The following is a 72,089-nucleotide window of genomic DNA, read 5'->3' as shown; positions in this document are numbered from 1 at the left end:
TTATGGCGAACGTCCACCGGGATAGAGAATCCAAAATTTGGGGTACAAAAAAAAATAGAATAACACATTTGTTTTGGGGGTATTTTTACAAGGCCTTTTCGGCGAATGAACATACCATTACACGCATAGTTAAGCACCCACACGTTCCAGTGCAGGGCGATTTCGGTACAAACAGGTGATTCAGGAATTGATGATAGAAAAAACAACAACACAGTGAACAGTTGCAATCGATTACAGATTTTTTAATGTTATTATTACTTTCTTTATCCGGGTATAACCACAGGTGCCCTCAATCTCGTCGAAACGGTTTCTCCAGTAATTGTGTATTTAAGACGGTTCCTCAATCGCGTTGTATTGATTTGTGTTTGGGCAGTATCTCAAGGATCTATTTTTAAAAACGGCGTCTGTTCTCTTATTGTAATATTTACGCATAATTATGAATCTGCATATTTTTTACACGATTTAAATTGTAGTTATTTATTAAGGATCGTTCTTCAATCCTCTTTCATTTAATTACCTTTCTTGTAAATGTTCTTTGAATAGTAGCGCTAACTACTGAAACGAATTACTAAAATTGCGAATTTATGACGCCTTAGTAATGCCCTTTGTTTTTTTAATTGGGAAATGTATGCATATCTAATTTACGGTTGCGACCTAATTGTGGCCTGTACAAAATCAGTACCACTTCAATGGTGAAAAAATCTGTCAGTCAATTCGTTCTTGCTTTCACATTCAGGCATTTAGAGAGTGGAAGTAATTCATCAACCGGTTATTTGCAGATGCTGATAAACAAAAGCGAACCGATAAACACAAGGACTAAACAATCCCAACAACTACAAGCACACGCGGTTCTCCCCTTTGGATGTAATGCCTCGTTGGATCTAGTGACGCTTTGGATCTAGGGACTCGGATGGATCTCTTGACTCGTTGGATTTTCTGACTCGGGCATCACGTGACCTAGTGGATCTCCTGACTAGTTGGATCTAATGACCCGTCGGATCGGAATGACCCGTGACGCATCGGAAGCCTATCTGCGCTACGGCACCACCCCCTTCAAATCTGAACGAACCACGCTACCTGTTCCTCGGGTTTACCCCGACAACTGGAGCGGCATCGGCATCAGATGGCTATACAGTGCATCCCTCGGAGCACGGGCATTCGGCACGGTGACACCGCAACGAAGATGTCATTGAGAAACCACTTCATTTTTTTTTCAGGTGAGAAAACCATTCGGTAAATGTTACAAAAGGAACGACGTGTTTCTGTTGGCGTTGCCGTGCCCACGGCCAGTGTGCGTGCTTGTTGGTGATTGCATTGTTTCAATGACATGGTTATTGTTGTTAGCTGGAGATATTGAAAGCAATCCCGGCCCGACTCTGGAGCAGCTTGCCACATAAATTCAAAAAATAGCCGCGGACGTAACTTGTATTAAAGAAAACAAGAAAACAACGCATGATTCTCTCGCCGCCATTTGCAAGAAGCTGGATGTGCTGACACCTTGAAAGTAGAACCGAAGTTTAAGATAGAGTGGCTGGAATCGAAGCTACTCTGTCCATGTTAGGGCAGAAGATAGATTACATGAAAAATAGCAGTTGGTGCTCCAATCTGATCATCTACTGCATTCCAGAAACAGAAAGTGAAACAACTGAAGGCCTTGAGACAGAGGTGATAAATAAATTTATCCAGGACAAAGTTAATGTAACAGTCTCTGGAATCGAAAGAATACACCGCCTAGGAGCGAAAAGGAAAGACAAGACGAGGCCTGTAATCTATCAGCTACTAGACTTCAGGGACAAAACAAAAATACTTCAGAACTGCCCCAAACTCAAGGGGACCATGATATCTGTCAGCGAAGATTTTTATATCAGAGTACGTAACATGAGAAAGCAGCTTTGGAACAGTAGTGCGTTAACCGGGAAAACTGGGAAAAAGTCTTAGTGGTATATTGAATTGCTGGTAAATTGAATAATACTCTACATGTGGGAAAAGAAGAAAGGGGCGTCAAAGTACGAGTACCAAATTCAACGTGAAGTACCAAACTACATCTCTGCGATTAATGTAAACGCGACAAGTGTGGTGAATAAGACAGTTGAACTGGAAGCGTATTTAGTAGAACATTCGCCCGACATTGTTACCGTTAGTGAAGAATGGCTTTCTTGTGATGTCTGCAGTATTCACACCTTTCCGCCGGGCTATGTCATTCTCAGAAAGGACCGGTGCACCCGTGGGCGTGGCGTTGAAATCTTAGTTAGGGATGATATTCCCGTTACTCCAATGACTGACATTGACGGCATAGAAGCCCTGTCGTGTAAAGTAACGATAGATAAGTTTGCGATTTACGTGGAACAATGTATCGTCCACCAGGAGCAGGCTCTCATGCGATACATGTCCTGAATGAATATATGCAACGGCACCTTCACGACTTCAAAAAAATTATTCTAACCGGTGACTATATGCTTCCTGGTCTTGCGTGGAAATACCTTCAAAGTGGAACCGCCGAAAAAGCTAGCGCAGAAGCACTGCTTGATTTAGCCTATAACTTCGTACTAAAACAGATTATTATGCAACACGCACGTGGCACTGCTTCTTCGCAGAATATTCTGGATCTAACATTTGTGAGTGATACCCTTCGAACTGATGGCCTTCCTTGGGAAGTTACTGAGGGCATATATGATCACAAGGCAAAAAAATGCTGGTTATCGTTTTCGAGAATGCGTAACGGGAGAATGAGAAAACGCATATACGAGTGGGACAAAGCTTATGACGTCAGTGTGCTTGACTACATGAAAATTTCGTACCCTTCTTTTGAACATCTTTCAAACGACCGAATAATATCAGTTGAGAGCTTGTGGATGCGTTTTAAGACAAATGTGAAACACCGTTTATCTAAATATATTCCAACTAAAATAAAAACAGTAAAAACACTAACCCTTGGATAACGGAAGAGATCATACAGCTCAAGCGCAAGCGAGCAATACTTCGAAAGCTCAAAAACAAATATTGCTCAAAAAGGTATAAAAACTACATTTGCGAATACTCTCGAAGTCTTAAACCTTTAGTTCGAAATGCTGAAGATATGTACAGCCGTGAGCCGAAGTAAACGGACCACGGGAGCGGTGGCCAAAACTAATCGCTGCGCCGTCTGGTTGCGCGGCGCCTGTTGTCGAGACCGCGCAGATCCCAGGCGCGGCCAGTACAGCAGTAGCCAGTACTGAAGTAGCCAGTACAGCACACGTGCCGCTATCTCTCGCTTCTTCGCGATTGTCTCACGCTCCGAACAATTGACGCCAGGGGAACCGCGCAGCCCTTTTGCTGTCTGCTTGTCAACACACCTGTGGAAATGGCGCGCTGGCGCAATCGGCTGCAACGCGGCTCCGCTGGCAGAGTTGGCATGCTTGAAGCTTGTTTTTAGTTGCAAAATATATCTTAGTAAACCCTCCGTAGTCCGGGTTCCGGCGTCCGCAGCTCTCCTCCACTCCACACCACCTGTGCGCTAGCGCGCGCTGCTCCTCTACTCCCCACCACCTGTGCGCTACGCGCGCTGCTCCACCTCTCCCCTCTCTCCACCAGCTGTCCAATCACGCCATGCGCGCTGCTCCTCCTCTCCACTCCCTCTGCTCTGCAAATAAACCTGGTCCGCGCTCCGCTCAGTTGCTTCTTCGGTACTGCGGCGGCCGATGACTGCAAATGGACGCCAACGATTCCGTCAGCGAACTGGCTGTCACACCTTCAACTAGCGCCAGCCAGCACACTGTCAGAACCGCTTGCACCTCCGAAGACAAGGCTGCACAGAGGAGAGCTCGCGACGCCGAACGTAAACGGCAGCGTCGAGCAGCGGATTCCTCGCTTCGAGAACGAGAAGCCGCTTTGAAACGCCAGCGGCGAGTAGCTTATCCAGATTGCACGGCTTTGCATCCCCTCGGGGTTCCCACGTGGGAAGATGGTGTAATTTTTGCACCCCCCTCCCACTTCCGCGTCATATATTGAAGGAGAAAATTAAGTCGAAAAAAATCACTGCGCAGTCGAAGAAAATAAGACAAAACACCATTTTTTTTCGGTTTTCAGGATAGATGCGAAATTATATCCTCCCCAGAATATCAGCGAAATCGAAGAATTATTGATGCTAATCTTACATGCCAAGGTTTTGACAAACACTGCGGTCTTTAGGTATGTACTGCATTGCTTTGTGAAACTTCGTTTGCCGTATGCGGCATATGTGGCATTTCGCAATTGCTAGGGAAAATCCAGCTTCGCCATTTTTCAAGTTCGCGGCACCTACAAATACATTTAATGTTCAAAAACTATATTGCGATATGGGTGGCATTGAACCACTCCTTGAATACCCAGCGACTATTGAAATGCATGCAAACTACATTTTTCGATTAGATTTTTTTGCACTTGAAAACATTATTGACAGTTCTTGCGCACTTCTGTGACATGAGTTGAAATTGAAGGATTTGATCTAAAGCGCGTCGTTCAGTCGATGATTGAAGATAAAAAGATTACTAGCTTATGGTCGACGGCATGCGGCAAACAAACGACGGTATAATTCAAAACAGCAAAGTTCATTTACACGTAATATTTTACAAAGACATGCACAGGGCCGTCGTTCTCAGATGGGGGTCCACAGACAAAAAGAGGAACGTGAAGACACTTCGGACTCCTTGGGTTCCTCCGCGATAATCCCAAATTCCATATTTTTTTCAAACCCTGCCGCGAAATAAAAAAAGTGTATTTGCCATATAGCATGTTAGAATAACGCCTCCGAAGAGCACAAATTTTAAAGCTGGCTTTTTGCACAGCGTTTAACTTATGCAGAAAAGTCACACTCAAAGTGCGGACATAGAGATATGTATATGAGCGACTTTAGCTGCAAGGGTTAATTGTGTGACAATGGGACACGTATCACCATATTTCATCGTGGGGTCTCCCACCACTTTTTAAAGCCCAGAAGGAGTCTTCGGCACGCTACCGGCCGAGTACCACTGGCATAAAAAATCAGAGGTCGTGCAAACCCCAAGTCCTGCGGGCAGCCCTATTTCCTTCACAACGCCATAGGTACCGCCTCTTAAAGAGACGTCACAACAGAGAGTGAGGAGGACCTATCCAGTAGCCAATACTAGGCCTCTGAGCGGCCACAAAGACAGTCAATTGTTGTTGTGTACACACATAGCCATGGGACCCAACTCTGTCACTCTCATGCGGAAACTCGAATCTCGAAAAACACGTTATTGAACAAGCAACAACACAAGAGATATAAACTGAGAAACTTCATCACCTAACCAAAAAACCTCCCGCTTTCCCGCTGCGACCTTGTGACACCGAAGAATAAAAAAAGGCTAGGAGCCCAACGCAGCCACAGCAAGCTATGTGTGGCAGCGTAGCACCATTGCCACATATCAGGTTAGTCGCACTGTTTTCGATGATAAGGCGGTGCCCGGCGGTGCTCCTCCAACTGCGTGGCGTGATTCCGCTGGCGCTTATTGATCGAAGCAAGAGGCAGTCGCGAATAAGCGAGCGATAGCGGCATATGTGCGGTACTGGTATCCTGCGCTGTGCGCGGTCTCTACAGCAGCAGCCGTGCAACCAGACGGCGCAGCGATTAGCTTTGGCCAACGCTTCCGTGGTTCGTTTACTTCAGCTCATGGCTGTACTTTTCACGGCTGTCCTTCTTTCTATTATTTTCTTATTCAATAATGTTGATTTTATAGTTGGTGTGTCCTGTCTCATGTCGTACCTCAATATCTGGCAGTCTGATTATTATCTTTTTTTATTTCATTTCATTTCATTTTATTACCTTAAAGACCCCATTGAAGGGGTATTACATAAGGGGTGGGTACATACATGAAAACGTGAAAGCCATATTTTATTACAATGCAAGGTAATTTGTTACGGTGTTCAAAAAGGTTGAAGGACAGGTTGTGGCGGTGATTTCATTAGAAAGGCCGTTCCAGTCCGTTGCTGCACGAAAAAAGAATGAGGACGAAAATGCGACGGTGCGCGTATGCGGACGCGCAACTTGTTGCGGGTGACCGGTGCGATGGGAGATGCGTGCCGGTGGGAGAATGTATGGTGGCCTGCCGAGTGAGCTGTAAAAAAACTTGTGAAAAAGGCAAAGACTAGAAATGCGGCGACGAGATGCAAGCAATGATAGGCCAGATTCTGTTTTCAGTGCCGATATGCTGACGTCGTAAGAGTACTTGGAGTGAATAAATCGTGTGGCTCGATTTTGAAGCGACTCGAGTTGATTGATGAGATATGCCTGATGTGGGTTCCAAATGGCGGATGCGTATTCTAATTTCGTCCTTACCAGAGATTGATAAGCTAGTAATTTGACATTGTTAGGGGCATGACGCAAATGGCGTTTTAAGAACCCGAGTGTTTTGTTAGCAGATGCAAGGATGTGCGTAATGTGCGTTGACCAAGTCAAATCGCTACAAAGGGTTACTTCAAGATATTTATAGGAAGGAACTTGTTCGAGGTTTGTGTCAGCAATTTGGTACTGGAATACAATAGGATTTCGACGGCGGTGGAAGGACACAGTTTTACATTTGTTAGGGTTTAGTTTCATTAGCCAAAGGTTACACCATTCTTGCAAGCTTCGCAAGTCAGTTTGAAGAGACGTGTTATCGGAAACGGTGTTTATTTTGCGATAAATAACGCAGTCGTCTGCAAACATGCGTATGTTAGAGGATACATGAATTGGTAGGTCATTAATGTAGATCAAGAACAGAAGTGGGCCTAGGACGGACCCTTGAGGGACACCTGAGTTTACCGGGGTAGAGTTAGAGATTTCATTGTTGACGGAAACTGATTGCGAACGGCTAGTTAAGAATTCTTTAATCCATGCCAATATGGCGGCATTTAAATGTAACGCGGCAAGTTTTAGTAGTAGACGCTCATGAGGAACTTTGTCAAATGCTTTTGCGAAATCGATGAAGATGGCGTCAGTCTGGAGGTTAGAGTCGAGGTTAACATGCAGGTCGTTAAGAAACATAGCTAGTTGCATTTCACACGAAAACCCTTTCCTGAAGCCATGCTGCGCTGGATGAAAAAAATGGTTCGAATCAAGGAAGTTCATGATGTGTGTGTAGATGATATGCTCGAGGATTTTGCAGGGTACGCTGGTTAATGAAATGGGACGATAGTTTAATGGGGAGTGTTTGTTACCTGATTTGTGGACTGGAACGACCTTTCCGTGCTTCCAATCTGGAGGCAGCATTCCTGTTGAAACTGATTGTGAAAATAGTAGACACAGATATGCTGCACAGATATGTTTAGTATTTTTCAGAAGTTTGGATGTAATATTGTCTACACCAGCCGAAGAAGAAAGTTTGATTTTGTCAATCAGTGATGAAATACCGCTGGGAAAAATTTCAATTGGTGGCATGGTACAGGGGGGAATAAAAGAAATACGAACAACGGAGCACACAGCCTCCGAAGCATGCCGCACCGTCTGGCTGCACTGTCAGTAAACTGCGCGCATGCGTGGTTCTTTCGCAGCGTTTGAGACTGTGGCCTACTGTTTGGGGAAACGCTTGATCAAGAGGGGACGCGGGTCGTTTATTTTGAGGCATCTTTTTATAATCTGTCGCCACTGGGCATACTGTTATCTACTACATTCGCTAGCCAAGCCCGCAGCAAGCTGATTGCAGATAGCAGATGCCATTCAACGATCACCCTGCTCAGTGGCGACACAGCGTGAAGAGGCCCTTAAAATAAATGACCGGCGTCGCTTCTTGATCAAGCATTCCCCATAAATGTAGGCCACACTCTCAAACGCTCCGCAACAACTACGCATGCGCGCAGTTTACTGACGGAGCAGCCAGACGGTGCGGCATGCGTCGGAGGCTGTGCGCTCCGTTGTTCGCATTTCTTTTAATCCCCCCTGTACATTCAAAGTTCGCATGAGGAATGGTCAATGACAACTCAGTTTCTTGTGTGAAAACTGATGCGAAGGCGGCATTAAACACGTGTGCACATTCCGCGTCACTGAGGGCATCACCTGACTCATTAGATAGGGTAATAATGCGCGTGTCATGTGGGTTTAAGACTTGCCAGAATTTCTGGGGGTTGTGCTTAAGCATGTTCGGTACATCAGAATGAAAGAATGAGTGTTTCGCGTGACGTATGGCTTGCAGATAAGCAGATTCGGCGGTTTTGTACTTGTTCCATGCATCAGGGGTGTTACGCGACTTAGCTGCGCGGAAGGAGCGTTTTTTCTTGTTTTCTAATCGTTTCAGAGCTTTATTGAACCAGGGTTGAGCGGAATTAGAATTAATGTTACTTTGGGGAATGTATTTATCAACCGTCTCGTTTAGTTTGTCTCTGAAAATTAACCAGTTTTCGGCTACATTATGACAAGAAAGGGCAGTTTCAAAAGTGGAGTAAAAATTCGTTAGTTCACAGTTAATTGCTTCGTAATTTCCTTTATCATACAAACGCATAGTTTTTTTTAAGGTCGGGACCAAAACGGGCTTAATTACGAAGTCAACATGAATGACTTTATGATCACTGATTTCTGGGAGGTACGCAATGGAGGACACGCACTCGGGATGGCTTGTTAATATAAGATCTAAAATGTTTTGGGAGTTACCGGTAACGCGGATTGGTTCTGTAAGAACTTGAGATAGATTAAAGTTAAGGCATACATGAAGGAAGTCGTTCGACTCCCTTGATGTAGCCGCTGGTGCAGGCTGGCTTGACCAATCGATATTAGGAAAATTAAAATCGCCAAATAGAATTACATGCATATTAGGGTGCTTGGTCGTTATTTCGCTTAGGATATTATTGATCTTAGAAGAGAAGTCTGGAGTACTGTGAGGGGGGCCTACAACAAACGCCTGGTAAAACTGAGTGCGGTGCGGCATGGCATTTAAGCCACAGGATTTCAAGGTCGGACACAATGTTTATAGACGAACAGGATATGTTGTGACTGACAGCGACAAGGACTCCTCCCCCCCTCGTGTCCCTGCGATCGTTTCGAAACGCTCGAAAATTTGGTAGGTCAGCAAGTACCTCGCCGTCGGTCACGTCACTAGTAAGCCATGTTTCTGTTAGTATCAGAAGGTTGCTGTCAGGTGACAACACCAGATTAGAAATAATGTCGCGTTTTGGAATAAAGCTGCGTATGTTAGTAAAGATAGCAGAGAGCAATAGGTTTGAACGAGGGGCGGATTGAGGGCGGTGAGGCGCATTTTGATGACGGGGCAATTGCTACAGTTCCTTAACAGAGCCTGTGGAGTGGTCATACACGTAGCGTTTGGTGCCAATGTGCAATGTTTGGAAGCGCAGGGAGTAGGACGTGGATTTTGATTTAGCGAAGGCGATAAGGTTTTTACGAGCAACTTTAACTGGCTGAGAGAAGTCTTCACCGACACTGAAATTGCTTCCCTTAAATTTGGGGCCATTAGAAAGTACAGATTCTTTAGTTTTAAATTGATTGAATTTTACAATGAGTGGCCGATAATGGCCTCCTGTATGGCGTCCTAGGCGATGCGCTCTTTCAATGTGGTTAGGGTCAACGGCGAACTCCAAGTGATCACTACAATGACGGATGACAACTTCCTCAGATTCTGCGAACGTTTCCTTAGGGTTGGGGTCGGGAATGTTATAAAGTATTAGGTTATTCCTACGTGACCTGTTTTCGGTATCATCCATCTGTGCAGCAAGACGGACGATCTGGTTAGCCATTTCAGTGGTATCTGTTTTTATAGTGTCCAGGTCGGTTTGGATGGTTGAAATGGCTTGATAATGTTCTTCTAAATCAGTCATGCGTCTATAAGATTCGACAGGGTTTTGTCTGTTGTCAGTAGCTGGTTTTTAATGTCTAGTATATCGGTAATCAGCTTCGACTGCCCAGCCGTTAGCTTTCCGAACTTGTTCATTACGTCCTGAATACTGGGAGGGCCTGGGTTAGATTCAATATCTCCCGCCAAAAGCAAAAGAGACTGCATGACATGAACACATTCGACAACAATTGCAGCGCAGCACCGTGGGCTCGGTAGCTGTATAAGGAAGTAATTGCTAGATTTTTTTCCAGAAGAATGATACATTCCACCAACCTGCATGGCGCGATGCAACGGATTAGTGGTCTGCGCTGAAGCACAGCCACCGAGCCCACAGGGCGCGCGGGACGACAGGGGCGGTTTTGTAGCTGACGTGACGGATAATGTTGCTGACGATGGCGCTTTCCAAGGTGATTCGGGAACCAAGGAGGGTAGTGGCGGCGCTGTTCAGCACCATGAATCGGTCGTGGACGGAGTCGGGCAGGGGACCGCGCCGGGCGCCCGCGCCGCGCTGGAACGGGTTTCTGCGATCGCGGCAGTTTGGGGGAAGGCCAGAATTGCGGGCAGAAGAAGTCCGGTGAAGAATCTGTGCACCTGCATGGCGAGATGCAACGGATTAGTGGTCTGCGCTGAAGCACAGCCACAGAGCCCACAGGGCGCGCGGGGCGACAGGGGCGGTTTTGTAGCTGACGTGACGGATAATGTTGCTGACGATGGCGCTTTCCAAGGTGGTTCGGGAACCAAGGAGGGTAGTGGCGGCGCTGTTGAGCACCATGAATCGGTCGTGGACGGAGTCGGGCAGGGGACCGCGCCGGGCGCCCACGCCGCGCTGGAATCGGTCGTGGACGGAGCAGGGCAGGGGACCGCGCCGGGCGCCCGCGCCGCGCTGGAACGGGTTTATGCGATCGCGGCAGCTTGGGGTAAGGCCAGAATTGCGGGCAGAAGAAGTCCGGTGAAGAATCTGTGCACCTGCATGGCGAGATGCAACGGATTAGTGGTCTGCGCTGAAGCACAGCCACCGAGCCCACCTTTATATATACCCTTTATATACACTTTATTTCCTAAACGAGTATTTCAAGTGCAGTCATTATATTTGTTTTAATCCCGAGCCCAGTTTTTTTCTCTCACTTAGCACCCATTTTCTGCCAATCCCCCTGAGTGGGTATGAGCCATCATTCTCTTGGCACCAACCAACCAACCATTTTTTGTGATGGTTGTGAAGGTTGCGTAGAGCTTCGCTATCTTCAAGTATTACCCGTTAGAGTGAGCCTAATTCATTTTTATACAGTTGGGTAAACAATGAACAAACATAAGAGAGACCATCCGGGTAACGATATGTATAGATCAATACGCAGGGGACTGACGCCGGAGAAAAGGGTAACGCAACTGGCTCGTATGTAGGGCTGCAGATACGTAATCGTGGGGTGCGGTGTCGCACATAAACATCGCCCCGTGGCGCGGTACTGCCAATCGGAGCTCGGTTTCCAAAAGGGAGAAAACTGGCTTGCATGAGAGTACGCAAGGACGCGCATGCGCGCCGCGTCGGTGTCGAGAGCAGGCACCGTGCCTCCAGAGTGCGGAGCGCCGCTTTTAGCCACCTCCGTCTGAACGCTGTTCACCTCTGCACTCGTTTGAATCAAGGAAAACTCTCTGCATTTCTGTAACCTGGTCTTATGACGAAGAGATAGTCGTGAAATTCTTAAAAAAACGTTAACTGCTCAAGGCTCGGACAGGTAAACATGACAGTAAGGCTGCCAGTTCACCTACAATTTCATTCAAGGCGCGACTCTTGCACAACCGCTAAGGGCCATATTCTTAAACGGCTCTCAAGAACATCGCGCATACGTTGCCGTTGGAACAAAATTCAAATGTAGTACCCAATTTCCTGCGACGCCTAATTCCAAGACGTCAACCAAACACCTTTTTTCAAGCAAAAAAAGAAAACGGCCACACAAAGCCAGCGAATTGTGTAGCGTAAAGCAGAGAACGTGACAGATACTTCCACACAAAACAAAGAAATTGCGCCTCACACCAGGACAGCGGTGAGTCATGCCACGATTATCATTGATAACGTGAATACCTCCATAAAGCCAGAAAGCGGGCGTATTAACAGTGATAAAAACGAGCGGTTGTATGTTACTTCGCTCCCATGCAACATATGCTGGCCAACGACTCTGCCCGCCTTTTTGCGTCCGAAACGACACTTAGATTTCTTTCCTGCAGGACGAAAACTCTGAATTATCGCCGAAAAATATGAGCCCGGCGAAGAACGCGTATAAAAATATGAAAGGTAAACGGGAACAATTTCAAGGATGGAGTATTTTTGCACGTGCTTCTTAAAAAGCGTGGTGCGGTGTGGCAGGCTGAACAACCGTTCATCTCAACAAGACACCACAGTACCATTCATAAAAATGCGAAAGCACTGTATACCTCTGCGCACCGAATCAAACGCGAAAAGGGAAGACACGACATGGGTTTTGTACAGTCATGGACAATTCAAATACGAACCACGGAGCCGACGGCCGAAGGTACCGGTGCCGTCACCTGGAAGCGGCCGTCGAAAACACACGGACATGCGCAGTTGAGATGGCGGGAGCTAGGCGGCGTGTCCCACTGCGATACGTTGCCCTCTGCTCGCTGGCATGCTTGTCTTGTCGCCATTGTCCTCCTGCGCTGCAGTTTTGGAGACATGCAGCGCCCGTAGTGGCCGATGCCTCTGGGTAGTACAAAAGCAGACGACCCTCACAACCCTCCATGTGTTTTCAATTACAAGGCATGGCGAAAGTTGGTTGCACTTAATTTAATCAGATTGTAGTGCGTTTAATTGACTGCATACCGAATAAAATGCCATTAAAGTAGTTGCAGAGGCTAAACAAAATAATATCCCCCACAACGAGCCGATTTATCGGTGTTTTTTTTTTTGAGCAAGTTGTCGAGAGTTTGAGTTTCGTGTCTTGAAGGTAATCTTTGATCTCCAGCGCCGTTTGCAGGGCTTCTTCCGTCTAAGCTTCCCAACCACCGATGCTGCATACCGTGATGTCGTCCGATGCGGAGCGTGACTGAGTCCAGGGATAGGTCCCAGTTGGAGGGACAGGTTCCACATAACGAGATTTAAGAGCAGCGCGGACAATACTGCTCCCTGCGGGGTGCCCCTCGGACCGAGTCGATACTTTTTCTACCGCACCTGGCTGAGTTTTTAGAAGGTCGTCCAGTCTCTGAGGAACTATCTTATGGGTGAGTGAAAGTTTCTTCCGTGGTTGGGTTTCCATATCATGTTCAGACGTACTGCGGATGAATCGTGTCGAACGAATTAGTGAGGTCGAGGACTAGGATGCCCTTGACGTCGCTAGAATATGCTTCTAGGACTTGTTGCTTGAGGAGCAACACGACACCTTGCGTGGACAGTCCGGGTCTAAAGCCGACCATGTTCTGCGGGAAGATCTCTTCCTGCTCTATGTGACGTGAGATCCTTGCGTTTACCACGTGTTCGACGACTTTGCCGATACAAGACGTCTGCGAGATCGGTCTCATGTACTCGGGCGCTAGGGGCCTCGCTTACCCGGTTTGGGATCCAGAATGACCGTTGCTTTTTTGCAGCTTTTGGAGACTTGGCCAGTTGTCCAGACCTTGTTCGCTCCTTCCGTGAGGGTCGTGACCGATTTGCCGTCCAGGTAACGGAGCTGCCGGTTCGTGACCCCTTCAGGCCCTAGGGCAGAACGGCTCTTCAGCTACTGCAGAGCCGCCCAGACTTCCTGCTCCGTGACTGGACTGTGAAGCAGCTCGTTCTCTTCCCCTTGCCATTCCGGGTATTCTTCGTCTGAGCTCTGACCCACCGAGATATAGATTACGGCTAATTTGTCGAAAATATCCTCGTCCATCATGCCCGACGTTCGGAGGTAGTGCACGAGTTTGTCGAGTGCGAGTTCTTGATTCCCTTTCACCTGTTTGTCGTCGATGAGCTTCTTGGTGAGATTCCGCTTACTACCCATGCGCATGCGATCATCTGTGAGGGCGCAGATCGCCCCATTTCTGAGTGTTGAGTGTGAGTGCGTATTCTATCTTGCGGTTGAGTTCCGCAGTCTTCTTACTCAGTCTCTATTGAGTCGTTGCTTGCGCCATCTTGCTTGAGTTGCATTTCTCGCCTCAGCCAGGCTCGTGAGATTGGCATCCATCTGCGTGATATTTTGTGGGCTTCAGCGGTTTTGGTGGCCGCCGAACCATCCGTGTTAAGCCAGTCGAGGAGATCCTGTAGAGTCCCGCATTCGGATTGGTCTTCCTTACGGATCTTGCGAAACGCGTCCCAGTCAACGATCTTATGTTGTCTGGCCTTCTGTGCTCCCATGTGAAGGGTAATGGCCAAGATGTAATGTTCACTCCCCAAGATTTCTGGAGTATTGCGCCAGGTGTTCTTTGAAAAGGTTAGGTCCGGTGTGGTATCTCTTGTCACGGAAGTCCCAATCCGCGTAGGGAATTGGGGGCCGTTAAACGAGCAGTCCGTCACCAGCTGTAGGATCTCAGCGCCCTTCTTTTGCACCGACATTTTCTGGTGACCCCAGGCATCGTGAGCCGCCTTGAAATCACTTCCCATGACAATGGGGACGTCCCTCGCTAGCGTTGAAGCCTGGGAAATTAACGTGTTGAAAGGTTGTTTATATTCGAACTGGTGGTATTTGTGATACCTTACATGATCTAAAATAGAAGGAAAATCGAGACGGGGCAATATTTTTTTCAGAACTCGCAGCCAGCATGGTCGCCGGTGTTATGCCGTGTTCGGGCTCAGGCGCACCATGTAAATCGTTGCCTAAAAAGTAAAAAAAAAAATTCCCTCACTTAATTTGGTTGGCTGAAATTAAAAAAAAAACGCGATTCTTTAAAACTGCTAAGACCATTGCGATAATACTTTGGACACGGCGTAAGGCTGGCAATCCGGAAAAAGAGAAGCAAAAATAGTTGTAGTAGTAACCAACGATGAGCCTTCGTGCCTCACAAACCCCAGTAGCGTGCGCCATTTCTATTTGTTGGGGCGGTCCGAAGTATGGCCCAGACGGGCGGAGGCATAAATGACAGACAAAAAACATTTTTGTCCCCCCCCCCCCCTCAAATCTAGTGAAATTCATTGTGTGTGGCAGCAGCTTGACGTGTTTTGCATATAAATAGCACAGAATTAATAGAAATGCATGCAAAATACCAAACTCCTCTTTAATTAGACCTCGTTATTGTGGTAATCCGGCAATAGTGGCGGGGGACAATCCCACGGGATGGACATGTGCCGGCTGAGGATGAGGAGGTGGAGCGGGAGGAGCGTGGATAGGGCATGGCGGACTCGGCTGGGCGACGTGTGTGCAGCCGGATCGGCTGAGCGGTGTACTTTAACGTAGCGGGAAGGTGTGATCGAGGGGGCTCAGTGTCCTTCTGGGGAACCGCGGCACCACTCCCGCGGAGCAAGGCCCGTGGACAGGACCTTGCCACGTTTGGACCTTCTGCAAGGACCCCCGGGTCTTAGGAGGCCACCTGTGGCACCGGTCTACTGCCATCCGGGCTGAGCCGTGGGAGTCCCTCGAGAGTGCCGACGCGACCCGCGGAGCAAGGCCCACGGACAGGACCTTGCCACGTTTGGACCTTCTGCAAGGACCCCCGGGTCTTAGGAGGCCACCTGTGGCACCGGTCTACTGCCATCCGGGCTGAGCCGTGGGAGTCCCTCGAGAGTGCCGACGACTGCAGCCGAGGGCAGCCAGCGTCGGCCTTTTCTTCGGATGGGGGGGAGAGTGTGGTAATCCGGCAATAGTAGCGGTGGACAATCCCGCGCGATGGACATGTGCCGGCTGAGGATGAAGAGGTGGCGCGGGACGAGCTAGGACGGAACATGGCGGACTCGGCTGGGCTACGTGTGTGCAGCCGGATCGGCTGAACAGTGGACCTTTGCGGAGCGGGACTCCCAGTAAAGGTGTGATCGAGGGGGCTCAGTGTCTTTCTGGGGAACCGCGGCTGGGTGCAAGAACCCCGGTACCACATTATGTAAGGTGCCATCAAAAGTAATTGGGACACGCTCTTGTAAATTTGCAGGAATTTCTTCTTCCCGAAACTGCCTGGCTGCATTGCTGTGCGTTTAAAGGAGTTCTGCCTAATAGGAAAAAAGCTTTCTCTAAACTCGTAATGGGTGTGATAAAGCCAGTAAGACAAATAAGTTGTGATATTCACAAATCATGACTAATGACGGAACCTGTACATGCCCCAGTGGGCACAGTAAAAAGCGGCGTTCTCCGACAGCGACGAAATTAAACCATGTTTTTTTTTTCGAAAAAAAAACGAGCTTTAACTCAAGTGCATATAAACCCTTTTGAGCAATCAGTGCTGTTTTTGCTTTCGCTAAAACCATGGATAAAGTCCTCCAAGAGGCCCCATATCAGCGCGGGGTTTTTACGCTGTGCTGTTATTGTGGCTGCGCCCTCTTGTGGCTGGGCTATTCAGACGAGTAGTTTCTTGTCACATGTTTTGTCGTTCGCTGTTTTTACGCCAATTTCTTTGTGGCTGTAACCAGCAATGAAGAAAATTATTTCCAGTTTGCGTAAATAGTTTTCGCTGTAATTCGACCATTTTTGTTAAGTGATTTTGTTAGGTGTAGTATTTAAGGTTATACGCCACATGCCCCATTAGCCCGCACAAGTATAGCGGGATGTTGCATTGAAGACGTAAAAATTAAAATATATTGTTTAATTACTGCGCATTGTATGTACAAACCAGTGAAGAAGAAAAAAACAGTCCTGGAAGCTCCTGTGTAGGTCCAAAAGCTTGCTTTCGTTAGGATTGGGGATATTTCTGTCGATGTGTGCACCTGCCTAGTGGGGTTTTGTAAAACGCATCTTCCTGCAACTTTTCCGCTTCATTTTCCGGCAAGTACTTTGACGTTTGTGGTCTAGGTTGTGGAGTCTTATCGAGAGTGCAAAAAAACTCTGAAAAAAAAAAGATTTTCAATAATTAATTTTGTAGAAATACAAAAAGGCACATTTCCACAATTCGTGAAACATACGATAAAAAAATATTGAGAATCGCGAAGCTCATAAAATGCCAGAGAAAATCATGACGCAGTGCACTCTATAGGCGTTCTGGTTATGTAGTTGGGGGTCACTTTCAATGCGCCATCTCGTCTTTGGCAAAAAAGCTATGAAACCGGCTTTCTACCACAGTGGCATATCTACTATTTTAAATGGGCCATAAAGACAAAATACAAGTTAGGTTCAATAGAAAGGCGCGTTTGTTCGACATCAATGATACCAATTTTATCGCTGACTCTGAAAAAATAATGGAGATATTTAACAATGAACAATGAACTTGTGATGCGGTAGCAAATTTCTATCCATTTTTCTGCAACTTTTCTATGACAGTCACAGAACCTCGTTCGTTCTATTGACTGCCGCCGAACTATCATAGCTAAGACAAATGATTTAACTACTGTAGTGGGGCCTCTAGTTATCGCATCACTTGAAAGCTAACGTGCAGCTAGCGCACTGAAAATGTTTTTTTAGTGCTGGCCCGTATGACGTCACTTTTGCCCATCGTCGCTGTATAGGGAAATTTGAAAGTTTCTTATTACTTCCTGCATTTCTTTCGGTTAAAGAAACGTACGTCTTTCATGGATGCAATTGAGCTGAGTGAGGTACTGAAGCCTAATTCTTTCAAATTGAACATGGTTGTACATTGCCTTAATGGCCCCTTTACGACATTGTCACTGATTTTAGTTATGCCTTTGTGTATTTTTTTATGAGGCCAAACCTAGAGAAAAACCCGGGGAAGTAACAGAATAAGCGTCGCATTAACTTGTTTTTGAACGCCGAAGACTTTATTGGTAAACGCAAATATTTTACTCCGTCTTTCACCTGAATTAGTTAACTTATGGTCGGGCCTGCTGGCTTCTGACTCCCTGACTCGTATCGTAGCAGTGATGACCATGCAATCAGTGACCAGACATTCAGAGTGACCGGAAAATAGCAGTAGGACTATGCGAGCTCACCAAACATGGGAATAAACTCTCTACTCGACTGTTTCTCTGGAGGTCCTCCTTTCAGGTACCACTCGTCGACAATGTAAAACATTATTGTATAGCAGTAGTGCAACCATGGCGAGACATCGAATTGCGTCTCATAGCTGAATACAAGCTCCTTTTGCCGCGGCACCAGCTTCTTGCGGCCGACCCAGCGTTATAAACGGTGCCCTCAAGCAACAGATAGTTCCGGCCAGTATACCGTTGGTTGGGGAGCCACACTGTACGGATGACTTAAACTAGCAACTGTCCACGCAGACGACCCTTTCCCTCCAGGATACCATATATAATAATAACTGCACAATGGTCCATCCCCTTCTAAGCATAGTACAAGGGGAAAAACCACAAAATGCCATTTATAAATAAAAAGCCCATTTTCAATTTTATTCAATTTTCAAACTTAATTGCGATTACGAATTATATTTCGAAAAGCGCGTCATGCATAGCCACTCCTCTAGAGCAAAGCTATTAATACTGCTTCCTGCTATGCTGGAATTTCACTACTGCAACTGACTTGTCGGCTATTGTGTAATGGTCTTACGTAATGGTCATGCACACACTGACATTCAAACTACGCTCTGCGGAGTAAACAACAAACAGCAATCAACCCAGGCAAAAGCTGTTTAAGACAAATATAAAGAAATGCTTTCTCTTAACCAGGCTATCAGAAATATTCAGTGACCTACCCCGATAACCCATCACACATTTTTGTACTGAAATTAGTTGTTTGCAAGGAAATTGTCTGAAAGAATTTGGCCTCTCAACAATATCAACAGCCTCCATCACAGAGTTTGTCTATTTTCATTTGTAATCAATATTGAAGTTCATGGCAATTGTTTGTGCGTACTGAGGGAAATGGCCAATGGCGTTTATTCGGCTGCGGGTATGTTTCAGAAAAAAATACAGTTGTGCCAGCGTAGAAAGAACATTTATAAACTGTTTAGATTTAGCAGCCATGCTGTTTAGCAAACCGTAATTTTTCGTGTCCGCAATTAAAAATACCAAGAAATTGCCGAGCTCGTGCACGTGAGCGCGGGCCCCGTGGCGACAGGCCGGCAGTTAAAAAAATCAGGAAAATTCCGAGTGCTCATGCCTGCGTGCCTCGCGGCGACCGCCCAGCGTCCACGGCGCACGTTCGTCAAGCCAAGAATACCCACTTAGGGAGATGGGCCAAGATTGAAAAAAAAAAACTCCAGCGTTCAGCGTAATCGTGGCAATACATGCTCGGAACGAGAAAGATAGTCATAGTGTACTCCCCTCAAAGGCTATGTCCGCTGATTATCCCTTCCAAAAAAAAAAAAGAAGCTCACACTTATAGCAGCAATGATGTAGTAAGGGGCATTTTGGTAGTGAAGAAGAATCAAATCGTCTGCAACCGCGGGGTTAAACCTTCGTGATGGTATGGTCGTGAAGTACACGTACAGCAAGTATTCCGCGTTAGTGTGAGCTTCCTTCATCTTTTTATTTTTGTAGTGCTAGTTCAGTGGATACCAACACCGGCTGATCGCACTTGCGAAAAGAGATTTAAACAAAATGAGTGTTGGACGCCCCTACAGTAAATAAAAATCAATGCGAAGCATGCATTCTGATGTGATTCTGTGGTGGTTTTTCACGCAAAGGTACAATAAATTAAGTATAATCGAGGCAGAGCCTGGCGGCTTTCGGAGAATGTTTTAGAGGCAGAAGGTGAGACCTAGACATCTGCACCTTTTTCGCCGCCACGTTGCATGCATCACACGCCCACTGTATTTTTTCTGATGAAGTAACTCCAAATGTTTTGAAAGATTTTATTATTTCTATTGTTTGTGTATAATAACGAAGTTTATATGTGCAATCTCTTATCCTCTTTGCTGCGAAATATCGGACTTAGACTTGGACATGTTAACCTCTACTAAATAAACGCCTCACAAAGATGTTAAGTTTGCATATATGCTCTTCGCACAGTAGAGGAAATCAGAACACTCGCTGGACAGAAAAGTACTTGCATCGACCGCATATATTATGAAAATAGCGTCGGATTAGAAAATGGTAATGTCATTCATGTAGAGGGAAAATAGTAATGGTACTAGAATACTTCCCTGAGGTACGCAACTACAGGTGCGTCTTTGAGTGTAAGTAAAGTTATTTTTTTTAAATGTACTACTCTCGTGATGATATGTAGGACGTAATAAAAGTAGCGTTTGACCTTACTTTACATGCTGCTTCAATTTATACAGCAAAGTTTCAGTGCTTGCACTATCAACAGATTTACTAAAATCCATACATATTCCTGTCTAAGCTTTCTCAATATTTGGGACCTGCTTTTTTTTAAGCGAGGGGGGTGGGGAGAAAACAGTATTTTGAGCCCCAAAGGGGGATCTCAAAGCTCACTCTTTGAAAACTAAGGTATGCATGTCTCCATATCACCTCTCATGAGTGATTTGTTTGATTCTGGAATGATATTTGAAACTACGGGGCAAAGTATCGAAGTTGAAAGATGGATTCACAATTGTACCGGTAGACCACGCATTTGTGCAATCTGGGAAACCATAGCACTCTTTGATTTCGTTCTTAGCCAGATGTTTTCTTGGCTCTGAGCATTTTCTAAAAAGGCACGTATGTTCAAGCAGCAACTTTCTACACAGCAAAGCTTTCACTAACTAGGTAAAGATACTTGATAAAGACGCTCAATAAAGACCAGTTTTTGAGGGAACTTGGGATACACGAATGCGCTTAGCAAAATCTTACCTTCCCGGCAAGGGCAGTATCTCAGATATGGTGGCGTATAAAGCGCGGAAAGGTCGTCTAATTTCCTGCAATAAGGAATAGGCGCTTCGGGAAGTTCGTTGATGGTTAGCATTGAGCAGGATTCATGCTCGTATCCAAGAGTGCTGCACACTGTTCCCTCGTAAAAGTCATAAAGCACGCAGCACATTCCGGCGGCGCACTCTTCATTATTATCGCATGGTTCTCCAAATCCCTTCTGCAAGCAAAATAGATAATTTGCAAATGCATCACTCTAAACTTTGGATTATAGAATTCTGGAAACTTCCTCATTGTCATACATGATTACTTTCGACACAACGGCAGGAACCGCAATTCTCTGAAATTACTTGTATTTCTGAGTACACGCGGTCGTCTCCAGTTGTGTGGCGTGGGGCGTGTACCTTTGGTCTCCAAAAGGCCTTCATTTTTTCTTGAAGCACTGTTTCAAAAGAAGACTTACATGATGTCCTAGCGCAAAGCTGCGACCCCTTCCTCCCCTCTACACCTTGCTGTGCAAAGAAGTGGCAGGTTTTCGAATAAATTAAACCCATGAGGAGCTTACGGAGCCCATCAATTTAGATGAAAACAGCCAGAATTCATACTATCCACCTGGCGGGTACTTCAATTTTGCCAGTGACGCCGTGATTTCTTTCGTAATCATCTATCTGGCGCCTTCTAAGCTGAAGTTTAAGTTGCAGTTTATTTCCAATCATGCAAAATGGCAAAGTATGGATGCACCTTGGAATGGCTGCACACTATCTTCGGCCGGTGGGGCCATTGTCTCCCGAAAAATCAGAGCGTGTAGCAGCATAACCTGAAAGACTGGTTTGTAGGCTGTAGCAATCCGTACAATAATATTGAAGAGGTTGATAATGGTATGCTGCCTTTACATACCTCCTGACTTCACACTCTCGAGCTCCACATTTCGGTGGCCTCGTAGATCAATTACCAGAACATTTCACTCTTACAGGCGACCTGAATACGCATAACTCTCTTTCGGGCTCTTCCCGCACAGATGCCTGAGGTCGCCTTATGTTTCAAACATGTTGGGGAGCATGTCTATTCAACGACAAACAGCCAGCATACCATATTCCACGGCACAACATTTACTCACACCTTGACTGGGCCATTCGATCTGCAGTTCTCTTTTCATCTTTTGAGTAGGACGTGGGCACGAAACTGTGTGGTGGTGACCACTTCTCTGCCTCACTGACATATATATGCCGAAGCAGTTCGCCTTCCGAAAAGAGGTTTATTGATGCAAGAGCACACTGGAATATAAAATACTTTTACAGTAACATCTAAACTTCATCAAACATCCATAAAACACTGCACGTGGAGGAAGCAGCCCAACTTATTCCGGCGCACATTCTCGACGCCTCCAAAAATGTCATTACACAAGCATCCGGTACCCCGCGCCACCAAACGAGGCTGTGATGGAACGAGGACTGTAGGCGCACGCGGGAGGCTCAGTATAAGGTCTGCGGTATCCTTCGTAGGTACCCCACGTCGGATAACCACATATCTTTGAAACGGACAAAAGCTCATGGAAAGCGTGTACGACGTGACAAAAAAACGTCGAACAGCTTGCACTAGTGGGGCAAGGCTCGAGAAACAGTAGAGGTGCGGTCGAATTAGTTTCTTCCGGTTTGGCTAGGCTTTGCTACGATTCATTAGGTGGGCAGGCGGGCTCGTTGGCAGACACGGCAACTGCAGCACCACCAGCAGCAGCGCCACCTACCGAGTGCCAGTCTACGCGAAGGAAGGCTACTTTCCGCCCTGATTCTCCCCTCGTGTACACAAGGCCTCTTTTTGAGCGCATGGCCGCCCGCCGGCTAAACCCGGCTACCAGGCTAGCTCACGATGCTGCTGGAAGCTGGGCCCGACTAGCGTTTAGCCCTGCTGGAAGGCTAGGCCGGGAACCTAGCAAGTGCTCTGGCAGGCGCGTAGCCAGGTTTTTGTTTCGGGGGGGAGGAGGGGGGGGGGCTTAAATTGTTTAAGTAAATTAAGTAAAGTAAGTTAAGTTGACGAAAAGCAGAGAGGGGAATATTGCCTAGGACAGTTACCACCTGTAACAGGAAAAAGAAAGTATTACGGGCCTAATAAACTGTAGTGCCTGCCCTAAGCAGCGCTAGTATTAAACCAAGAGTGTAAAACATGATTATATTAGTCCTTTTTGATAAGATGACATGTCATCACCCCGCTTCAAAGGGGAGACCAATAGCAATCATCATCATCATCATCATCTTTCAACCCCCCCCCCGGCCGGCAGAGAAAAAAAAAGTGAGGTAGTTTGAAGGCGCCCTTAAATGCTATGAAGACAAAATACATGTTTGGTGCGTTGAACGGACTGCATTTTCCCGATAACAATGATACTAATCTTATCGAAAACTTCAAAGGAATAATCGAGATATGAAATAAAACAAGTGAAGCAGTGGTCACTCTCCACCAACTTTCCGGCGATTTCTCTATGACATCACAGGATCTTTTTACGATTGGCGTCAAACGACCTAAAACACCGCCAAGGAGCATGGCTGCGGGATTGTAGAGAGCATCTAGTTCCATTGACGCTATCATTTCAATTGTTACGTGCAGTTAACACACTCATAACTACGTTTTAGTGCTGGCCTATACTAAATCACTCCAACCTATATTACGTCACTGCAGTCCAAAATAAGAATTTTTTTTATATTTGTTGCACTGCTCCGGTTGAAAACGTCGTCTTGGGTTGGTATGTAGCTGATCGAGTTACCAAAGAGTAGTTCTTTCAAATTCAACAAGGTTGTATTTTGTCTTCAAATGGGGTTAAGGTCTCTATTGGTGTTGAATATGATAGTATTTAGGGCCAGATGATGTTGGAAACTTGGAAAAAAATCCGCAGATCGCGTGGTGGAAATCTGCGCCCGTGATACGGTACGTAAACTGCACGCACGGGCACCTTGTGCAGGCATTGCATTAAATGAGCATAGTTTCATGTGATTACTTGCCTTATTTCAACGTGTGTGGTAAGATAAGTGTGACATCCACAATAAATGGTGTAGGCCGTAAGAATGAGGTTTCTTTTTTATTTAGTTGTTGTTGTCCAAAACGCAGAAGAAACTTTTTTTTTGCTAGGATTCTACGTCCGATCGCGTGGTGTGAAATGGGGTAACACAGGTTACGATAACGGACACACCATGCGACAGCCGCTACCTCGCTTGGAGTTGCGTGCCTGTAGATGAAGCAAACTACTAAAACTGCAGCAAGAACAAATATATTTTTTAACTCTTCATGTACTGTAACTGGTCACGTAATACACGGACAGCGGTAACTCCTCATGTATTTAACGCTGTTCCGATGCGCTTTGAGTAAACGTCGTCAACTTTGTGCATCATAGGATATTTAGGCGTTTATAGGAGTAGAATTTACGTTTTCCCTCTTCATAGCCGGCGCTCCTTTCAACAACCAATTCAAACGCAAATGTTGCATTAGAAATAACAAATTACACCATCTTCCCATGGGGAACCCTGATTAGGATGCGAAGCATCATGGGGGTTCCGTGTGGTTCCACTGTGTTGCCGTTATGTTGAGTGATCTGGTGTTTAGTAGCGCCAGAGGGAATTCCGCGTCCGGGTTCACACCGGTGGCAAAGGCACGCAAGTACTGTTGTGTTACGGTGAGTAGTCGGTGGTTCTCGAGGCGCCGAAACTCGCACATCATGTTCTTGTAGATGTTGTCGTCTCTGGTAGAATCGGTACTCTCCGTCAGCGTTGGTGAGATAAAGGCGGTTGACGTTGCTGCATCGCCTGAGAGCAACGTACACGCCCTCCTATTCGCAGCTTTGTCTTCTTCTTCTCCTTCTTCTTCTTCTTCTTCAGCGGTTCCCCTACGGGAACATGACGACGGTGGTTGAACGCGAAGCTATCTCGTGATGGATTCTTTGGCTGGGCAATCCCTAGGGGCATCCTGCTGCAATCATCATCAGAGGCGCTGTGGACGGGGCGAGAGCAACGTACACGCCCTCCTCTTCGCAGCTTTGTCTTCTTCTCCTTCTTGTTCTTCAGCGGTTCCCCTACGGGAAGATGACGACGGTGGTTGAACGCGAAGCTATCTCAGGATGGATTCTTTGTTTGGCCAATCCCTAGGGGCATCCTGCCACAATCATCATCAGAGGCGCTGCGGACGGGGAACGGACGCGGGACATCCCCCCAAGCCAGAGATGCTCCGCATCTAAAAGAGATATAATTTTTTGGCTCGCAGACATAAAGAGACTGTGACATCGTGTAAATATTAGGAAGCAATTATTTGAATCTTAAAAGACACAGTGATCACGTAAGGATAAATCAGGGGTCAGGGGAAAAAATGACTTAGAATTGCGGCCCAGGCAAACAGCGGCCGTGAACGCAATGGAGGGGCTTTAGTTGTGACCGAGGTCGAAGATGGCCATCGGGTATTTGTTACTTTCGTGAGCGCCGTCAAGCCTTCACGTGTAGGATAAAGTCTGGAACTCGCTCGGCAAGCCGCAGCGTGCCATTTTCGTCAACTCGCTGTTCCCCAGTTTCGTAGGTTAGCGCAAAATTCCCCCGAACGAATCTGCTTAATCGCGGAGGAGAAACTGACTGTCTGCAACACCGCTTTCTGAAGGGGACACGCAGTGCACGCAAGCTAAGCCCATTCAATTACCCCACGCCAACACCCTCCCGGGCTCCACAGAAACGTGAAAAAGAATGAAGGGGTGACGCGCAGAAGAGGGGCATACTTTGCTATGCGCCTCATCCACAAAGGCCCTCTGCCCAACCATGACATTCATCCAGCTAAAGCACACGTTTCACCCAATACGCAGACGCATCGCTTTCTTCAGTTAACTTGCAGGAGGATTGACTGTCTGCCACCGCCGCTTGCACGTGATTCTGCTTACACATACAAAGATCGCCTTTTTCCTTTCGGCCCTTCATTGTACCAGTCTTAACCCATTAATGGCGGGCGGTCTCTCCTTTTTTCCGCCGCGAGTCAGTGCGGACCACTCCTTTCTTCCTCAGTCATACCATGACGAGTCAATCTCCTCTGCTGAGAGCGACTCAGCCGGTCAATTATTCTCTGTGTGGCGACATTCCACACACGAAGGGGCACAACGTGGGATGAGCTTACCCAAGGGCGCCATCACTTTTGGAGCTGCACCCCTCCGACGCAATTATCCTGACCCGGCGCCTTGTTTTGTGTAAGCACCAGTGCGTTAGGACAGGCATTGGGTCGTGAATGTTTTTAATAGTGGCACATCCGAAGGATATGCGCCTCTGTTCACAGGCGACGTACCAGGCATAACAGGCAGCACGGCGCCGGCCAGAAATATTTCAGGGGGGGGGGAAGGGGGCAAGGGTGAAGCATGGTCAGCACCCCTCTCCCCCCGCTACGTCACTGGAATTTGCGACGGACGGATAGAGCAACCCACGTGAGGGAGGCAAACTAGACAAACCGGGATATCGCAACAGCGACCAGATTCCGAACCTTGATCGAGATCTTACTGAAAGTCGCAAGAAAATCGCCGTCATTCATAATTTTCTCTTGCTACGAGCCTGGGAAGTTCGCCAATTTGGTGAAAGGGAGGCACTATGTGCGGCGCTGTGGGCAGAATATGGTTCCGTAAAAACTACGGAGTGAACAGGGGGGAAGGGGAGGGTGCAGTGAAAATTTCGGGGGCGGGTTTAAACTTCCTAAACCCCGCCTCTGGCTACGCCACTGTGCCCTGCCCTCTTTGCTGAAGCAGGCTGCATTCGCGCTCCCCCTCCTTGGCAGGAGGCGCCACATGAATCTTTTTTTGCTGACGCCACCGCACCAAGCTCAAGCTTAAACATACACGCTGTTAAATGAGCGAGTTGGCGCAATTTCGTGTCATTAATAAATTCATGCACAGACACACGCAGAGTATGGCCGAAAATATAAAGCGCAAACAACGACACACGGCCTGCCATTGGTTAGCACAACAGGGGACACACTTAAAGACCTGAACAGCACACTTGAACAACAGTGTACATCAGATAGAGGCGAAAAACGACCACGACGTGTGTTTGAGATTTCGGCGCACAATAAGTATCCCCAGGTGGTCAATATTAATCCATAACCTCCACTGCGGCAGGCCTCATCGCCTGTGTAGCATAGGTGGGTTAAACCATAATCAATCAACACGTCCAACTAGTGCCCAGTTCGGCGCAGGCGCAAGCACTTTAATGAAACACGCGACGTCTTGAAAAAAGGAAGTGTACACTTTCTTAGAATTCACCGTTTTCGATGCACGAGCTGAAGGCTGCTCTGAGCACATGTAAACCTTCAGCTCCAAACGCCGACATGATTACATACACTATGATAGAACACTTATCCGCAGACACACTTGAATCACTCCTACACCTGTACAATAAAACATGGTTGAAGCATCTTGTTTATAGGAATTATGTGGATTACGTCGGACAGGGACAGAATGTATTCACACGGCAGATAAATAAGAAAATACATAAATGAACAATAACCTCATCTAGTGAAACGGTAAATGTGTTAGTAAAAAATGTGGTTGTTCCCTTTTCCACAGACACCGGTAAAACATGAAAGTGACAAGTGCCTTCACAGGAGCAGTTGAAAGTTTATTGTGCATCGATTGAGCTATTTATATTTCGTCGGTATGGCACCGTTAGACGCATCAATGTTAGACACTGGGTTGCACGCGTTGGAGCATTGCGTAAATCCGACTTAAACCACAGGTGGTCGAAAATAGTCCTTGCGAACGAAACCAAACGGCTTTTCAGCGAATCGTTTGTTGAACGCACGGACCGCTGCAGCGAAAGGAGCAGCGACCCGCTCCACGATCGCGACATCCGCAAGTCGGCTTCTTCGCAGCTTACGGTGCGCGTCCCAGTACACGCCCACTGTCGGTACTCATTAGCATCATGATGCAGTGCTTGCTTCGCCTTTTACAGATGGCAGCACCATCTCAAAGGAAGGCTATAAGGCGCGTTTGTCGAGTAGTATTAACTCTATGGTTTGTCGTTCTATTTACGCTTGTGTTCATAGTGCAGTCGGAAGCGGGTTTCGTTCGTGGCTCGAATCCAGGAGCCGCTGCGTCAATCGCAGTTTTCTGGCGTTGTCGTTTCCGTGACGGATATGACGTCAGTAATATCTTGGTGGGCCCCGGCATAAAACAGTTCCGTATTTGTAGGGACTCAGCCCCTAAGTGCGGCCGCGTATGGTGATTACAGTGCAGCGAGCCCGTGTCGGACAGAGATAGTGACGTCAGGGCTTCATGTGCCCGTGCGTGCGTGTGTGATAAGCAGTTAGCGGACAATGGAACCCGTGTGGTTTCGTACCAAGCCCGGGACGTGCGCACAACGGTCTGGTATAAAGACTGCGTTCACGGGTGCGGCACGGGGTAGTTGGACGGAACAGATCGGCGGCAGCCGACCCAGGATGGGAGCAGCAAGGGGCAGACAACCGGATCTACGACCCTTGGTCCGCGCGGACTAAGCAGCACTTGTAGTGGGCGCACACAGAGTGGCTTGGTACCAGGACTCTAACGTTGTCGTGAGTGTAGAACAAAGCGTTGTATTATTTTTCTGCAGTATCGGTGCAGTGGTTTTTTTTTAGTGTCGCGTTGTTTACATGACCGTATGTGTTGCTAGTTGCTGTTTCTACTCATGTCATTGTTGTTTTGCCGTCCCGGAATAAACCGGTGATTTCTGTTTATTTCGTGTTGGCGTCACTTCGTCGGGCAAGGTCAGGGTTGCAAACCCTTCGCATATGAAAAACATTGCTTAATGTTAAAAATTATTTCGTTCTTGTGTCCTTGTGCTGAAGTGGTGCCCTTGCTCGGTGTAATGGCGGCTGGCGCTGTGTCACCTTGCGGTTGGTGCTGGCCGTTGCACAGTCACGGCGCTGTTTCGCGTACGCTAGCTGGTCCACCGAGAAGCTTGCGTTGCCAAGGCTGCGAGGACTTGCACGCATCGAAGGTATGGAGGACGATGCAGTTTGGCGTCGAGCCTCCTGGGCGTTCGCGTTCAGCTGATAACTCTTCGAACCGCCCATATCCTGTCTCCGACTTGCCCCCTCTTCTTCTTTCTTCCCCACGTTGATTTTTTTGTGACCACCGGACGCACGTCGTCTTCACTTCTGCTTCTCTTCCAAAAAACACCTCCTCAGACATGACATTCGCGGCATCTTGCAAGGTTTTGTAGGGATGCCATAGCAGAAGCTTTTCTTAAGGCAGGAAAGGACCCTTCCTCTCCCGCAAGCTATCGTCCCATCGCTATGACAATCTCCCTGGGAAAGCACCACGAGCAGGTGACAAACACAAGAATTGTGTACATTTGAAAGTACAATGGTCTTCTCGAGGGCTGCCAGGCAAGCATCCGGGCGGGACGATACACAGATGACCAACTTGTTGCTTTGTAATCCTACATCAAGGATGCCTACATACATAAGCAGTATTGTATGACGGTATTCTTTGATATTGAAAGGGCCTATGACCCCACATGGCGCTATTGCATCCTTATATAGTTAAATATTTTTGGTTTATAAGGTAACGTTCGGAACACTCCTTCCAGTTGCATGCCTAAACGAACATATTGTGTCAGAGTCGCGTCGGCACTATCAACTGTTCACGTAAAGGAAAATGGTGCATCTCAAGGTGGGGTTTTCAGCTGCACCCACCCTGTTCACAGTCAAGATGAATGCGCTTCGGAATCCATATCCACCGTCAGTCTCCGGCTCAATGTTTATGGGCGATGTAGTAATATCTTTTAAATCTCGAACATGTCCATATCTGGATTACAGGACTAGCTTGAGGTCAGCAAACTTGCTCGCTAGCCAGGGGAAAATGGGTTTAAATTTGATCGTGCGAAAAGCAGCAGGGTTATATTTTCACAGAGGCGCGGGATACTGCCGGACCCCAATATTCAACTCAACAGTGACTCGATTCCTGTCAAAAATTGATTACAAGTTTACAGGTGCTGTGTACGACGAAAAGCTCACATTCATGACTAGAATGACTAAAAACAATAAATATTTCGAAGTTCATCTCACACGAATTGTATGGGGCAGACAAAGAACTCCTCCTGCGTGTTTATACCGCATTGGCATGGTATCGGATATACTCCGGCAGTGTCGCGTATGGATCAGCAGCAAAAACAGCTATAAAGATGCTTGAACTTGTGGTGCATTTGGGTCTTTGCCTTTCGTGCGGCACTTTACGCACAAGCCCTGTACAAAGCCTCTATATAGAATCTGACAAATGGGGCCTTAAGCCTCAGCTAACTTATGTCGACCTGTTGCATGCTTCTAAAATTTTAGCAATGACTAAACACCCCTTTAGATCAGTCTTTTCCAATACCGTCGTATCTTATACATTTTTTCATCACCCATACATTTCGGTTCCTTTTCTCACGCGGGTAGAGAGGGAAGTCTTAACTTAGTATATATTTTGTAGACACCCTCAAGACATCTACTAGCGATCTTTTACCAGTTTTCAAGCTCCTTCCTGTGCAATGCGACTTGTCTTTTGTTAAAATATACAAAACCTGACTGCTCAACTGCGATTTGCACCCCTACTTGTTTTACAACAAAAATATCCTCGTGCAGGATTTCATAGTGACGCCTCCAGAACAGCCCCCACTCCGCGCTATGCTGCGCATGGACCAAAATTTATTACACAGAGTAAATCATATTGTCGAACATCATAATCTAAATGTATAATTAACTTTGATTCTCTGAGTGTGGTACACGCGTTATCATTCAGAAAGTCTTCCAAAAACCACATCGTCAATCTCGTTCTTAGGACCCTTGTGTCCCCATATCCCTCAAATCTTGAACTGAGTCTGTCCTGGGTACCTGGCTACACTGTTATCGCCGGAAATGAGCTGGTGGATAAAACGGCCGAAGCTTCAGCAACTCGAAAGACAGCCGACAAACAACTACCTTACACAAACCTCAAACCACATATCAGACACCAACTACGTAAAACATGGCAAACACACTGGGGTGGACTGACCGACAATAAAGTACACATAATAAAACAACAATTGGAACAATTACGCAACTAACTCACCCAATAGACACACTGAAGTGGCCTTGGATAGGTGACGGATAGGCCACACATGTAATACACTCCTACCTGCTCACTAGCTATCCAAAACCTCTCTGTAGCAGGTGTGGAGAGAGCCTGTCTGTAATACACGTTTCTGATTGAATTCATAGCACTCGACACACGACGCAGACACTTTCTGGATTTTTAAAGACAACACATTCTACTTCATCAATATTACTTCAGGGCCGACGATCCCATGTTTTCCCATTACGCGTTTCCTTATTACCGCGTTTTCAAGTACCTAGCAGAAATCCATTTTTATCACCTCATGTCGTACTACACATAAGCACAACCTGGCCTTTTCACCACCCATTTTAATTTACTTTTAATTCATTTCGCATACATCTTTACTGAAAGGTTTACTTTTTCCTTTCACACCGCCTTTATGAAACAACTAACTTTTATGCCGCTCTTTGCCCGTACTCGCCCTTGAGCCAGAAAAACCTAGCCGTCATCATTATCATTATCATTAGCATCACCATTGATAATTCACAGAACGCCGCACTCACCGCCCTAGCCGAAACTCTGCTTTTCCTGTAAAGCTGAGTTTCCTAGCAGCACGGTATTGAGCTTCCGTTGCAAAACGGAGCTTTCTTGGCCTTACTGAGGCAGTGTCGTAACCAAAACGCACTGCAGAAAATTTCACCATCTTCCCGTGGGGGAACCCTGAGGAGAATGCGAAGCAGCAGTGGTTGGTGTGTAAGTAGAGTTGAAGTAAGTAGTGTGAGTAGAGTTGGTGTGTGGTGTTAGAGTAAGGAGGCGCGTGGGTAGGGTAAGAAGAATGGAGGAGAGACGCGTATGCGCAGTGGAGTAGCGCGTAGCGCGCGTGCACACCTGGTTTATACGGCTGTAAGGAGGAGAATGGAGGAGAGAAGCGCATGCGCCGTGGAGGTGTGGACGGCGCAACAACAAGGGAGGGAACAGGCTCGACCATAAGCATCCTGCGTGAAGATAGTGTAATTTTTTTGGAGGGGGGGGGGGTGTTAGAGTGGAGAGGCATTAGAGAGAGAGAGAGAGAGAGAGAGAGAGAGAGACGTTGTACGGGGTATGAGTTTGTCTTTATTTCGGCATTATCCTGATCATGTTCAACGTAGGTGACGCCGAGCTGTGGTTGGAATTCCGCTTTGATTATGACCGCCTTATGGTCTGTGAAATGTAAAGTCAAGAGCTGTTGTAGTGGATGAACCCTAAAGATGCTGAAAATGAGGTCGATGCACGTTACCCGGATGGTTGTGGGCTGCTTGTAATCACGGCCCGCCGAGACTCGCCGACGCACGCCGCCGCCGACGACGATGAAATACCGAAGGCGCGTGAAGTGTGCTCGTCTCGTGGCGGCCCAGGAAGATACCGGCAACACTGTCACTCCAGGAGCAATTAAAGGGTAAGACAGCACCGGGCATTCAGCAAGCCGAGCATGCGCAGTGGAGGTGTGGAGGGCGCAACAACAACAAGGGAGGGACATAGCCTCGACCATGAGATGCTTCGCATCTAAAAGCCAACTTTGCGCAAAAGGAGGGCACGGGATGATGATGATGATGATGATGATGATAATGATGAAACAAGAAAAGCGCTTTTTGTGGTCGGAATGGAACCTCAGTCTCTCGCGTTATGAAGCCCTCGTCTATCCGAATGCGCCATCATCGCGTTCTGGTCGCTCAGCATTTCCCTTGGATTCAAGCCATGGGCTCATGGCTGGAACCAACGCCGCCTCTATAACATTGCCATCGCGTGAGCTGATAAAGGCGAAACAGTCACTTTCCTGTCGAGCTCTCCGGTCCTCCCACGCTCGCCAGCCTTTCAGAGTACTGCGGGTCTGAGTACTGTCCGCCGGGAAGCGTGGCTTCACGAAAACTTTACGAAATGATTTCCATGGTTTTACAGCACTGACATAATGGCGGTACCACGTCGCGTCTATATGTGTTAGGCCTTTAGCACCCCAAGCTTTTTCGCTGGTTCGCGGTGTTGCGCGCGCAGGGGACATGCCTCAGGCGTGCCTAATTAGGAAGCGGCTGGCGAGACAGGCAGTGGCGACATTGTTTGAACGCGATGACACCCACCGTCCCTTCTGTGGCCTCGCTTTCAACTTTCTCAGCGCTGCTTTGTATAAGAGTGACTGGTAAGTTCACAGTTTTCTACCGTGCACGCAGTGAACCAACAAGGCAGCTGTAGCGACATGAGTGAAGAAGACGTTTTTCAAGGAGACGTTTTTCTGACTCATAAGGCAAGGCCGCACGCCAGCTTTTTCGCAAAATTGGTTATATAGGCTGCAGCATTAGCACAATTTGCATAGCATTTGCAACCATAACTCCATTTCACTGCATTTCATAACTCAAAACTTGGCGAATCGAACGTATTCCAAAATGAATGTTTTAGCTTGATATTTATGTCTCATAACTTTTACCGCAGCACACTGTCATTGCGAGTTCGGATGTCCAAGAAAACAAACACACATTTTACATGCGCTATGAGAATAACTCAGCATTGTGCATTTTGGGTAACCGTAGGCTCTTTAAAGGCCCCAGTTATCACCATTTTCCTCCTTCCTTCATCACGACAAAAAAAAATATTTCGTTGGGACTACAATTGCTTATATGCTGTTTCCGCAACGTGTAGTAGAACGCGTGCATATCTATGCCTGTAGATATGAAAGATCTTACTGCGCTTACCGGTTGGAAATCTTGCGCGGACGAATCGTCACAACAAGGGGAAAGAAGCAGAAACGCTGCTTGGAACGTCAGCTTAATGATGCCATGCATCATTTTGGGGTTTCTGGGATAGAAACTAGTAGTACAATAGTCTTACGCTTGGGAAAATTACCAAAAAACAAAACGTATCAGTTCTTGCTTCGCTGTAATCAGATACGGCCTTTGTTTCTGGGCAGTGTCGAAGTTCAAATATAAAAAAAGGTTTTGTCGTCCTTTTGGGCTGCGAACACCTGTCCAAAAGTATGCTCCATATTTACTTTCCGCCTCGTGCGACATTACACTTGCTAGTTTTGACCCATGTCAATATTTCTGCGTTGCGGGAAAATAGCCATTGTTTCTCAGATGTTTTTCCCGAACTGGACATAAAAGAAAACAATATATGTCGTTTTTTTTCCTTTCCTTGTGGTGGATGTAGTTGTCTTCAACAACACATGCCAGTGTCCTGTGAGACAATCAACAGTCCCCACCACCGAAGTATCTAATACGAGTGATACAAGAAACTCTGGAGTTATACCACGCTGGAAAGAAAACATTTCCTTTAAGTGTAATCTACCTTTCCACTGTGCATTCCACGAGGTAGTACAGGCAACCCAACCACAGCTCATCCGAAGTGCAAAGAGGGGCGTGAATCATGTGCTCCTACCAAAAATTGGTGTCTTTGGATTTTAGGTTCTATTTATTTGAAAAATCAACCCTCTACTACATCGAACTACTTCTTGCATTTCCCGAAAATTACCAGGACGCTGTTTTTATCTAATAAATTCACGCGCAGATATTCATTCGGTGCGCTCGTGGATTGTTTTAATCCCGTCTCTATACAAATCCGAGATAGCAAGTAACATTTGCAGGAACTCACGATGCTAACCTACGTTTGGATACGTGTTTGTGTTTACGTATGAGGGTGCAAGCAGTGCGAGCTGCGCATCTCACTGTATCGCGCACGCAACAAAGGCGTTGCGCGGTAACCTCTGTGTAGAACTGTGCACGGTGGCGCGGATTATTTATAACGGGTGTGTGCGCCTGCTCGGGGGCTCTTGTCTTCCAGAAACAGCTGCTGACGACTGCACCGCAAACCACCAGACCCGATATGCTTTGGCCTTGAGCAAGGGCCCATGCGACTTGCGAGGTCATCTGTGGCAGTGGTCTATCGCCGCACGGGCTGATCCGTGGGAGCCGCTGCGGGCGGCGCCCGTTCTCACGCACGGTTCCTGACCAGAGCACCGGTGACCGCAGCTGAGGGCAGCCAGCACCGGCCGTGGACGCGCCGTTGTCGATACTCGGGAAATACGACCCGGTCTTCGAGGATAACCCCTGACGGTGGTCTTCAACCGTCCGGCATCAATTGTTGTAAGCGGAGAATAAACCACTGTATTGTTGAACCGCCACTTCAGCTTACGCTCCGTGCCGGTAGCAGCAACGCCGAACTGCTTCAGATTGAACCAGAATTTGCGCCAGAGCGATATTTCATCATTTCTCAAATTAAGCCGTCGTTCGGTATAAATATCGTATTGTCCTGTAAAAAAGACAACTAGCACACGCATCAATCCTGTAAGACATGTTAACCGGCAAGATGTTTCATCAGATCATCAAAAGGCCAATATTTTGACGTGTTGAAAGAAGAAACAACACGGGCGTTTGCATTTAGAGTATTTCACTATAGGGTTCAGTTTTTAGCTGTACCGAATCTGAAGGCTTGAAGAGGTATGACTGAAAATAAAATAAGGAGTTCAATAATTTTTAAGCTGACAGTGCCTCGTCATAAATGAGGAGTAAAACAAAATAAACCAAGTCACTACATGATCGGACGCATAACTGTCAAAACGTGGGCAATACGCGAGTAAGACATGCTTCTCCTATTCTATGCATAAATAATCTACATAATTGCACAAGCCATACCTACCTTATTCTCACCCTACCAAGAGAGAAACAAAGGGGGTACTATGGCCATGAAAACCTATCGTGCACTCGGAGTTGCCTTAAGACAGACTGCGAACAAACTGTTAAAGCTTGGCCTACACAACTCGTACAAAGAACTCATAGAAGCCCATCTTAAACCAAGGCTATTCTATCCACTACTGCCGGGTGGGTTCTCATCTTCCATATGGTGATCACAACCACTCTATAACACCAGCCTTCGGAAAAGGGGACCTTTGTTCACCAGTCACCAGATTAGATGGCCCCCTTTCATCGCCCTACCACAGCACCCACACCGATCACCCCGCAGGATGTAAGGAAGCGAAAGCTAAGGTCATCTGAAAAGCCTACGGGAACAACTCAATCAACGCACTTACGGGCGCAGGTTTTTATTTAGGCATAAGAGCAATGACAGCCATGGTCGTCCAGTACAATAAGCACGCCTTCAGCCAACAGGTTCCTACCTACGACCCCTCACAGCGCAGTAAGCTGATATCCCTCTCGCCATCACAGAAACTACAGCCGGAGTCATCATGACTGATTCGCAAATGTGCCGTTACTTCGGACGATTCTCCAGATCAGGTTTCAGCCACGTCAAACAGACCCATCATAATCAAATATGCACCCCCCCCCCCCCACTATGCAGTCCAATTAAATAAACTTTCGCGCCTCTTGCCCGAACTTTATGCCACGGGAAACCAGGTCGCAAGGCCGACACGCCCATACAATTCTTACCATAAAATAGGATCCAACAGCATTTAGCATTATAAAAAACACCTACCCACTAGCCTTAATAAACATACAAAAAGTGGGAACGCAACTTCCGTGCTTTTCATATGCTTTACCGCATCTTACAAGAATGCATATACTGCCGCCCAACCCTTAATTCACGCTATGACGCTTCTGCTCAGTAACCTGGATTTTCTTCCGTTTGGTTGGATGCTGAGACCACACCCCCCCTCCCATAGTAAAATCCCCTTCACTGTTCCTACGAGATTTGGGAGAAGGTACCTACCAGCTCCGACATCGATGATCAGCCGCTCCTTGGTTAAGGGCTTCACGCTTTCGCTTTTAAATATATTGAAGGTGGGTATTTCAGTTTTATGTTACATAGCCGGGATTACTAGCTTGCTTTATTCTTTGTTTTACTACTGCATTAGAATATCCTTTTCGTTGATAGCCTCTGAGAGAACTTCACCGTTTAGACACCTGCTCAAGGTATGTTATTGACTTTTTAATTGAGGTGGTCTGTTTTGGTGATCATTGTGATTTTGTAGTTAAGTGGGCCCTTATGTTGTATGCAGAACACTGCAGCCGTACAGCTCTTGAGTCATCTTTATATATGTTGCATTACTTAAACGGATTTTAAGCCACGCCGTTTGAGACCTCCCGTCCTTTTTGTCAGCTGTTATAATCTAATGAAACTGCAATTGCGAATGTTTTTTCCGACGCTGACGTAAAATTAGTGCTAACTTATGTAAATGGGTTGGTGTTGAAGATATATTTGGTGATAATTCACCACTTTCCGGTTTAAATCATGCCCCGTGTTTGCTTTCCTGCCATATAGGTTGCCAAACGTTCATTCGATGATCCAGCCCCTCATTGCACAAATAATAGTGTTCCTGGACTACAGTGCACTGAACCGAAGTTTTCATTTAGGGATTTCGAGAAAAATGAAAACAGGCCATGACCCCGCTGTGGTGTCACCTTCTATTTTGGCCCAGGATAGTGCGAGCATTCAAGGTTGCTGATCATGCTTCTCTAAGTAAATTAATTGAACTCTTTGGTGCATTATTTTACATAGGGCCTCTTCAGATATCTTCAAGCGCAGCATTATGCAGGGCTGACCTCTTCGGTCTCATTAAAGAATTTTCTCTCTCTCTCTCTCTCTCTCTTGTCCTTGAACTATGTCACTGAATTTCTCTTTGTTTATGACGACCATATGCAGTTAATTTACCTGTTTTCACAAATTCTCTATAATTTCTGCTTGATTATTAGTCCGATTTCCTGCTTATTCCGTCTTATTGCTGCCCTTAGTATGCGCTATAGTTGCTTTAAATGTTTTGTATAGCACCGGGAATTGGCTCTGTCACCCGAGCTTTTAGGCGGGAAATGCTCTGGTCAACTTTAGGCCGTCTCTATTGTGCGGGTAGAAAAGAAAACATCTTTAGCCTTGAGGAACGCCATTTTCCGGCACATATACATTGGAAAGTGCACTGCCAACCCGCACTCGAAAGGTCCTTTCCGAGATGTAGCTAGCGAGGGTGTTCAGCATGTTGCCGGAGACACCAAACGACTTGAGGTCACTCAAGATTCCATACCGCCAAGCAGTGTCATAGGCCTTTTTGATATCAAAGAAGACTGTTATGCAAAACTGATTATGGATAAAGGCATCTTTTACATACGATTCCAACGCAACCAGTTGATCGTTGGTGCATCTCCCAGCCCTGAAGCCAGCCTGGCGGCCGTCGAGAAGACCATTGTACACTAAGAAGTACATGAGTCTCCTATTGATCATCTTCCAGAACAGCTTACACAGGCAGCTTGTGAAGGCGATGAGACGATAACTTGCGGGAGAGGAAGGGTCCTTCCCCTCTTTCAGAAAGGCCACTACGATGGCCTCCCTCCATGACCCTGGGAGGTGCCCCGAAAAACATATTTTGTTGTAGAGGTGAAGGAGGGTTTCAAGTGTGTCTGTGTGCAAGTGTTGAATCATAGTGTATGTAATGTTGTCTCCGCCTGGAGCTGAAGGTTTACAGGTACTAAGTGCGATCTTCAGCTCATGCAGTGAGAAAAGGGTGTTATAAGATGAGGTCGACTTATTGCTGTCTCGCAAGGACTTCTTCTCACAGGATGTTTTGTGTTTTACGAAAGTGTTGATGTAGTGCGCTGAACTGGACACATGTTAGAAGTGTTGTGCCAGTGTGTTAGCCTGGTCTTCAAGTGTGTCCCCTGTTGCACTAACCAGGGGCAGGCTGTGTTTCTGTTGTCCTTTTAGTTTACGTATTCGTGTCCATACTTTTCCCGTGTCAGTGTATGAGTCGATGGAAGTGAGGAAGGTGCGCCAACTCTCCCTTTTCGCCTCACGACACACTCGCTTCCTAAAAGCCTTTGCCCGTTTAAAAGAAATTACGTTATCTGACGTGGGGTACCGGCGAAGGACACCCCACGCCTTTTTCTGGGCCTCTCGCGCCCGCCTACAGTCCTCATTCCACCACGGCCTCCTTTGGTTGCGCGGAGCGCTGGAGGTGTGGGGAATGAACTTTTCGGCAGCGTCGTGGATGTGCGCAGTGATGAGTTGGGATGCTTCCTCCACGTGTAGGTGTTCTATGGTTGTGTGGTGTAGTTTAGATGTTTCTGTGAATATACTCCAGTTTGCTTTTGATTCTTTAAACCTCTTATGGGAAGATGGACTGCATGGGCCTTTACCTATATATGTTAGGGAAGTGGGGAAGTGGTCACTACCATATGGGTCAGTGCCCACGCCCCACTCAAGACAAGGAAACAAAATTGCAGAACCAATAGCCAAGTCGAGATGTGAGTATGTATTATGTCCTAAGTTATAGTATGTAGGCTGCTTTTTGTTGAAAAGGCGTGCTCCTGAAGATGAAAGAAATTTCTCTACCTCGGGCATCCATTCTGGAGGAGCTCCAAGGGGAGTCGTGTGCATTAAGGTCGCCTGTTAGGATGTACGGTTCGGGAAGCTGGTCGACCAGCGCCTCGAAGTCAGAGCTCGAAAGTGCATAATCAGGACGAATGTAACCGGAGCATACAGTTATCAACATATTAAAAATTATTGTGCGTATTGCTACAGCCTCAAGGACGGTGTTGAGAGCGGTAGAGTGGCATGCTAGGGACTTCCGGAATTATGGCTACACCGCCCGAAGAGTGTGGGCAGCCAACCCTATCTTTTCTGAATACCATGTACCTATTTAAGAAATTTGTGTGATTGGGATTCAAATGCGTCTCCTGAAGACACATCACACTTGGCTGGTTCGAATGCAATATCTCATGAACATCATCAAGATTTTTAATGAGGCCTCTACAGTTCCATTGAGTAATATTTTCTCTTCCCATTATGGAGATTTAAAAGCTACTAAAGTCTGTGTGTATGTGTGTTCATGTGTCTTTCGGGGCTGTTACTCTAGGATTTGGCTTTTTGGGCCTTTCTGCTGGCTTGGGCGTCGGAGGCCGCTCCTTGCGGTGCGTTGCAGGCAAGAAGGGCGCGACGTCCATCTCGTCCTCACATGTCCGGGGGGTGCCCATCGAACCGGGCCCCCTGGACTTGGCTGCCTTTCGGGAGCCCTTCGTTTGAGCCGCCACCGTCGGGGGCGCCAGAGGTGGCACGGGTGGTGTGGTGGCGGTTGGAGCCGGTGCGGGGCCCGTGGTGTCCATCACCTCGGCACCCTCCAACGCACTGTAGGACGGGGAGGCAGGGGCGGGAGCGGCACCCGTCCCAAAAGGAGTGGTTTGCACCACAACCGCTGCTGCCTCAACAAGCGGCGTGGTGCCGGGTTGGGCTGCGTGAGGCAACGCAGCGGGGGGTGGAGGCGGGACCAGTTTAGGCTCGCTGAACTGGGTCTCTGTGGACACCAGACGCCGCTCCGCCCCCCGGCGATCCGCGTCAGCGTACCTCCCCACGGGGAAAGAGGCGAACCTCTTTCACGCCTGCGGGAAGGTGATGTTCTCAGGTACCTTAATGTTGATTATATTTTTTTCCAGTTGAAACTTTTCATACTTGCGGGAGTACGCTGCATGCGGCCCGCCGAAGTTCACACAAGACAGGCTATCGGATGGACACTTGTCGCTCGGATGATCATGCGCCGCGCATTTCGCACACGTCGTTCGGCCACGGCAAGAGTTTGTACCATGCCCGAACCGCTGGCACTTAAAACAGCGCCGGGGGTTCGGGTTGTACGGACGGATGGAGCAACGGATAAAACCTGCATTTATGTGTTGTGGGAGAACTGCGCGGTCAAAAGTCAAGATAATGTGCTTGGTGCGAATCTCCTTGTCGTCTCTGCGGATAGTGATGCGTCTCACGGCAGTGACGCCCTGACCCTTCAAGCCGGCAAGGAGATCCGCATTCGTTTCGTTCAGGAGATCTGTCTCGAATATCACACCCTGCGACCTGTTGAGGCTCCGATGGGGTGTGACCCTGATGTCGAGATCAGCCAGTCTAGTCTGAGCTAGGAGCTTTGCAGACTGCTGCTTGTAATTTATTTCGATTAGAAGTTCACCAGACCTTTGTTTTTTGCACTTATACGATTTTCCTATTATGGCTTCAAGATACTTGACGATCAAGAAGACTGACTGAGATGCTAGAGGGTGGGTTGGATTGAGGGACTCCATGACAAGAAATCGAGAGTAATGATCTGGTTCAGGAAATGTCAAAGATGGCAATGGGGGAAACGATACTTCGGTGCGGCCCCTTTTAGGGGGCCGATCACGGTTGGGGGGAGGGGGGGGGGTTCAGAATACTATACGGCATAGTATAAAAGCAGGGAGACGGGGCTACTTTCTCCTTTGACCTTACCCTGGTAGTCAAAGAGGTACCGGAGCTCCCTGCCTGGTAGACAGGCAGGGAGCCCATCGGCCGGAGCTTGGCCAAGGCTCCGACGGCCACCGTTTACGGCTTCTACATTTCACCTTTCAACACCTCGCCACGGTTGGACACAGCTTATGTATGGGAGCTCGGGGTCCGCGGTGTCGCTGCTCACCGTCACCATGAATACTCAAGGTGCCCCGTGTGGGGATCATGATGATTAGTAGCAGACCCAAGCCAACCTCTGACGGGTTTCGAATTGTCCGCGCAAATTCAGGCGAGCATCGCGGTCAGTCGATGATAATGACCACTGTGACATAGCATCTTGCTCTGAGGTAGAAGGTCACGAGATTCATAAACTGGTAGCCCATGCCATGACGTAAAAGATTGGGGATATTTTAAAGGGAAATATAACGGAACATGTTGATACCGACAGACCATACATTGTAGTGGAAGTCTCCAACTGCGTGATTTTAAAACACAATTAAAACCCCGAATAAAAATTCCAGTACTAATTAGTTGACCAAAACTGGGACACAATATGGCGTCAACGATGCGGGAGAATACATAAAGCTGAAAAATGACGTCCTGCGCGTACATTCAAGGTTATACCCACGCGCGGATGGGACATACGTTTTGCTGAATTTGGTACATCAATGCCCAAGCTATGATGCAGATACGGTTTCTTTTTGCAATAGTTCTTTCGTAAAATTCATGGATAGTGGTAACAAAGAAAAGGTGCCTTTTAATTATAATTTTAATTCTTAAAATGTAGACTTTTGCAAGATCAATTATTTACGATATTTGTTAGAGAGAAAAATGCGAAACTTTGAATGAAAAGTATTGAGTGTCGCGGGCGTTAAGTAAGCGAAAAATAAAAAGCATGAGGTTGATAAGTCTCCATGCTTTATATATGATGACATCCGCTAAAACCTTAAAGCCAACTTAAAAAAATTAATATTAGGCGAGGGCAGATTTCCCTGAGTGTTTAACGATCACGTCACGCAGATAAAGCAGAAACTGGAAATTGTCGACGAAGACAGGAATCGTCGTTAGCTTGTCTGTGCAAGAGCGGAGCAATGGGTCCCAGGGCAGGCGCCCACAAACTGATGACATTTTAAATATTAAAAAACTACGTAGTACGGACTCAGAAAACGGAAGTGCCTTGGATGGGTAGAGTAACGTCTGGGAAAATTGAAGTCAATCATAGCCTCCTTCCCAGCATACGATGTTAAATGATGAAATATTTGCTGGTCCACCTAAACGCGAGAATTTCGGTCCTTGTCTGTCGGTCTGTCTGTCTATCTGCCTGCCCTCCAGTAAACCGCCTGGCCAAAAGTAAGAAAACCTATTGAACCATACGCATATATAGCAAAACAGTTTCAAACTACTAAATTTGGGGACATTCTATATTCTCAGAAACATTGTTCAGCAAAACGAGAACATTGGGAATATTTGAGGCCGAACAGTACTGTATAGGCTACTTGCAGGGTTGTCTTAATTTAAAATAGGCGTGCTCGTAATTTTTGCGATAGCAAGCAAAAGAATAGGCGCATCTTGCACTACTAGTGTAAGGTTGGAGAAACAGCAGAGCTGCGGTTCATCCTAGCCTCTCGGCACTCACGGCACACTGACTGCGGATACCAGAAGAGAGGGAGCAGCCAGACTCCAGCAGTGCAAAGCTGTTTTGGACGGCAATGTAAAGCAAGGACTATTAAAGCAAAGAGAAAGAGGGGGAGATAGACAATGAAAAAATGGCCGCGTATCTGCTTCTTTCGTTGCAAATGTCGTCAAAAGACGATAGTCTTTGTATACATTTGCCAAATAAATGCCCCCCTTTGCTTTCCCGCTCACCTCTCATGGTGTTCCTGTACCGTCGCGCTCATTCCAAGGTAAACGCACTGAAGGTTTGCGCAACGCGATTTGAATTTACCGCGTTCCACTGCTACAGGCCGGGTTCCTCGATGCCAGCGCTACAGTACAGCAGAGACGCGCGTGAATGGAGGCGGCCGACTACAAGGTTTATAGAGCCGCGTGGCCGTGCTCCACGTGCGTTCCAAGCAGAACATGGAACCTAGCTAGTGGAACCTTTCGCTGCTGTAGCCACGTGATTTTTCATACGCCGCCAGGAGGCGGCGGTTTTCTGCAGTAAATGTAGAATATCATTTGCTATCGAAAAACCAAGCATCCATGAATTTTTTAGTAAAGGAACACTGTAAATATCCATTGTGTACTAATTTCCTGTCTTATATTTGCGTAATGTCTTGTTCTTGTTCAACAAAGTTGACAAGTATGAACATATAAACCGGGCTTAGACGTTTACAGGTGGCTGTGAGTTTATAAGACTATTGCGCAATATCAATTTTGCTTTGGCCGGGTGGCTGAATCGAGTCATAGACAGACAGACGGACAGAGAGACATACAGACAGACCAAAATTTCTGGGTTAAAGTAGCCCAAGAAAGACTATCGTCTTTAATATAATAATACTGACGATGTCTGTCCAGTGGAGAGCCTAACGTGCTACGTTAGGTGGGTGAAAAATCATGAGTGAAAAAAAAAAGAATGGAAAAGGAAAAAGAATAAAAGAAGGAAGAAAGAAGAAAGGAAAGAAAAACACTGAGTGGACCGAGTTCATGCCTGGAGGAAGAACTCAGTAGTTCAGTGTAAAAAACAAAATGGTAAAATACACTCGAGAAAATGCTGGTTTTCAATTTGAACAGAGTTTTGGAACCGCCGACTAGTCTCACCGGAGCACGGAATGTTCAGCTCTGGCACAGCAAACATGCTGAACACACACACGAAATAATCACTGTTCACTGTAGCTGAACTCCCTTTACGCTGTACTGTACATTGTTCAGTGTACAGTGATGTGTACGGCGAACAGTGAGTTTAATGTACGGTGGACTGTGTACAGTAAGTATGTACAGTATTTGATTCAGAAGCAATCGTCGGCATCGCTTTCGTCGTCATCGCCCGACGGCATAGCCACTTAGGGTAAATCCTCTTGTAGCGCGTCCTCGCCCCGGTGGACCTCCACTTCTCAGCTGGCCCGGTGGCCATCTCAACGAGTGAATTGGGAAGAAATGGCTTGACAGCTTCGTTGTTATCGTCTTCGGCGCGGCGGACCCATGGCGCCCCGGTCGCTACATGATGATGAAGAGGAAGTTACTCACGTGGCACAGGCCAACGCACAAGCCTGAATGACGTTGGGAGCTCCTAACGAGGCGCACACTCACGTGCGCGCGGCATTTTTTGCTGAAGCCTCTGCACGAAGGTTGTGGTGGCCGCCTCGCGCCTAAGGAGTTTTTTTTGTAGTTTTTTTTGTGAACGCCAATGAACTCAGCTCAAAGCTATACAACTCTGCTCCTAAATAAACGCCTTCAAAACAATCTTTTTGCAAAAAGTTTAAAAATGACTCGCACTCAATCCTTGGGCTTGTGGATACAGCGCCAACAGCAACAGTACCAGAGGGTTCTAACAGATACTGCAGTGGCAGTGCGAACACTGAAAAATTTAACTGGATTCACTAAAGTTGCATTTCGTTTATCATTGTAGGGCTAAGGCAGGTGGACGACAGCGTGATTTGGTGGGAGGGAGAGGGAGGAGAGACAGCTGGTTCCAGGGCTGCAGAAAGCTATGGTCTTTTGGCGGATTTTAGGGCGAAGCTATGAGATACTTTGGCAGAATGTTTCTGTGGGGTGTTCTTCATAGGACTCCTTATAAATTATCCTCGCTGAGCCCTCATGGTGCATTCTGTATTTGTGGACAACGAGGGGGCCCACCCTATGACCCCAATATATTGCCGGCCCTACATAGTATATGGCGTTCCCGTATGGCCTGACTCCACAGTGACGTGACGCGCGCCTTACGAGACAATGGTTTCGGAAATTCATATCGCCGGATGTTCAAACCCAGAGTTCCAAGGCCTGTGTTCCTTAGTGGCTTTCAAGAATAGCACCCTTCACCACACTTAGGGATCTTAAAGAGACATCACGAGCTTAAACTGGGTTGGAGGATTTTCGAATGATTTGTTCACGTACATAACATGGTGTTTTGGGTTTTAGGGGCGAAGCGCCTCTTGCTCGGGCCCTGTGCCGTCCCTCGTTACTGCCATACACGGCGGAGTGATGATAATTGTGGCAGGATCTCCCTAGGGATTGGCCAACCAAAGATTGGCCGAAGAGGTCAAAATGTTCAACGCGTTCATTGCTACCCAACAAGGAGGAGAGGAAAAAGAAGAGGCTGTCGTTCGTCGCCTGCGAGCTCAAGGCACGTACCGGAGGTACTCGACACAAGACGCTCTGCAGAAGGCGACGGCCAAGGTGGCTAAAATGCCACATACCAAGTTCTGCAACTTACCCATGGAGATTCTGATTGTCCCAAACAAGCCCTACATAATCACCACAAACATCGACGTCGTTGACGGGCTTGTCAACGGAGCGGTGGGAAGTCTCAAGCTTTGCGAGCGAGGAGTGGTGGTCTTGACGCGGCGGCGCCCGGTTTCGATCCCACGACTCTCTGGCCGCTACGGGAGGTACGTAGCGCAATTCCCACTGCGCTACCAACCGAGACGTGAGCATGGCTACGAACGCGCCTTATGTCCTTCACTCGTTCAGATGGTGCGCGCCGTCAAGAAGACTTATAACAATGTTTCATGGTTTTACCGATAAGCCTTTTAGCTTCACCCCTCTCATCATCATTCACTTCGTGGAGATGGCGGGATTGTTTTTGTTCTGTGTGGAAGACCGGCAGTAAAGAAGAAACCTCCTTTGGCCAGCCTGACCATCTGACTTTGGAGCAGTCATCATCTGGTCGTTGGATCGAACCGGCCATGGGCAGCGGAGTTTTCTTCCACACCCAGCCCCCGGTCTACGAGCTACCATGTAACGCCTACCACGAAAGTAATTAGTGAGGAGCTTGAGAGCTTTTCACGTAACAAGCAAAAGCACTAAAATGACAAGCGTTCTGAGAAACGGCGGAGCGCTATTATGATCTCATTTTGCTTGTTGCGGTGCCACGGGAGCCTTGTAGTTCTAGTCAAGCGGAGGTGTGAGATTCGCTTTCATGCGGGTGTGGTTTCTTTTATTAGACACTTAATTTTGGCAATGGACAGTGCCACCCACCGAGAAGTGATCATGCTGTGAGCGCTTCTGAAACTAGCTGCTGGCATTTGAGATGTTCGTGATTCCCCGCATAATATTAATAATACAAATACATGAATACTGTGAAATTCTTTTTAATTAAAAGCTCCTGATGCGTGTGCCCCTGTGGCTAAATGCATAAGCAGCGATCTTCTAGGACGACAAAATTGCTTTTCAGAAAAAATACATGAAACGTCAACAAAGCCTCCTAAACCGCATTCTCCACACTCACCACGGTTTTTACTAGCGTTAATACGGTAGACAGTTTGGTTTCTGTACACTTTTGCGCCCTGTCTGTACTGACGCGTGCTGCTTTTTCACGTTCTGTGTTGTCGTTCGCTGTTCTGATGCCAGTCCCTTCCAGGTTGTGCAGCCAATGAAGGTGATGTTATCAAGTTTGCACAGAACAGTTCTCGCTGTAGTTTCGAACAATTGTTTCTGTTAGATGACTTTGCGAAGTGAAATATCTCGGTGTCTGCGCCATGTGCTGGATTTAGCGTTCACCCTCAACAACCAAAATTTATTACTTTAATTATTTCAGCACTGTATCAACAAGCAGCGATGAAGGAAAAGCAGTCGTGGAAGCTTCTGCCAAGGCGCATGAGTTCCCCTTCCTTAAGACTGTCAATGTCACTCTCGTAGTGAGCACCTGCCGAGTGGAATCTTGTTAAACATGTCTTCTTGCAGTCTCTCTTCTTCATTTTCCGGCGAATACTTTGACGGTCGGGGTCGTGGTTGTGGAGTCAGATCGATTATGCAATTAAATTCTGAAAAAAAGTTGTCCTAGAATGAATTCCGTAGCAATGAAGAGACACAGGCCCAAAATTTATGAAACATACAAGAAAAAAAAAAACGTTTTGGGAGGATCTCTCAGAGCGATCTCTATGAAATTAAGGAGCGAAATAATGGCGCTGTGTTCTTTCCAGCAGCTCCCTTATGCATGTTGAGGTCACGTGCGAGGCGCCTGCTCACCTGTGAGTGCAAGCTGCAAAACCAGCTTTCTGCAAAGTGGCGTACGCGCCACTATAAGACTTTGTAAATGGTTTCAGCGATGGTCTTTTGTATTTTTTATAAGGCCAAACATACCGCAAAAACCCATGGAAGTAACGAAATAACTGTGTCGCATTACCTGTTTTTTTTTTTCCGTAGACTCCTAAACGCGAAAATCTTCGTCAGTCTTTCACCCAAACCGGTCCGAAACCCTACGGTCTGGTCGCTGGCTTGTGACTCCCTAGCCGACTAACACTGAATTAGACACTAGTTGCCTTACAGTGGCTGCGGGGAAATCAGGGATCCATAAATTAGCAGTGACCGACAGATGGCCGCAAGGGAAGTACACATTGTGCACCGGTTTTCTACAAGACCACGCAGCTATCCAGAACGTTAGTGTCCGGCGATAAAGCTACCACGGAGAGATATATAATTGCGCCTCACGCACGAATACTGGCTGTTCTTGCCTCGGCGAGCGTCTCCTAGGACTGGCCAGAATTACAAACGCTGCCCCAAAGCGACGGATAGTGCCAGCCAGTCTGGCGGTGGGAAGGCGGACAATACGAGTTCCGTGAACTAAAAATAGGAATGGAAATCAGCACTGCAACCACCTTTTTTTCCGGCACACCTTCCCTACGGGAGATGTGGTTTTCTTTCAAAAATATACCTGTGTGATCCTCCTTTAAAATACCTGTTGATAGACCGCGCTTGTTCGTCTTACTTTGCTCAGTCCGCGTGCGTTTGCGTTATTCTACAAGATATTCACCAACTCCACTGCGTCTCCGCGTATTACACGGGAAAACTACAAAATAGCATTTGTAGAATAAGAAACCAACTGAGAATCTTGCTCAACGTTTCCAATTAATTGGGATTTCAAACTTCAAGTCAAAAAGTGCGCCATGCACTGTTATACCACTTGAGCAAATGGTTTCATACTGCTCCCTGCTATTCTTAAATTACGTTACAGCGGTTCATGTGTCGGCTATGGTGCAAAAGCAGTGCATAATGTTTACACGCATTCCGACGTTTAAACGAGGCAGTGCCCATTAAAAAACCAACAGGAATTCGCCCACGCAACAGCAAAGCCCGCTCAGGAAACGGGTGCGTTCACCGGCTCGCGGAAAACGGGAAACTTCTACTAATGTAAAAAAAAAAATATTGCATCCATCTTCCTGGTTATTTTATGTAAATACATTAGATACTCTCTCTCAAACAAGTTAATATACTCGCGTTGGGCTTGCGGAGGTATTTTTTTTTAAATAAAAGTACCCTCCTTAGAAAAAAACTTAAAAATTACCCAAATGTGGGACGTTTTTCTTTGCATGAGACAAAGTAGGTATTTGAAATTCTTTGATGGGATTTTTCTATTCTTGTCCACTCTGCGTACAAATTTTGGTTTATGTTGCCAAGGCGGTTATATTCCAAAAAAAGCACTGTACTGCAGCTAGGTATATTTAATGTCTAAAGCGTAATGCTAGGCTATGTATTCTGGTATATTTTGAAAGCAAACAAAAAAAAGCCATTTTCTATTTTTTTTCAACCTTTCCCAAATTAAAGCAAGGTTTCTCCCTATCAGACATCAAACACCTGTTGCACTATTCTTCTTTTGCAGCAACAAGGCACAAAATGTAGCCTCGTTAGCGATACTGCGGTGGCATACTCAAGTCGTTTGTAAGAAGCTTATGACCGCAACGTAGGGCGAGAAATTCCAGTTACACAGATAACATCATTAAAAAACACTGCGGTAAATATGCTTTGTTGAAATTAAGCGCGAACAAACTACCCTGCCTGCTAACAAGCTTTAGAAAAGCAGTAATTGAGCCGTCCAAGCTGTCGCACTCGCTCTTCCGGATGCATCTCTTCCTGCACTGTTCACTTTTTTCTGTGCGTATTGCGTAGGCCCACTCGCATATACAGAGATGATAAGGTGAGGTTCGGACCTCTCGGGAGCGACCGGGGGGTGTAGGCTATAGAAGAGCTGAGTATAATTTGCAGCGTCGGGGAAGCATTGTGTGAAGTAAATAAGAACTGAAGGAAGGCCGCCGAACTTCTTGCTCAGTTTCAGTAAGATATGACCTCATGGTTTCCAGCAAAACAGAAGGTATTAAACGAACGTATAACCGTGACCTTAGCCGCCGCCAGCGGTAACAGGAGGCGGCGGCTTGAAAAAAACACCCCAGCTAGGAATTGGTTCTGCGTAATCACCGCCTCCGGAGATTCGCGCATATCGACGAGCCACAGAAGGCTCAATAGTGCTTCAGTGCTGATTATCTATTTGTGAGGACGTCAGAAAAAATTGTATCAAGAAGAAACTTCGTTAGCATGACAGATCTGGACATTCGAACAAAAGATCCTGTTCAGCCGAGAAACCAGCATTCACATCCTGGCCTGTACATGAATTCAATAGACGGCTACCACCTTCGGTCTGTTGGCACAAGAACGCTTTCATTGCCGGAACCCCGTTCTGTTCACTTAAATCAGAAAAACTGCCTTCGTGCTTCATGCTGAAACGAACGACAGGGAACGCGTATGGTCTCGTCGGTGCGAAGTGATGTGCAGTAACGTGTGGTTCCACAATGATCCTCGGGAACCGGTTCATGTGAACTCAAAACTAAAAGCAACAGACAATTGCACAGAAGTGTTATTCCCAGAGTTAGAAGAAAGCGCGAGTGCCAGATCAGGCTACTGAAATTGATATAGTTCGAACTCGAACAAAGAGGATAATTGGCACTCTTCGATCGTTAAAGACAATGTGCATTCTTCCACAGTTCCGTTTGTTTCATATAACATTTTAGGGCAATCATTTAAATGCCAGAGGCCTTTAAAAAGCAAGTGTCGAATTGCGTGGTTGGAACGAAACCGGTCGATAATTATATACATGCCAAAACATGGGCTCGGAAGCCGGAACTTCAACATGAGATTCAGATGCATTGTACTTTATACACTTCTAATTCCACCAAAGCATTTTCACCGTAATGTCTGTTTGATGATTTTCTTTTTGTAACGGCCGCATCTCGCCCTAGACTGGGGTCATAGGCCTCTTGCAAAGCACTTGAGTATGTCACCGTACTACTGCTATCAAGGTCATATTTGGCGCTTTGTAGCTGGAAAACAACAAAAAAAGTGTTACATGTTTTTGATGTCCGTAATAGAAAGATACCTTGGTTTACTTTCGGAAAAGTTGAAAAAAAAGGAAGGTGGTCTTTTTTATTTGCTTCCAAAATATGTCAAAATGCATGTACTAGCTGCAGTACAGTGTTTTTCGAATATAACCGTCTTGACCACATAAACTAAAATTAGTTCGAAGATGGGACAGGCATAGAAAAATAGCACTAAAAATTTGGACAAGATACTTTGTTTAAATGCAGACAAAACAAAGCCCCACATTTGAGAAATTTTCAAACTTTTTTTCTGATTTGAGAATTTGTATTACTAAGAATTGCCTTTGCAAGCCCAACATGAGAATGTTAACTCGTTTGAGAGTATCTAAAGCCTTTACATGAAAATAACTAGGACGATAGATGCAGTAGTTTTTTTTTTACAGTAGTAGAAGTTCCATGTTTTCCGCGAGCCACTCAACGCGCCAGAGACCCTGCCCGAATTTAGGAATTTTTTCGAGAAAGGGAAAATTTGTTTCCCACAAAATAACTTCAGATCTTTTTTCCCCTGTGCACAAGAGCTCTATATAAAATGTTCGCCAAAATTAAAGATGTCGACCGGACACGCCTGTCCCATGTCTCGTGAAAACACCCAACCATATATTTCGCTACTGAAATTAGCTGCTTCCAAGCAAACTGCCTGAAAGATAATCTATTCTCTAAACGATATCAAAAGCCTTCATCACAGTTTGTTTATTTTAGTGTGGAGTCGATAGAGAAGTTCATGAGATTGTTTGTGCGCACTGAGGGCAATCGCTAATGGGGTGAATGCCGCAGTGGGTATGGTGTTTCAAGGTGTACTAGTGTCAGCCTAGGAAGAGCATTTAGAGCTGTTTATTTTTTATATACTGCTGGGTCCATGGACACCAAGACTGGCTAATTGCAGTTACGACGTCAAACTTGTAATTAAATGTTTGTTAAAAGCTTGTGCGGTGAAGTATCCATTTTTGTCAAAAGCCTCTATGCGAAGCAACCATTTTTCTGAACAGCTCGCCTTTCTAAATTTGATGTTGTGGTGGTTTCCTATGCAAGTGGGAAATAAATTAAGTGTGAAGAAAGCAGAGCCTGAATCTTTACCGCAAAATGTCTTCTGTAGCGGAACGTGAAACGTACAAATCCGGAAGCCTTCTTCCGTCACATGGCGTACAGTCATGGGCCAGTGAAAAGCGAACACAAAACTTTGAAACAAAACAAGTAAAATTTAAAAATTCTGGTTGTTGAGGCACAATAATGGCCCGCTATTGATATATTTATTAAGCCACATTCCCCAACGTTGTTTTGTAACTAAGCTACGCGTGATGCTGATTTTCTTGAAAGAGAGTCGCGCTATTTGTCTGGTTCATAATTTTGTGATAGCGTTTTATTTGTCCATGCCTGTACATATAACGCCCAGTGTGTATTTTCTGATAAAAAAACTCCTAATGTTTCGAAACTTTGATATACTGCTACTGTTGGCGAATAATAGCAATGTTTATTATGTGTAATCTATTAATTATTTCGGCTGCCATATTTCGCCTTTAGACGACCATGTTAACTGCTGACAAATTAACGCCTTACCGAGCTGTTAATTTTGCCTATAATCTATCCGCAGTCAGAAGACTCACTAGACACGAAAATACTTGCATAGACGATGTAGATAATGCAAAAACCATTAAATTTTAACTTGGCCATGAATTAGGACTTCATATTTATATACACCCGCAGCGGGGGCTCAGTGGCTATGCCGTTGTGCGGGTGATGCCGATGTCGCGGGTTCGATCCTGGACCACGGCGGCCGATTTTCTGCTGGAGGCGAAAAGCAAAAACGCCCGTGTGTTCGAGATTTCGGCGCATGTTAAACACCCCCAGGCGGTCAAAATTATTCCCGAGCGCTCCTCTACGGCGCGCCTCATCGCCTGTGTAGTGTCAGCGCGTTAAACCTCATTTTCATTCAATTACATTTACATAGAGGGGAAATAATAACGGTACTAAAATACTCCCCGGAAGTAAGCCACTATTGTGGGTCTTGTAGCAGAAATGGTTAATTATTTCAATGTACTGCTTTCACCATGATATACAGCACGTAATAAAATCCCGAGCTTCGGCTTACATTACATACTGTTCTATCTTATACACCAAAATTTCAGTGTTTGCAATGTCGGACGCAATAGTGAAATCTAAAAAATTACAATTTCAGCTTTTCCAATATTTGGGGCATGATTCTTTTAGAGGGGATTGAAAAGAATGTCTTTCGATGCGTCAACTGAAGTTGCAAGGTGTAAATGGCTCATTGGTTGAAATAAAATGTGTGCAGATGTCCATGGTTCCTGTAATGAATGCTGTTTTTGATGCTGCAAACAAATTATCACCTATCAATTAAAGGTCTAAAATTGGCAATACGGATCTGCAACTATTATGGTAGGCCACACATTTATTAATCTACCAAAATTTAGCATTCTCTGATTTGTTTCTTGGCCAGATTTTTCGAGGCTGTAAACAATAAAAAGCCATATTTGTTCCAGAAGCAACTTTCTAGACACCAGCTTTTCCAAACTTGGTAAAAACACTTGATAAGGACCATTCCTGAACGGAACTGGGGTACATGATTCATCTTTGCAAAATCTTACCAGACCGGCAATCGCAGTATCTCAGATATGGAGAGGTATAAAACGAGGACCTTTCGGATAATTTTCTGCAATAAGGAACAGCCACTTGGGGAAGTTCGTCCATTGTTATCCGTGAGCAGGATTCATGCAGGTGTCCAAGAACGCTGCACACTGATCCCTCCCAAAAGTCATAAAGCACACAGCACAATCCGGCGTCGCACTCTTCATTATTATCGCATGGTTCTCCAAATCCCTTCTGCAAGCAAAATAGATTATGTGCAGCTGTATCATTCGACACTTTCGGTTATACCGTTCGGGAAACTTTTTTATACATACTTCATAACTTTCTACACAACGGTAGTCCCCGCCACTCTCTAAAATTGATTCTATTTTTGGGTACCCGCGGCAGTTCACCATTGTGGGTAAGCGAAAGAAGGGGGCGTGTACCTTTAGTCCCCAAAAGGCCTGCTTTTTTTTCTTGAAGCACTGTTTAAAGAGGGGGCTGCTGTGATGTCCTGATACACAGCTACGAAATTCTTCCATCGCCTATATCTTGATTAACAAAGAAATTGTGAGTTTTCGAACAAATTAAACGCATGGAGAGCTTTTGGAGCCCACATAAAATGGGAAAACCGCTTGAATTCGTACTGCCTAGCTGGTGGACGCGCAATTGTTACCAGAGACGCGCTGCACCTGCTGTCACGATCATCTCGCTGGCGCCTAATTCGAGGCTGAAATTGAAGTTGGGGTTCATTTGCAATCATTTACAGCAGCGGCCACTGATACATAGAACACGGAGCTGCTGGCAGCGCTCCGCGGAGCGCAATGACGGGCGCCACAGGAAGTATTGCGGCGCAAGCGCAATCAGGACCAGCGGCGGAGTTAGCTGAGCGTTGTCTGCTACAGCTCCTCTCACTTCGCCGCGAGCGGCGAAACCTAGATTGCGCGTGCGCTTTGGACTACACAAACCACGCGTGCGGCGAAGTGGGAGGAGCCGTAGCAGGTGACGCACAACCTGGCTCCGCCTCTGGCTCTGATTGCGCTTGCGCCGCAATACTTGCGCGGCGCCCGCTTGGTGGTCCGAGAAGCGCGGCCACGCGCGCCGAGTTCCCTGCATCAGTAGTCGTGACGTGGCCGTGACTGTATAATCGCAAAGGAGACGAAGAAAAAAGCTGCAGCACTCGCGGTTTGACGGTGTTCTTGCCCCAACCCATACAAAAAGCAGGTCGTGGAGGCAAAAAAAAAAAAAAGAGAACAAACGTAACAACAAAGGAAAACGAACGAAACATAGGTAGAATATTTTTTTGTTTGAAAAGACTGTATTTAATTCAGGCATTCCTGCATTAAATGCAGAAAAATGCTGCGGAGGGTACTGTAACACGTAAAGCGGTTTGATAGGTTGTCAAATTCATATTTATGAAGTGCTAAAGGCAAAGTTTAGGATATAGGCTGGAGACCTTAATTTGAGTGAGCAGGTTTTATATGCAGGTGTTCACGGTGATTCATTTTTTAGGGTTTGAGGATTTCATTATAGATTTTCATAGATACATATTTCACGGAATTGTTAGCGCAGAAGAAATTCCCAAACTAAATACGTCGAGGGCATCTTATAATAATTAGTGAGGAGATGGTCGTTTAAGGTATCACTACCGGACAGAAAAGCAACTTCGTGAAGTATTTGTGACGTATAATTAGAGAAGGCCACAGTCGTATAAGTCGTATATAAGGCCACAGTCATTCTGTGGTACATTCGTGCCACAGAACGTGACAAGCAACAAACTTGAAGGCGGTAAAGTGGGCACACCAGCAGTTGAAGTAATGCCTGTTTCCGTAAAACTAAAAGTTGATGCATATTTGAGACTGCTGGGTCCCCAAAAACATATTACAGTTGTGGAGAGGAAACTGGAATAGTGTGTGATAAATCTGAAGTTTAGTTTCCTCGGCAGCATTGAGGGCACTTTATGACTACTTTCTACACAGGCCAGCCTCGTCTGGATTTGCTGAAAGTGATTGTCCCAGAGCACAAATTTATTGAAACGGGCACCCAACTCTCATGAGCATTCGACATTTGTATTTAATTATGTGCAAGTCTAAAATATCCAAGTAAAATAATAATATTTATATAGCATAATCATTTTAACGCACCACACGCTACTAACGTGCGCTTGTGATTCTTTGATTTTAGGAAGCATGCATTGGCTGTAATTGGAAAATTCCGCGGGCCGGATTTCCAGGTGCCGTGAGAAATCCGAGGACGCCTGAACACTTCGTATCGGTTCGTAACGCGAAAGCTTGTAACACTATTCACCTGAACGCAGGTGTGTGCCGCCAATTTCGCAACGATAATTGACGCCGTTACCCACCGGTGCCAATTCGGCGAGGTCCTCATTCGATAATCCACGGAACACCGCACTCACCGCCACAGCTACAACTCTTTCCTTTGCACGTAACTCTGAGCTCCCTGTTATGCAGGTTCTGAAGTTGTGTGTTTATTCAATTGTAAGTTCATTCTATGCGTGGTATCAAATAACGCTGTCTGTATAACAATGGCTGTCTCATCAGCCAGGAATGGTGGAGTGGCCACTTCCTAATTTGCTCAACCCAGACCATCATGAGGAGAGGAGAAAATTCAGAGCAGCGACACTTGACAAGTGGTATTTCAAAGACTCCACAGCAGTGTACACTGATGTCGTCCCATACCAGCGTTACCGATGAGAAGCGGTTTCAGTGCTCACCTCAAGGGATCAACCACTCACCGGTCTCACAATCAAGACCGCTTCCATCCAGGAAGCGAAAGAAGTGGCAATCGGCTTCGTTATAACAGAAACCACCGCGATTAAGATAACGCCGATTGTCAAGCGGCATGCAGAATCTACGCAGGTGGGGCAGTTTCTTCAACAGCACTGTGCCTCCTGAGTAAAACCCCTCCCTCTCGCACGGCCAGAATCGTCTGGACTCCTGCTCACTCCGATCTCCATGGCAACGACACAGCCCATGCACCGGCCCGTGCTCTCACCAACTGGGCCCCAGAGTGAGACCACAGTCCAACGCCGATTGAGACCTTCCAGGAAATAACCCAATATTATAGATTAGGTAGGAGGATTCTTCCCCTGCCAAACGTAGTTTGTCTAAAATACAGGAAAACACGTTACGACGATTTAAACAAACGCGTTCCCAAATGCAGTACGACTAAATCATCTATCCCCAAACAAACATCCCCGGATTGTACGTTTTGCGGCAATTCAGGCACACACTACCAAATCGTATGAAAGTGCGACCGTAACCCCGACTTTCCGCCCATTCGCAACCCTTCCCGTGAGTAGTGGGAGAGCAGGTTATCCAGCTCGAGCCCCGACGACCAGATGGTCTTGGTTGACCGAGCGGAAAGCGCCAGGATTGCCCATGGAGTTCTGGACTAGGAAGCCACCCCACAATTTATTTTTGCTCAGTAAAGTTTCTTCCTCCTTTTCCTCCTCTGATACCCTTCCCATCTTCGTAGCTTTTACATGTGTTGCCGACCTGAATACTCTCCGCCGGGGACAGCGGCTTCAGGAAAACTATACGAAAGGATGTGCAGGGTTTTGACGCACAAGACCACCATACTGTAAAGGACGCAGGACCGCCATACTCTCAAAATAGCGGTCCTGCGTCACGTCCCTATTGCTGTCTATTTTTTTCGCTGATCAGCCGTGAGGCGCGTGTCGGTGGACTTGCCTGAGGCGTCCCTACTGTACTAGTTTTAACTGGCTGACGCGAAAAGAAAATACAGGCGGCGTTGCTTGAATATGATGACACCAACCCCCTTTTTGGGGCAACATTTGCCGCTTTCTCAGCGCTGCTCGAGTAAGAGCGGCTGGTAAGATCAGAGCTCTTCATCTCTCACGCAGTTCATCAACAAAGTATCTACAGTAACGTCAGTGAAGCTTCATAAGGAGCCTGTTTTCAGTCCCATGACCTAACGCCGGGCGTCGGCGGCAGTTTCCAAGGTTTTTTACTGGATTCAGAACTTTCAGAGTACTGCGTATTCCCAAATGAATTCATTAGCTGGATAATTCGGTTTGATAACCACCTTTTATCTCAGCACCATGTTATTGCGACTTTGCATGGATATCCAAGAAAATCTGTAGAACCTTTTGCATTTGCAATAAAAATAAATGAACTTTGTGCATCTTGGTTTCGCGTAGCCTATTTACAGGTACCTGGCTGCATCATTTCGTCCCGTCCTCCATCACAATAAGGAAATTCGTCGTTGGGGCTCTGATTCCTTATATATGATTTCCGCAATTCAGAGTAAAACGCGCGCAAATCCGCACATGTAGATATCAAAAACGTTACTTCGCTTACCGGTTGGACTTCCTTGGCCGAAGATTCTTCAGAAAAAGCGGACAGGAGCATAAACGCAGCAGGGAACATGAGCTGACGCATGCGATGCACCATTTTCAGGTCCCTGGGATGAAACTGGGTATACAATGTTCTCACAGTTCAAAAAGGGTACCGAAAAACAAAACGTATGAGTTATTGCTTCGCAGTAACCAACTATCACCTTGTTTTAACCAAGTGTCAAAGTTCAACATCAAACAGTTATGATGTCGTTTCCGCGCGGCCAACATCTGCCCAAAACATCTGCTGCATATTTCGTTTCGACCACATGCGCCAGTAAAGTCGGTAGTCATGACACATGCAAATATTCTTAGGGCTGCAAAAAATAGCCATTGTTTGTCACACGCTTTCCCAATCTCAACATGAAAGAAAACAATGTGTGTCGTTTTCTTTTCCTTGTGGTGTCCGCAGTTTTCTCCAACAGCACATGCAAGTATCCACCTTGACGACAGTGCCTACCAACCAAGTATTAATTAGGAGTGATTGAAAAAACTCGGGAGTTCTACCATGCTGCCTAGAAAACCTTTCCTAGATCTGTATTTTTCGTTTCTTTTGTGTATTCTAAGAAGCAGTACAGACACGCCAAACAATTATTACTCAACAGCTCATCGAATGCGAAAAGAGGGGTGTGAACCCAGCGCTGTCACCAAGGAACGGCGTCTCCCGTTTTTATGTTTTATGTATTTGATATATAAACCCCGTGTCATGATGCACTCTTCCTTGCATTCCTCAAAATGCCGAGCCGCCATATTTAGCCTTTGCCTTTTAAGCGGCGGAATTTCGACGGTGCGTGCGTGGATTGTTTTATTGTATAAGAATAGACGACTCGGCTAGTTTGTGCTAGTTTTTGAACATCTCGAAGGAGTGCACACTCGACACAGACCCAAGGAGTAGGTAGACAAACTACAGTAGTGAGGTTTCTGTGGCTTGTCTGCTTCCGTCTTGTGTCCGTGTCGGGTGAGCGCTACTTCAAGATATTCGAGACGGTTTTATTGCCCAACACATGGTCAGAACGTTAAAGTTGGATTCATACCAGGTCACACTTCGTTCGTTTCTCAAATTTGGTAATACTTCAATACATACATCGTATTCTCTAGTAAAAAGAGGTGGCACTTCATCAAACATGTCTGTATTGTCAACCCACAAGCTGCTCTATTACAGAGTAAAAAGAGTGACCTTCTGGCATCAGAAACAACAGGTTTGTTTATATTTCGACTTCTAACCTCGTCAATTCATTTTTCTATCTACTGAGAAGCTGAAGATGCGACGATGTATGGCCAAAAATAAAATGAATGAAGTCTAGTACTCTTTCAAGCTGACAGTACCAACTGCCTCTTCTAAAATGAGCAGCAGCGGCACCCAACAGACCAAGTCACCCACATGATCAGACGTGTAACCGCCAAAACCAGGATAAGGCCCCAGGAAAACATACTTCGCCTATTCAAAGCATACATAGTGTCCACAATTACATAAGCCACACTTAATGCTCTCTCACCAAGGAGGGCACGAAAAAGGTGTATACTATGACCAGGAAAGTCTATCATGTCCTCGGACATGCGGTCAACCACACCACGAACAAGCTGTGAAAGCTGAGCCAGCGCAACACGGACGGAGTGCTCATGGCAGTTCATCTTTCGAGTCGAACAAGGATGCCAGGGGTCACAGGCGTAGGGAGAGTCTTCCTGTCTCGTGTGGGGCTCACAGTCACTATTCCGCGTCAGTCTTCTGAAATCCCGAGACTCTATCACAGGTCACGATCTGAGGGGACGGTATACACCTTTATAAAAATTAAATGGAGTGCATAGGACGAGGGCGAAAAAACACAAGTAGACTGGATGAGCGCTCGTTTCTGATGGAGGCGAAAAGCAAAAACGCCGGCGTGTACGAGATTTCGACGGACAATAAAGACGCACATTTGACCCAGGTGGTCAAAATTAATCCGGATCCCTCCTCTACGGCGGGTCTCTTCGCCTGCTTTTCCGCGCGTCAAACCCCACAATCAAACAAATAAAGGAACGCTCTCCCGTCTACTTGTGTTTCTCTGGCCTCGTCATTTGCGTAATTTTTCATTTTTTTTGAAGCCATAAACCAACACGCCCAACAAAGCATTTTATCAGCTCCATCTTTATCCCACCAGTCTCCGAAACACGCACCTTCAGCAGCAGAGTGGGCGCAGGGAAGCAAAAGCCAAGGTCGTCTTCATGTGCTGCGGGAACGAATTAGCCAGGCAATACAGAGGCGCAGCTTTCATCCAGGCGTAAGAGCAATGACCGTCGTTGTCATCCCACCCAATTAACATGCCTCTCGTCTACCTGGGTACCTAGATAAGGCTCCTTACAAGTATAAAAAGCGGCCATCACTCTAGCCATCAGGCAAACTACAGCCGGAGTCATCATCACTGAATAATTGCAAATGTGCCGTAACTTACCGTGGGGATATTCCACCGAACAACACTCCTCTTTCGGGGTGCGGGTGTTTTGGGGATGACACCACACCCTACGCTTTTTATATAATTCATTCCACTCTTACTACGAGATTTGGGAGATGGCGCTGACCAGCACCGGCCTCGATGGTCAGTCCCTCCTGGGTTTAGGGCGGTTTAAGCAAAGATAGCTCTTACCTTTTGGGTAGTTCACACATAAGGTGGTTAAGCTCTGAGGGTCAACACCTTTTAACGCTTACATTTTTTAGGTGGTAATTTCTGTTGCGCATTCATTAGAGTTGTGCCTAAAAACGTGCTTTATTATTTGACTTGCTGCTTCATTAATCATTCTTTTCGCCAGTAGCCTTTGAAGGAACTTATCGGTTCGACAAATGCTTACATCCTTTTATTGACTTCTTAACTCACGTCGCCTGTTTTGGTGATCATTGTGTTTTTGTTCCAAAGAGGGTTGCTATTTCGTATGCAAAACCCTGAAAACTTGTAACCTTTCAGTCACCTTTTTATAAGTTGTATTACTTAAGCAGATTTTCTAGCCAGGCTCCTTGATACATCTTGTGCTATTTCCCAGCTTTTATTGCGTGATAAAATTACCACTTGGGTTGCTTTCGCTGACGCTGGCATGAACAATATTGTGAATTCATATGGTAGACGAATTTCCTCTTAGTTCACCGCATTCTTGTGTGCACCTTAACCGCGGGTCTGCTTTCCCCCCTTTTGACTTTCCAAAACGGTCATTGAGTGATCCAGCTCTATGTTGCTCAAGAAAAACGCCGTTTGCCTACCGTACACAAAAGGGAACTTTATTACTCATGGTGTGGGTTGTAATCTTAAGGATGCGATAAAAATGAGAAATAGCCATCTCAAAACTAAGCCATCCCGCAGCTTTGGGGTCACGGCCTATATTTTCGAGCATAGCACGAACCTGCGAAGTTGCAGGTAAGCTTGTCGAAGTAAATAAACCTACCTATTGGGTGCATTGTTTCAGCGAAGGCTGCTTGAGATATCCTGCCCTAGAACAATTCACTAAACTTTGCCCACATCAACGAGAACCATATAAACTTCTTACCTTTTGTTGTCACACATCCTGCATATTCTTTGCCTGCTGAACAATCCATCTGCACTCCACATTTGCGTAATTAATCCAAACGGTTTCTAACAGCGGCCTATGACTTTGTCCTTAGTATTCATTAGAGGTGCTGTAAAAGCATTGCGCCTTCCCGGAAATGGACTCTTCCACCGTACTTTCAGAGCGGCAATGACTAACGAACTCCACAGGTTCACTGCGAATAAAAAAAATTTCATCATCTCCCGTACCTGCGCGAACAGTTGTCTTTGACTACGCCACGATGAACACAGAGCTCACTTTGAGGTACCTCTGGATATGAGCACAAGATGAACAAACTAATAACCTTGTTAAAAGACTAAGCAATATTAAGACAAAGTTATAAATAAATAAAATTAAAATAAATTAAATTAAACACACTAGACTACAAATAAATAAACTGCACATTATGTCTTGAATGCCGAGTGTACTCGGTACCTACAAGAGTGCAAAACGTATCCGAAGAAGAAACGATAAATGGAACCTAAGCACAGAAGAACAAAGTCAAAGCTATGAAGTTCGTATTCGCTTTAACGCCAAGCCAACATAAAAAAATGAAGGAAGTTCACACTGACATGTAAGACTTGAACGTAGCGAAGCTGTATGCAATCGGTTGCAATCGTGGACTTAAACCTTCGTTATGGTCGTGAAGGTTTTCACGACCATAACGAAGGTTGAAGTCCCCGATTGCAACCAATCTGCTTCTTCTTCGCGGCCGCAACGACCTTTACTCCATTATTTCTGCTAAAAGTACCAGCTTTTTTTATTTCTTTGGAAGTCGTTTGTCGTTCTGAGCAAGTGTAGCCATGATTACGGCGAACGCTGGAGTATTTTTTCCTGTGTGCCAGTCATGACTAATCTCCCTAAGTAGGCGGGCTTAGCTTGAAAAAACTCGCGTCTGGGACGCTGGGCGGTCGCCGCGAGGGAGCCACCCATGAGCGCAAGGCATTTTCTTGGTTTTGTTAACTGCCGAGAGGGTGCGGCGAAGCCCGCGCACACGTACGCGCGCTGTGCAATTTCTTGGTATTTGGAGCTGCGGACACCAAAAATTACGATTTGCTAAACAGCATCGCTGTTAACACAAGATGTTGCCTATGCCATTGTGAGGCATTCATTTTTGTTTTTATCACTGACCCCAATTCGTCAACGAATATTCAAACAGGTAATCGTGTCACCTCACTCATCCCCAAAATTAAATAAGCACCGGGAGAGCAAAAACAAAGGGAAAACAACAGGGGGAAAAACCAAGAAGCAAAGCTCCTTTCTTAAGAGAAAGTCGGTTAAAACACGAAACGTTCTCATACGCAACCGGAGCCAAAGTCAAAGCCCAAAATCCGAACTATGCGCCCATGTCGGAATGGCGCGCTCAGCTAGACCTAGGCTTCATAAGGCGAGGGACCGAGGTTCGATTTCACCAAGGGAACCGCTTCTTTTTGAGGTGCTTTATGGGGCTTCGCCTATCATCATCGCCATCATCATTTTTGAGACACATTGTGTACATTTCGTGTACAAACATGGGCTTTGCAAGAAAAAGACAGCACATACAGGATCGATCACACCTGTACTCCCCTACGGGGCAGAAATTTCGAGGCTCAGTAAGAGGATTCAATTTAAATTGAGGATGACTGAGCGATTGATGGAAAGAAAGATGATAGGAGTTACATTATTGATTGATTGATTGTAGGGTATAACGCGCCGACGCAGCGCAGGCGATGAGGCGCGCCGTAGTGGAGGTCTCCGGATTAATTTTGACCACCTGGGGATCTTTAACGTGCGCCGAAATCTCATACACACGGGCGTTTTTGCTTTTCGCCTCCATCAGAAAAGCGGCCGCCGCGGCCGGGAATCGAACCCGCGACCTCGTGCTCAGCAGCGCGGCGGGTCGATAGGAGTTACATTAAGGGAGAAGAGGAGAGCGGAGTGCGTCAGGGAACAAACGCGTGTTAAGGGCAGATTAGTAGAAATTAAGAAGAAATGGGCGTGGGAAAGGCATTTAATGCGAAGGCAAGATAACGGTTGGTCATTGAGGGTAACAGAGTGGATCTCTAGAAAAGGCAAGGGTGGCAGGGGACGGCAGGAAGTTAGATGGGCAGATGAGATCAAGAAGTTTGCGGGGATAAATTGGTCGCAGTTTGCACACGACCGGGATAATTGGAGATTAATGGGAGGAGCCTTTGCACTGCAGTGGGCGTAGATAGGCTGGTGATGGTGCTGATGACGGGAACGACAACTTTCTCTCGCGAATTCCGTGTTTGTACAACAAAGATTCACCAACTCGCGCAAGAACAAATTCTTCTAAACTACTTTTCTTCTACATCGGGCGCCGGTATGTGTGTTTTCTCTCTGTAACCCAACATACCTTATTCGCATAAACGCGCATATTTGTTCACCAACGATGCATTAACACGCCCAGCAACAAGTTATATATTCTAAACCATTGTGTACAGGTGGCTTTCCGGCAGTGCATTTTGCTCGGACATGAACCCAATCGGTGAGGCATAGAAAGGTTCGCCTAAAAAGCACAATGTTAAACATTAAAAAGCGTATGACACAGTGGGCCTGCGCTCCAAACCTGCCGATTGTTTTGTGCATTTTTATCAGGCATATTGAATAATGTCTGATCGCTGTGATAAGTCCTGACATCAAAGTAAAAGTCTTTAATGTAGGCCGGCCGAATTATAGGCCTTGTCCGACTGCCACCCCCCTCCACCCTCGCTGAGCCGGATAATTTTGCTTGGTGAGTAGAAAATGGCTAATCGCTGATGCAAGGGCTGACATTGAAGGCACAGTGTATTCATTCTGAGGTATAAATCCTGAGCTTATTCCGCTTCTGATGGTCGCTGCCTTCAATCTTTGCCAAGCACCATAAGGGGGAGGTGCACGGAGTTGGGTCATCATGTGCTTCTGCAGGGCGTTATGGTTGCTCCTACTGGGTCATAGGTATCCTAAACATCTTTTATTGATATAAGGAAGGCCATTCGGGGAAAGCGGAGAACTGGGTGAGCGTGTGGTACCATTGGTTGGGGGGGGGGGGCATCACTGCACAAAAAGAAATCTCAGATACAATCTTGTCTGATGTGCCACTAGCCCATGGGTTGTAAAAGTATCAGAAGCTTTAGAGGCCGCAGAGGCTCAAATGATGCGCATGGTGCGCGAGGAAATGGAGAAATATATGTTCTTGAAGAAAGTTGAATGTAGCCTTCAAGAGGTGGAGTCCTTAGCACAAGCCCACATGTGTCTTGCAAGACGTAATAGCCCGCTCCACCAGCACGAGTGCCCGATTGCACCAACGCTGATGCTCGATAAGTGACGATGTTGTCCTTGGTCGGGAAGGAAAGTGCACGAGATGTAGTCCCAGCCTCCACCAGAAATATAAACCCTCTCCAGAAGCTCTTCCCCACCCCCAAAGGGCCAGAAGAGCTGCGTAGAGCTTATGCTCCAAATTTATCCCCTATTATCCCGCTCCGGAAAAAAGGGACGCATTTAGGCGACAATATGAGGCGCTGGTCGTTCACTGAGCGTCGTGTGTAGTTCGATGTCACAATTTGTGGGTACGTTTAGAGAAGAACTACTGATTTTTGATACATAGCCGGATTCAATATTCAAGTTCGCCACTCTGTAAAACCGTGTATTTTTTTTATTCCACGACTTAAAAAATTGCGAACTGAAGGATGCCTCTAAATTTGATAAATTTCAACGTCAAGTTTGCTCTCTTGTCCGAAATTACGCGTTATTGTTCTATATGCTTTTTTTGGTAAAGATCATAACAAAACAGCACACACAGTAGCACTGGTTCAATGGACAACATTTGCCCTACACAACTTTTATTGTAAACACTTAGACGCAGAGGCGCTGTTAATATTACGACCAGTATACATTGAAGATCAGTCAGGGCGCTGCAACGAGTCTTTTTGTGGCCGTGAGCAGACCGACCGAGGCAAACCTTTCGGGTAGTGGCAGTTCAAATCCCGCTCCTAGCTATGGTTGTAAGGAGCGCGTTGCTACGTGGGTGAGGCATTTTTGCTCAGTTGGCTTCTGGTGCACTTCGACCCCGTGGGGCCACGCATGTGCCAGTGCTTACTTGGTCGAACTGCTCTTCAGCCATCTCATCTTCTTCGCTCTCCGTGTAATCCCTTGATTGAACCTTTGTCTTTTTCTTCCGAACGCATGTGTAACCTGAAAAAAAAAAGAACACAAGACGAAAACCTTCAAAATGTTATGACAATTTTACGCTGGGTGGTGACCTACACACACTATCATTTAAGACAACCTATTAACAGCAAGATTGTTTTACGCATTACTTTGCTCCGTCAACTGCTTTCTTGCGTGCCCCATAAAAAAGCTGATCTTACGTTTTTTAGCACATCTTTCTTTGAAATGTGACTTATTTTTTCTATTTGTAACGCATCATGCACGCAACGAATAACTGTAAATTCTTAGAAGGCCCGAAGGTTTCGCAACGTTTGGGACATAATTTCCTTGTTCGCATTAGCTCGCACCCTGGAATGATGACTGCAGTGCTAACAACCACATTCGGATAAAACTGAAGGCCATTCGTGAAAATGGTGCTCCTTGTCGAGCTGACGGCTACACCTCCAGTGATCTTCTACTCCAAAAATTATTCGAGCGCCGGAAACTTTTTCTAACTATTTTCGCCCTATGTGCCACGTTACATATACACAGGTGGGAACAAGAGACTGCGGGACGCACTAACGCGGACGAAAACGCACCATGGCGCTTTCTAATGCTTTCGCTCCTGTTTTCAAAGAGCAACCTAGGTGCACGTGTGGCCTACTAACTTTAAAGGCTGTAGGTACTGGTGTTCTTGCCTACGGGATTAATACTTTCATATGCACCGCACTGGCATGATTGGACCGCTATGATTGGTACCATCTGCTGCCGGAAGCGTACTTTAGCCTTCGGAAAAGCCGCCAGCCAAGCACAACTTTCTATGGCAACTGTCATCACGAATTCACTACTGGCCGTAGCACCAGTTAACAGCACCAGCAATTTTGGAAGGTTGAGACTCGGCTCTGTAAAATGTGACTAAGAACTTAGAGAGGTAAGAGGCGCCAAACTTAACAGGCGATTGTTTACCAGTAGCCGGTGCTCCCAATAGTCCCCGGCCAAGTGCAGCGAGCGGCCCCCGGCCACCAGGATTGGAAGCAGTAATCGCGTCAATCGAATGCAAGAGAACTCACCAGCGTGCAATCTCAATTGACCGAAGCAAAAAAAACAATGATAGAATAAAAAAAATCTTGAAATGAAGTAACTAAAATTGCGAAGGTTCTCCAAATCACGCGTCCTACCATGACTTAAAAAAGCCGTAAACGGGAAGTACATATAGTTTAAAATCTTAAATGCACTATCAAAATCTCCAAAACGTATCTAATCCTGCACCCTCACCCGATTAACTCCAGTTGTTTATAGAGTATAAAAAACTGAGAAGGAAATCCCAAAATCAGATCGGTGCATTTAGTCTATGCCCTCACGTGATTAACTAAACACCGCAAAGTTAGTAAAATGAAGAGGCAGCGTATAAATTCTGACATATAAGTAGCGATTACTCAGAATATCTGTAGCGTTCTTCGCATTAGAAACGGCAATACAAGAACTCTCAAAACAGTCAGTGAGGCGAATATAGAACATGAGTAATATGATATTTCGAAACAGTTCCTCTCAGTTTTATAAAGAAACAATGCACGTTTGTTTGGGGATCATACTCAAAATTCGAAGAAATTTTTTTGTAATAAAAGCTATGCTCAGAAGTATTAAAAATACTATTTAGTGTTTCTTTTTCCACAGGGCATGAGCCGTGTTAGCTGTAGTTGTATGCTTGGAGCCACAAATCAAAATAGAATGGTTTTCCCAATTGTGAGCGTACCCGATTTGCAGGGGCAATATTTAACGTATGGAGGTGAGAAAACCGACCAGTCCTTCTTTGTCAGGTCACTAAGTTTCCTGCAGGAAGGTAAGAGAGGCGGAGGCAACTCAGCAATTGTAATGTTTGAGCAAGGATCTCCAAGCCCATTCAGTTTTTTGCACACGCCTTTGCTATCAAAGGTCGTAAGCACACAGCAAAGCCCAGGGTCGCAGTCTTCTTCATTCTCACACCCTCCGCCATATTCCTCCTGCATAGCAAAAACAAAAATATACACTTCGAGTATTTGCGCCGACAGATTACAGAACATGTCACATATGCTACTGACAAATTTTCTACAAAATATTTGATCCTGAAACAGTTTTGTAGCTGCCATTACTTAAAGCGCAACAAAAAACATGAATGAAGAAACAAAGTAGACGAGACAGGCGCTGTCTCGTCTACTGTGTTTCTTCCTCCATGTTTTTTTTGTTGCGCTTCACATCATGGAAACTATTCACCAAATAGCCCAGCAAGAAGTTCTTCTCATTTTTTGTAGCTGCTCTGAAGCATGATCACGTCAAAAATGTCCCGTAGAATTGTGCGACGAAACTCTGAATAACGTTTTTTTAATGGCACGCAAAATACATATTCAAAACAGGACAGGCCCCTTAAGAAACACGTTCGCTACATTCCTCAGACACCAAAAACTACAAAAAGGGTAAACTCTGGTTAAAAGATGCGTTGATGTACTCACAAATAATGTTTAGTGAGTGAGCGATCTGTCTGAGGTGCACAAAATTTGCATTGTTCCTGAAGGCAACCTTCTACTAAAGTTGCCTTTCACACTGTTGTGCGCTTATGTGTGTTTGCGAAAGAAGTGAAAACAGGGAACATTAACGAATGTTTTTGAAGTCGAGAATTCGTAGCTGTTGAAAGAGGACGAACGTACATAGTGAGGGAAAAAACTGGCCCCGTATCTGTTCACTTCGTTGCAAATTTCGTCGAAAGACGATGGTCTTTTGCCGACTCTGACAAGCCAATGCTGTCTTCTCTCACCCCGCCTCTCAGACTCCTCTTCACCCGCCTAACTCCTCCCACTAAAAATACTGCTGATATTAAAGTCTATTCAATTTTCCCGCGTTCCACTGCCCGCACCATCTAGTGGAACCTTTCTTTACTGTTGGACTGTCAGAATGCCACCAGTAGGTTCACTGTATTTTGGTTCTGTTACACTCCTGTCTCTGTCGTGCTATTATAAGCAATAGAGGCTTGCTGAATGCGATTCAATTTTCCCGCGTTCGCAGTTGTGGCGCTCATTCCGTTGAGACCTTTTGTTAGCGGTGCTCCTGGTGCTCTAGCACGAGCGCAGGGCTTGTGCGCGAGCCCGTTTTTGTATTTTGTGGTAAAATATTGTTTCCAATGCGGTTGTTTTGTTTGCTACCGCAAAACGTTTTCTCACGTCTTTCTCAAGTGAAATAACACTGCATGCGCTAGTTATGTATTCATGTTCTGCCTAAAATGGCCCTAATTCTTTTCTTTTGGCTAAAGAATGTCGACAATTCGAAGTATGCTTCCAGATTTTTGCGAAATGTTTATAAGCACTTCATAGAGAGTAGTTCGTATTTCCAGGCAGCTGAATCGAGGAACGGACAGACAGACAGACAGACAGACAGACAGACATGCGGACAGACGGACGGACAGACAGACAGACAGACAGACAGACAGACATGCGGACAGACGGACGGACCAAACTTTTCACGTTCGTGTAGCACAAGGAAGATTATCCTTTGTGAAAAAATATTTTCAGGTACAGCACACATCACTTTTAAATGGCTGGTCGGCACAGGCTGTTCACATTAACCCTTTCTTCTTTGAGGCGACGGTGATCTCAGTGATGAACGATTCATTTTTTTTGCTTAAAATTTGCAGGGACTTAGTAATTTTCTTGTCCGCCTTATCTTTGTGATGTGACACAATAGCCGTTTCCTAAAAAACGATCGGCCACCACAGTACTTCAAATGACATGCAGTCTAAGTCAACCTGACACTGACAGTCTGTGTAGCATTAGCCGTGTGCTCACAGAAGAACCACGGTGTATTGTCTCCCTTTCCTCTTATTTCGTATGCTCTCATACACGTTACAAACCGAAAGTTTACCTTAGTTGTCGTCTCTGCGTTGCTTAAGATCACCACAATTATCGACACGTTGTTTCGTAAAGCAGAAGGGTCGTCTGACATACACTGCAAAGTTAAACACCAAAAGCAGTTTTTTATGGGGAGTTGCCTTTTCCCCGCGGACGAACGTATCTTGTTCTGAGTTGTGGACGCATAGACGTGCGCTAAGAGAGCCCAGACAATCGCTGGTAGCGTCCAGGATGTGGGATCTGGAGCGCACTTAATATAAGGCGATGTCCAGGCCGTTTTGGACGACGAGACACTTCGGTGTATCACATGAAGTAGTTTGTAGGGGGTAAATAGCCGAGGCTTGTGACATATTTAACAAAGGCACAAGATGGGTCAGCCATTCCCTCACTCAACGTGGGCTAGAAATAAGCAGTTCGCATCTGGTTGGAAAACAATGTGCTGACGACTTATAATATAAGTCGTCATACTATACTTTATAAGGCACCAAAAATGTGTCGCGTCACAGCCCCACAGTTGGGAGAAAAATAATGAAGCCTTAGACATTGTTAGAAGCAGGCAACCATGAGTCATGCGCTCCTCCTTCGCAACGGCAGAAAAATACGGAGAATATAAGGACTTCTGGTACAGAGTTGAGCAACGAAACAAGTGTCCAAAACAAGATTGTGGTGTTAAAATTTTTCCCGGATACGTAACATTTTCAGCTGCCTTAAACGTCGAAACACAAGTTACATTTCTTTTTTGTACACATGTTCGTACCTGTGAATCACAACAAGTCAAGCATTTCGGTTTATTTACCACCTGTGGCCTAACCGTGGTCGTATCTTCCGTTGAGTCTGGTTTTGTAGCCTTTACTGTGTGTACAAAGTGCAATTAGCCCGCCGCCCGTTCCAGCCCAAATTTGGCGCAATCAAAAAGAATGCATTGAGGGTATTCCGCAGACAGATCTACGCCGCACCTTATACGCCGCACCTGAGCGCACTGCTGCTGCGCCAAAATATCGCATTAGGGAGTATCGTAACCGCCAGCCAATTTTTTTTCTAATCTAATGGCTGTTGTTAAGCCTTTGTCGTTTTTCTTTTCTCCAGAGGGAAGCGAAGCGATCACTTTTTACCTATCCGCCGGGCAAACAGCTCGGCACAATGCAGCACGGCATCGCTACTCTGTCTCGGGCTTAAAAACTCGCTCTCAACATGTCTACAGCCACACTGCGCTCCGAAAATCACGATTTATCGAGGAACGCGCGCAAGCGGCAACACAGAGGCACCAAATTGTCCGCGCCCATGGGTCTTCCGGAAGAAACAAATGTCGCGTGACGCAGGTTGACCTATGGCCGCTGTCGGCGCAGACAATACTGAGAGAAAAGAGTATTTATACTCTGAAATCTGATCTAGTGGCTCTAGAAAATACACTTATGCACTAATGAGCACTCCCGTATCTGCGAAAGAATAAATCACACGTCCATTTCTTTATACCTTTACGGCGATGCCCAGGCTCACGACGCTCAGTCCCTATTGTCGGCCCAAAGCTCAGGCTACGTACTCGAGGAACGAAGCACAAAAACCTAATGCGTAGTCTGATGTCTGACAATACGGTGTTACATTATTGCTGAATTCTTTTCATTTTTTATTCTAATCACAGAGATTCTGTCAGCCCATATTGCTTGTCAGCCAATATTTATTTATTTTTAACGATGACTTAGAGAGCGCGAGACAAGTATCATTTTTTCAAAAAAGGTGGGCTTTTCAAAATTCATCCAATCCTGAAGCATGCATTTTAAACTTCTTTATCTTCGCCTGCGTCGTTAGCTATCAGTGCTTGGCAGTGTCGTTCAATTGTTTAGTACCCGCCGCGTTGGCTCAGTGGCTAAGATGTTGCTCTGCTGAACACGAGGACAAGGGTTCAGTTACCGGACGTGGGCTCAATTCCCGGACGCGGCGGCTGCTTTTCTGATGAAGGCGAAAGCAAAAACGCCTGTGTGTATGAGATTTCGGCGCACGTTAAAGATTCTCAGGTGGTCAAAATTAAGCCGGAGTTCCCCACTACGGCGCGCCTCATCGTCTGCGTTGCGTCGGCGCGTTAAACCCTCCATTCAATCCAATTTTTTTGCATGGTCGCTTTGAACAGACTGCGGGCTATTTGCACGTTTCTCTAAACAAATATTTTCAAAGCAGGGGGTGGGGGGGGGGGGGGAACGGTCTTACTGAGTGTCTTCCCCCTACAATCGATAGCGGGTAAGCGTGTTTGTTTGGATTCTAAGTATGCCTAAAAAAGAAAATTGCGGGGAATGCTTAGAACTTTCTATGAATGTAAACGCGAAAGCCTAGTTGGACTGTTTGTTGATGTGCTGTGGAATTTCTGTTGAACTTTCATGATGATCTCGTAGGGCGGCTGTATGCTGCAGCTCCATCCGTAGCCGTTTTCTCTCTACGGCCGTTACGACGAACAGCACCTGAATCTAATCTAGTTTCTTTCGGCATGGAATACTTTCCCGGTCTGTCTTCATCTCCCGCGACTATGGCCTGGCGCGTTGAGCTCTGAGCCCACGCGGGATCAGATACTAGGCACGTACAGAACGTTCTGCGGTCCTTCGCCCCATCTCAACACCCTGCTCCGACGACACTGTTCCCCTTCTGGGTGCGATTTTCTGCGCAATTCTGTGCACCTGACAATTTTTGTAGGGTCTACCGTGTACCTCAGAACGCCTACGTGTACGTGCTGGTGTATGGCTTTGACGTAGGGCCTTAAATATTTCTGCTAGCAAGTACGCGCTGCTGACACCAAACCATCCTTACGGCACGGAGCAAGAACTATTGAGAAGGCGCAACCAGCGCAACAAGGCTTGCTCCGGCGGGGTGATAAAGTCACGGGGCCAGGCACGGCACCCACGTTTCCTCTGTCGCGAGGCGCGAAAGGAGAAGCGCACGCGGCGTGATTTCCGAAAAGCCTCTCCAGTTGAAGGTCAGTGTATAGCCGGCTGCCTGCTGTGCGGCTTACTGTTTTTGCGAACAGAAGACAAGTAGATGGGACCATAGAGTTCCTTACAATATACACTAGCGAGGAATCTGGCGCTAGCGTCTATGCGGCTCACATCAAGGCGGTCTGTGTCGTCATGGACCGCCATTATACATTGCGCTCGCCTTAGTTTCATCATTGGTTGGATTGAAACGTTTTAGTGACCGCAAATTTAAACAAAGTGCCACAAAAACGTCAACAATAGCGTGCAATTATGTAAGTGGAAAATAAAAACAGGCTGTTTTAAACTAAGGAAAAAGGAAGCAAAGCGTATTTTGTCCGGAACGGTTGTACCTGCTATTCCGCAGGCTAAGGGGGTGGTCACGAACAAGGTTAATATTTGGAGGCTGGGGGAAACTTATCGATTTTATTAATTTCAACATTATTGCAAATAATAAGTTGCTTGAAGAGTTTGGAAAGTTTTTTGAGCGTG

General features: G+C 46.2%; 2 long non-coding RNA genes across 2 annotated transcripts; both read right to left on the bottom strand.

Moving 5' to 3' along the window:
• Positions 1–16,562: 16,562 nt before the first annotated feature.
• On the bottom strand, positions 16,563–33,532 carry LOC144166723 (uncharacterized). The gene is made up of 3 exons (XR_013321744.1): positions 33,340–33,532; positions 20,554–20,788; positions 16,563–16,738 (listed from the first exon to the last, which is right to left on the bottom strand). It is a non-coding gene; the product is annotated as an uncharacterized LOC144166723 (long non-coding RNA).
• Positions 33,533–46,108: 12,576 nt separating this feature from the next.
• On the bottom strand, positions 46,109–57,351 carry LOC144166722 (uncharacterized). The gene is made up of 3 exons (XR_013321743.1): positions 57,057–57,351; positions 52,734–52,968; positions 46,109–46,746 (listed from the first exon to the last, which is right to left on the bottom strand). It is a non-coding gene; the product is annotated as an uncharacterized LOC144166722 (long non-coding RNA).
• Between the last annotated feature and the right edge of the window lie 14,738 nt (positions 57,352–72,089).

This window comes from Haemaphysalis longicornis, unplaced genomic scaffold (assembly GCF_048455015.1).
Source record: "Haemaphysalis longicornis isolate Haplotype H1 unplaced genomic scaffold, Haemaphysalis longicornis Haplotype H1 scaffold_189, whole genome shotgun sequence".
Lineage (NCBI taxonomy): Eukaryota > Metazoa > Arthropoda > Arachnida > Ixodida > Ixodidae > Haemaphysalis > Haemaphysalis longicornis.
Note: the sequence above shows the minus strand (reverse complement) of the source record. Positions and strands in the feature narration are given on the sequence as shown.